Source organism: Leuresthes tenuis, unplaced genomic scaffold, assembly GCF_036924035.1.
Source record: "Leuresthes tenuis unplaced genomic scaffold, fLeuTen1.0.hap1 SCAF_22, whole genome shotgun sequence".
Taxonomy (NCBI): Eukaryota; Metazoa; Chordata; class Actinopteri; order Atheriniformes; family Atherinopsidae; genus Leuresthes; species Leuresthes tenuis.
In genome coordinates this window covers 300,565-371,759 of record NW_027325376.1, presented here as the reverse complement: position 1 = coordinate 371,759, position 71,195 = coordinate 300,565, and the positions used below count along the sequence as shown (strand labels likewise).

The window sequence follows — 71,195 nt, the reverse complement described above, 5'->3', positions numbered from 1 at the left end:
GGAGATCACATGACATCACAAGACATCACATGACATCACAAGACATCACATGACATCACATGACATCACAGGAGATCACATGACATCACAGGAGATCACATGACATCACAGGAGATCAAGAGTCAAAATCAGACATTACATCACGTAAAGTGACACGATACAACAGGTGATGTGAGGTGACATGACATAGTATGACAGGATGGAACAGCACATGAGACCACGCATGATAAACCAGTGTGACATGCTACCATGATGTCACACATGGTGATATAACAGGAAGTGACTTAACACAGCAGCAGGACAACATGGGACATGATGGTGTGGTATAATAACTCCCCCCACATGGTGTCAGCAGCCATGTCAGGTGAGGCCTACCTCAGTGAATCTGAGCTCCATGGCTGGAACTCCTGCAAACGCAGTGAAGCTGTAGGCGCCGCTGTTCAGATACAGAGGCTTCATTCTGGGGAGACACAGAGCAGCATCTCAGCGGTCTGTCAGGTGAATCCCACCTGAGCTCTTTGCGGTAAATGAGCATGTCTGGGTTTGTTTCCTCACATCCTCCAGCTGCCTCCTTCTCGCTCAGCCTGGCTGTAGATGGTCTGACCTGCATGTTTAGGATGTTCCACCTACAGCACAAAATAAAAGAGGCTTTTTAGATATTTATAATAAATAAAGACGTTCTCCAGGTGTGGAGGGCAGAGCTCAGGACCACCTTCACCTGTTTGATGGCAGCGTCCAGCAGGTCGACCAGCAGAGGACTGGTGTAGGCCGACAGGACGTCATCTCCTGTGGACGGACAGACAGGTGTTTTCTTAACCGTGCTCATGTGTGATTGGCCGGCATAAAAACACGAGCTGTGATTGGCTGAGAGCCCAGTGTTACCCATGATGGTCTGATCCAGACTGAAGTAAGCCACCGCCTTCAGGTGGAGCATGGACAGGTAACCCTGCGAGCAGAGGTCAGAGGTCAGACTGTTGCAACAGCGCTTTCATTTCAGGAGTCTTTGAACACACCTCGAGCCATTCGGTCGCTCCAACGTTCCCGAAATCTCCAGCGTCCCAGCTGACAAACAGCAAACTGCGTCTGGGACTGAAACCTGAGGGGCCGACTGGTTACTGCACTGAAATATGTTGGATTACCACCTGCTCCTGGCGAGGCTCGGGTCTTACCCTTCCTCGCCATGGCTGCGAAGGTTCGGGCCAGCTCCAGCAGGATCGCCGTTCCAACTCCGGACTTAACCGCGCCCGGGCCCAGCGAGTCCCTCTGGGCTCCCAGTATGATGTACTGGTCTGGCGGGGAGACACTGCGGTTTACCTCCTGCAGACAAACAGCACACTCACCTGAGGTTGCTGTCAGGGCGTACCTGGCTCCACGCGGCCCTCCAGGGAGGAGAAGATGTTGTTGAGCAGGACCGGCGTCATCACGTTGTGGACCGCCATCTGGACTCTGCGCCCGGAGCTGAACTCCGGACCGAGCACGCAGCGGACGTACGGCAGCCGACCGCGCCAAGATGGAGGACAGGACGGACCTGACAGCTGGCTGAGACGCAGGGGAACACTGTGAGGTCCCGTACACCTCGGCAGGTAACCTGAGGGGGCGGGGCTCACCTGAGCAACTTGGCGGCCACGGTGGCGGTGATGGGTAGCGCCGGGATCAGCGGCAGGCCAGAGGACTGGATGGGAGGGAACTTTGTGTGATTGAAGGAGGGAAAGCCGGGAGTGAAGGGGTCACCTGACCCAAGGTGCACCTGCAGAGGGAGAAGCTGATTGGCTGGAAGCACAGAGTTGCGGTTCATGTGTGTTGATGTGTGAGCGTTACATGTTCAGACACGGCGGTGTGCGAGTTCAGTCCGAGGCGGCGGGGGTCCTGTGGCAGGTCAGCAGGATCGGGGTAGATCAAAGCTCCGCCTGCACCGTTCCTCTCAGCCAACCAGACCTTCTCAGCAAAACTGACCCCGCCCCCAACACGCATCACCACCACATGACCAACCGCGGACACGCCCAAACTCCTCAGCAAGTTAAAATCCTCTGGGCGGCCGTAGTTGGCGTAAACCACGCCCCCCTGCAGAGAAACAGGTGAAGGTAACTGGAGCTGTGGTTACCGTGGTGACAAACACTCCCGTCCGGCTGCCTCACCGTGTAGTTTCCCGTGGCGCTGAACGGGCAGAAGTCAGACGGGTTCAGAGGAATCTGCTCTGAGACCAGACCGGCAGAGTCCACGAGGTGCAGGGAGCTCCTCTGAGCCCTGCGAACAGACGGGACATTTTCAGAGTAACCTGCTGCCATCTGTTGCTGTTAAACTAGCTGCTGATTGGTTGGTGTTTGGCTGATCTGTGCACTCTGTAACTCATGTCTTAACAGTAACATTTCAGTTAGTTAATGTTCTCATTATCTGGTTCTCAGTGATGCTGAGTTGGATCAGAGATGGACGGATCGGGGCTTCGTCAGCAGTAATGAGGGCGCTGCTCCGGTCCGTTTGGTGAAGAGGAGCTGGAAGGAGAAGCTTTCAGGTCCCCTTGTAGGGACAGCTTGACCTTGTAGGGGACAGCTTGACCTTATAGGGACAGCTTGACCTTGTAGGGGAGAGTTTGACCTTGTAGGGGAGAGTTTGACCTTGTAGGGGACAGCTTGACCTTGTAGGGGAGAGTTTGACCTTGTAGGGGAGAGTTTGACCTTGTAGGGGACAGCTTGACCTTGTAGGGGAGAGTTTGACCTTGTAGGGGACAGTTTGACCTTGTAGGGGACAGCTTGACCTTGTAGGGGACAGCTTGACCTTGTAGGGGAGAGTTTGACCTTGTAGGGGACAGCTTGACCTTGTAGGGGACAGCTTGACCTTGTAGGGACAGCTTGACCTTGTAGGGACAGCTTGACCTTGTAGGGGACAGCTTGACCTTGTAGGGGACAGCTTGACCTTGTAGGGGACAGCTTGACCTTGTAGGGGAGAGTTTGACCTTGTAGGGGACAGCTTGACCTTGTAGGGGACAGCTTGACCTTGTAGGGACAGCTTGACCTTGTAGGGACAGCTTGACCTTGTAGGGGACAGCTTGACCTTGTAGGGGACAGCTTGACCTTGTAGGGGACAGCTTAACCTTGTAGGGGACAGTTTGACCTTGTAGGGGACAGCTTGACCTTATAGGGACAGCTTGACCTTGTAGGGGAGAGTTTGACCTTGTAGGGGACAGTTTGACCTTGTAGGGGACAGCTTGACCTTGTAGGGACAGCTTGACCTTGTAGGGACAGCTTGACCTTGTAGGGGACAGTTTGACCTTGTAGGGGACAGCTTGACCTTGTAGGGGACAGCTTAACCTTGTAGGGGACAGTTTGACCTTGTAGGGGACAGCTTGACCTTGTAGGGACAGCTTGACCTTGTAGGGGAGAGTTTGACCTTGTAGGGGACAGTTTGACCTTGTAGGGGACAGCTTGACCTTGAAGGGGACAGTTTGACCTTGTAGGGACAGCTTGACCTTGTAGGGACAGCTTGACCTTGTAGGGACAGCTTGACCTTGTAGGGGACAGCTTGACCTTGTAGGGACAGCTTGACCTTGTAGGGGACAGCTTGACCTTGTAGGGGACAGCTTGACCTTGTAGGGGACAGCTTGACCTTGTAGGGACAGCTTGACCTTGTAGGGACAGCTTGACCTTGTAGGGACAGCTTGACCTTGTAGGGGACAGCTTGACCTTGTAGGGACAGCTTGACCTTGTAGGGACAGCTTGACCTTGTAGGGGACAGCTTGACCTTGTAGGGACAGCTTGACCTTGTAGGGACAGCTTGACCTTGTAGGGACAGCTTAACCTTGTAGGGGCAGCTTGACCTTGTAGGGACAGCTTGACCTTGTAGGGGACAGCTTGACCTTTTAGGGAAAGCTTGACCTTATCGGGGACAGCTTAACCTTGTAGGGGACAGCTTGACCTTGTAGGGACAGCTTGACCTTGTAGGGACAGCTTGACCTTGTAGGGACAGCTTGACCTTGTAGGGACAGCTTAACCTTGTAGGGACAGCTTGACCTTGTAGGGACAGCTTGACCTTGTAGGGGACAGCTTGACCTTTTAGGGAAAGCTTGACCTTTTAGGGTACAGCCTGACCTTGTAGGGGACAGCTTGACCTTGTAGGGGACAGCTTGACCTTGTAGGGGACAGCATGACCTTGTAGGGACAGCTTGACCTTGTAGGGACAGCTTGACCTTGTAGGGGACAGCTTGACCTTGTAGGGACAGCTTGACCTTGGAGGGGACAGTTTGATCTTGTAGGGGACAGCTTGACCTTGTAGGGACAGCTTGACCTTGTAGGGACAGCTTGACCTTGTAGGGGACAGCTTGACCTTGTAGGGACAGCTTGACCTTGTAGGGACAGCTTGACCTTGTAGGGACAGCTTGACCTTGGAGGGGACAGCTTGACCATGTAGGGACAGCTTGACCTTGTAGGGACAGCTTGACCTTGCAGGGACAGCTTGACTTTGTAGGGACAGCTTGACCTTGTAGGGACAGCTTGACTTTGTAGGGACAGCTTGACCTTGTAGGGGACAGCTTGACTTTGTAGGGACAGCTTGACCTTGTAGGGGACAGCTTGACCTTGTAGGGGACAGCTTGACCTTTTAGGGAAAGCTTGACCTTATCGGGGACAGCTTGACCTTGTAGGGACAGCTTGACCTTGTAGGGACAGCTTGACCTTGTAGGGACAGCTGCCATATCTGTGGCTGGAAACCAGTTTTCTCCCGTTTATTGTTGGTTCGTCCATTTTCTTTTCTCTAGCCTTTAACTTACAGCTCAGGATGCTGGTAACACACTCATCAGAAGGAGGGAATCTAACCAGTGACACTTTGATGAGTTTCAGGGAAACTGTGGACTCATGAGAGATGATCAAGCTTTTTAGATGTTTTGAGCAGCATCTAGTGGCCATGTGTGGTATTACACCTTAAAGCGGCTCCCCTTTGGCTTCGGCTCCTGCTCACAGCCCTGTTATTCACCTGGTGCCACCACTCTGACTCGTACCTGCTGGGGAACTGCAGCGTGGCGTACAGAGACTCGGTCCAGGTGTGGTCCATCTGCAGCAGCCTGAAGCGCCGCAGGATCTCTGAGGCCAGAGCTGTTCCCTCTGAGGAGCCTGGAGGATGGTCCGCTCTGCTGACCCGGCTGACCACAAACACACCTGTCCGTCAAACTCGACCAATCACAGCACTCAAAGAACAAAGAACAACGGTTCCGCCTGGTCCTAAACTGTCAGCTGGGCGGAAAGGTCCGGACTGATCCATAAAACCGCTGATGGAACAGGGCGACCTGATATCCTGATACCTGTTCTCAGGTGCCATCGTCATGGAGACGGCGTGATGTAGCGGTCATGTGATCTTCTTACCTCACCGTGTTGTGGATATCTTCATCCTGCAGCAGCCTCCTCATCATCTCCCGCAGCTCTCCCAGGTAAGGCCCCGCCCCTCCCTCTGCAGGTGAGTTGGCCCCGCCCCCCTGCTGTTCCTCCCCCTGCCCGAGCCCCCCCAGCAGGGAGCAGTGGTACCGCCCACTGAAGACAGCAAAGGCCAATAGGAAAGCTGAGGGAGAAACTCTCTGATCACATGATCAAACTGATCAATTCAATCGATTGATGAATGTGAGTGTGTTTACCTGCGGTCACCATGACGACTGCGCACACACACAGCCCACAGCCTCTTCTGTAACCATGGCAATACCTCAGCACCAGCGCTCTGATGTCACACATAGGCCCCGCCTCCTGCTCCTCCTCTAACGTCACAAACCTTAGCTCCACCCCCTGCCTTCCTCCCACCTCCTCTTCTTCATCAGAAACTTCAGCTGAGCGGGGAAGAGACACGGAGGAAGACTGCAGAACAAGAGACAGTGTAACCACGGTAACAGACTAAAGGGGCGGAGCTGGTGTCCGCTGTGACTCACCTGTGTCAGCTGAGCGGTCAGGAGGTCCATGCTGCAGGCCGGAAGGAAAGGTCTGGAAAGGTCTGGAAAGGTCTGGAAAGGTCTGGAAAAGTCTGGAAAAGTCTGGAAAGGTCTGGAAAGGTCTGGAAAGGTCTGGAAAACAAACACAAACAGTCGGTGATCGTGCTTCTGATTTATCTCCATCATTATACTCCGACCTGTTGGCTGATCAGAACCGGGTATAAAACCCACAGAACAGGAAGTAAAACACACAGAACCGGAAGTAAAACCCACAGAACCGGAAGTAAAACACACAGAACCAGAAGTAAAACAAAAAGAACCAGAAGTAAAACACACAGAACCGGAAGTAAAACACACAGAACCAGGTATAAAACACACAGAACCAGATGTAGAACCCACAGAACCAGAAGTAAAACCCACAGAACCAGAAGTAAAACACACAGAACCAGAAGTAAAACCCACAGAACCAGAAGGAAAACCCACAGAACCAGAAGTAAAACACAAAGAACCAGAAGGAAAACACACAGAACCAGATGTAGAACCCACAGAACCAGAAGGAAAACCAACAGAACCAGAAGTAAAACCCATTGAACCAGAAGTAAAACCCACAGAACCAGAAGTAAAACACACAGAACCAGAAGTAAAACCCACAGAACCAGAAGTAAAACCCATTGAACCAGAAGTAAAACCCACAGAACCAGAAGTAAAACACACAGAACCAGAAGGAAAACCAACAGAACCAGAAGTAGAACTCATTGAACCAGAAGTAAAACCCACAGAACCAGAAGTAAAACACACAGAACCAGAAGGAAAACCAACAGAACCAGAAGTAAAACCCATTGAACCAGAAGTAAAACCCACAGAACCAGAAGTAAAACCCATTGAACCAGAAGTAAAACCCACAGAACCAGAAGTAAAACACACAGAACCAGAAGTAAAACCAACAGAACCAGAAGTAAAACACACAGAACCAGAAGTAAAACACAAAGAACCAGAAGGAAAACACACAGAACCAGAAGTAAAACAAAAAGAACCAGAAGTAAAACACACGGAACCAGAAGGAAAACACACAGAGCCAGAAGGAAAACCAACAGAACCAGAAGTAAAACACACAGAACCAGAAGTAAAACCCACAGAACCAGAAGTAAAACCCACAGAACCAGAAGTAAAACCCATTGAACCAGAAGTAAAACCCACAGAACCAGAAGTAAAACACACAGAACCAGAAGTAAAACCCACAGAACCAGAAGTAAAACCCATTGAACCAGAAGTAAAACCCACAGAACCAGAAGTAAAACACACAGAACCAGAAGGAAAACCAACAGAACCAGAAGTAAAACCCATTGAACCAGAAGTAAAACCCACAGAACCAGAAGTAAAACACACAGAACCAGAAGGAAAACCAACAGAACCAGAAGTAAAACCCACAGAACCAGAAGTAAAACCCATTGAAACAGAAGTAAAACCCACAGAACCAGAAGTAAAACCCACAGAACCAGAAGTAAAACCCATTGAACCAGAAGGAAAACCAACAGAACCAGAAGTAAAACCCACAGAACCAGAAGTAAAACCCACAGAACCAGAAGTAAAACCCACAGAACCAGAAGTAAAACCAACAGAACCAGAAGTAAAACACACAGAACCAGAAGTAAAACCCACAGAACCAGAAGTAAAACCCACAGAACCAGAAGTAAAACACAAAGAACCAGAAGTAAAACACACAGAACCAGAAGTAAAACCCACAGAACCAGAAGTAAAACCAACAGAACCAGAAGTAAAACACACAGAACCAGAAGTAAAACCCACAGAACCAGAAGTAAAACCAATTGAACCAGAAGTAAAACCCACAGAACCAGAAGTAAAACACACAGAACCAGAAGGAAAACCAACAGAACCAGAAGTAAAACCCATTGAACCAGAAGTAAAACCCACAGAACCAGAAGTAAAACACACAGAACCAGAAGGAAAACCAACAGAACCAGAAGTAAAACCCATTGAACCAGAAGTAAAACCCACAGAACCAGAAGTAAAACCCACAGAACCAGAAGTAAAACCCATTGAACCAGAAGTAAAACCCACAGAACCAGAAGTAAAACACACAGAACCAGAAGTAAAACCCACAGAACCAGAAGTAAAACCCACTGAACCAGAAGTAAAACCCACAGAACCAGAAGTAAAACACACGGAACCAGAAGTAAAACCCACAGAACCAGACGTAAAACACACAGAACCAGAAGTAAAACACACAGAACCAGAAGTAAAACACACAGAACCAGAAGGAAAACCAACAGAACCAGAAGTAAAACCCATTGAACCAGAAGTAAAACCCACAGAACCAGAAGTAAAACACACGGAACCAGAAGTAAAACCCATTGAACCAGAAGTAAAACCCACAGAACCAGAAGTAAAACACACAGAACCAGAAGTAAAACACACAGAACCAGAAGTAAAACACAAAGAACCAGAAGTAAAACACACGGAACCAGAAGTAAAACACACAGAACCAGAAATAAAACCCACAGAACCAGAAGTAAAACACACAGAACCAGAAGGAAAACCCACAGAACCAGAAGTAAAACCCATTGAACCAGAAGTAAAACACTCAGAACCAGAAGTAAAACCCACAGAACCAGAAGTAAAACCCACAGAACCAGAAGTAAAACACACAGAACCAGAAGGAAAACCCACAGAACCAGAAGTAAAACCCATTGAACCAGAAGTAAAACCCACAGAACCAGAAGGAAAACACACAGAACCAGAAGTAAAACACACAGAACCAGATGGAAAACACACAGAACCAGAAGTAAAACACACAGAACCAGAAGTAAAACACAAAGAACCAGAAGTAAAACACACGGAACCAGAAGGAAAACACACAGAACCAGAAGTAAAACCCACTGAACCAGAAGTAAAACCCACAGAACCAGAAGTAAAACCCATTGAACCAGAAGTAAAACCCACAGAACCAGAAGTAAAACCCATAGAACCAGAAGTAAAACCCACAGAACCAGACGTAAAACCCACAGAACCAGAAGTAAAACACAAAGAACCAGAAGTAAAACACACAGAACCAGAAGGAAAACCCACAGAACCAGAAGTAAAACCCATTGAACCAGAAGTAAAACCCACAGAACCAGAAGTAAAACCCATTGAACCAGAAAAAAAAACCACAGAACCAGAAGTAAAACTCACAGAACCAGAAGTAAAACCCACAGAACCAGAAGTAAAACACAAAGAACCAGAAGTAAAACACACGGAACCAGATGGAAAACAGACAGAACCAGAAGTAAAACCCACAGAACCAGAAGTAAAACGCACAGAACCAGAAGTAAAACCCACAGAACCAGAAGTAAAACACACAGAACCAGATGGAAAACCCATTGAACCAGAAGTAAAACCCACAGAACCAGAAGTAAAACACACAGAACCAGAAGGAAAACCCACAGAACCAGAAGTAAAACCCACAGAACCAGAAGTAAAACACACGGAACCAGAAGGAAAACCCACAGAACCAGAAGTAAAACCCACAGAACCAGAAGTAAAACCCACAGAACCAGAAGTAAAACCCATAGAACCAGAATTAAAACCCACAGAACCAGACGTAAAACCCACAGAACCAGAAGTAAAACACACAGAACCAGAAGTAAAACACACAGAACCAGATGGAAAACACACAGAACCAGAAGTAAAACCCACAGAACCAGAAGTAAAACCAATTGAACCAGAAGTAAAACCCACAGAACCAGAAGTAAAACCCATTGAACCAGAAGTAAAACCCACAGAACCAGAAGTAAAACCCATAGAACCAGAATTAAAACCCACAGAACCAGACGTAAAACCCACAGAACCAGAAGTAAAACACACAGAACCAGAAGTAAAACACACAGAACCAGATGGAAAACACACAGAACCAGAAGTAAAACCCACAGAACCAGAAGTAAAACCAATTGAACCAGAAGTAAAACACACAGAACCAGACGTAAAACCCACAGAACCAGAAGTAAAACACATTGAACCAGAAGTAAAACCCACTGAACCAGAAGTAAAACCCACAGAACCAGAAGTAAAACCCACAGAACCAGAAGGAAAACCCACAGAACCAGAATTAAAACCCACAGAACCAGACATAAAACCCACAAAACCAGAAGTAAAACACACAGAACCAGAAGTAAAACACACAGAACCAGAAGTAAAACACAAAGAACCAGAAGTAAAACACACAGAACCAGACGTAAAACCCACAGAACCAGAAGTAAAACACATTGAACCAGAAGTAAAACCCACAGAACCAGAAGTAAAACCCACAGAACCAGAAGTAAAACACACAGAACCAGACGTAAAACCCACAGAACCAGAAGTAAAACACATTGAACCAGAAGTAAAACCCACAGAACCAGAAGTAAAACCCACTGAACCAGAAGTAAAACCCACAGAACCAGAAGTAAAACCCACAGAACCAGAAGGAAAACCCATTGAACCAGAAGTAAAACACAAAGAACCAGAAGTAAAACACACGGAACCAGAAGTAAAACCCACAGAACCAGAAGTAAAACCCACAGAACCAGACGTAAAACCCACAGAACCAGATGTAAAACACACAGAACCAGAAGTAAAACACACAGAACCAGAAGTAAAACACAAAGAACCAGAAGTAAAACACACGGAACCAGATGGAAAACACACAGAACCAGAAGTAAAACACACAGAACCAGAAGTAAAACCCACAGAACAGGAAGTAAAACACACAGAACCAGACGTAAAACCCACAGAACCAGAAGTAAAACCCATTGAACCAGAAGTAAAACCCACAGAACCAGAAGTAAAACACAAAGAACCAGAAGTAAAACACACGGAACCAGATGGAAAACACACAGAACCAGAAGTAAAACCCATAGAACCAGAATTAAAACCCACAGAACCAGACGTAAAACCCACAGAACCAGAAGTAAAACACACAGAACCAGATGGAAAACACACAGAACCAGAAGTAAAACCCACAGAACCAGAAGTAAAACCAATTGAAACAGATGTAAAACACAAAGAACCAGAAGTAAAACACACAGAACCAGAAGTAAAACCCACAGAACCAGAAGTAAAACACACAGAACCAGAAGTAAAACACAAAGAACCAGAAGTAAAACACACGGAACCAGATGGAAAACACACAGAACCAGAAGTAAAACCCACAGAACCAGAAGTAAAACCCACAGAACCAGAAGTAAAACCCACAGAACCAGACGTAAAACCCACAGAACCAGAAGTAAAACACACAGAACCAGAAGTAAAACACAAAGAACCAGAAGTAAAACACACGGAACCAGATGGAAAACACACAGAACCAGAAGTAAAACACACAGAACCAGAAGTAAAACCCACAGAACCAGAAGTAAAACACACAGAACCAGACGTAAAACCCACAGAACCAGAAGTAAAACCCATTGAACCAGAAGTAAAACCCACAGAACCAGAAGTAAAACCCATTGAACCAGAAGTAAAACCCACAGAACCAGAAGTAAAACACACAGAACCAGATGGAAAACACACAGAACCAGAAGTAAAACCCACAGAACCAGAAGTAAAACCAATTGAACCAGATGTAAAACACAAAGAACCAGAAGTAAAACACACAGAACCAGAAGTAAAACACACAGAACCAGAAGGAAAACCCATTGAACCAGAAGTAAAACCCACAGAACCAGAAGTAAAACACACAGAACCAGACGTAAAACCCAAAGAACCAGAAGTAAAACCCATTGAACCAGAAGTAAAACCCACAGAACCAGAAGTAAAACACACAGAACCAGACGTAAAACCCACAGAACCAGAAGTAAAACCCATTGAACCAGAAGTAAAACACACAGAACCAGAAGTAAAACACACAGAACCAGACGTAAAACCCACAGAACCAGAAGTAAAACCCATTGAACCAGAAGTAAAACCCACAGAACCAGAAGTAAAACCCACTGAACCAGAAGTAAAACCCACAGAACCAGAAGTAAAATCCACAGAACCAGAAGGAAAACCCACAGAACCAGAATTAAAACCCACAGAACCAGACGTAAAACCCACAGAACCAGAAGTAAAACACACAGAACCAGAAGTAAAACACACGGAACCAGATGGAAAACACACAGAACCAGATGGAAAACACACAGAACCAGAAGTAAAACACATTGAACCAGAAGTAAAACACACGGAACCAGACGTAAAACACACAGAACCAGAAGTAAAACCCACAGATCCAGGTGCAAAACACACAGAACCAGATATAAAACCCATTGAACCAGAAGTAAAACCCACAGAACCAGACGTAAAACACACAGAACCAGAAGTAAAACACACAGAACCAGGTATAAAACACACGGAACCAGACGTAGAACCCACAGAACCAGACGTAAAACACACAGAACCAGAAGTGAAACACACAGAACCAGGTATAAAACACACGGAACCATACGTAGAACCCACAGAACCACACGTAAAACCCACAGAACCAGGTATAAAACCCACAGAACCAGAAGTAAAACACACAGAACCAGAAGTAAAACCCACAGAACCAGAAGTGATACACAGAGAACCAGGTATAAAACACACAGAACCAGAAGTAAAACCCACAGAACCAGAAGTGATACACAGAGAACCAGGTATAAAACACACGGAACCATACGTAGAACCCACAGAACCAGACGTAAAACACACAGAACCAGAAGTAAAACACACAGAACCAGGTATAAAACACACGGAACCAGACGTAGAACCCACAGAACCAGACGTAAAACACACAGAACCAGAAGTGAAACACACAGAACCAGGTATAAAACACACGGAACCATACGTAGAACCCACAGAACCACACGTAAAACCCACAGAACCAGGTATAAAACCCACAGAACCAGAAGTAAAACACACAGAACCAGAAGTAAAACCCACAGAACCAGAAGTGATACACAGAGAACCAGGTATAAAACACACAGAACCAGAAGTAAAACCCACAGAACCAGAAGTGATACACAGAGAACCAGGTATAAAACACACGGAACCATACGTAGAACCCACAGAACCAGACGTAAAACCCATTGAACCAGAAGTGAAACACACAGAACCAGGTATAAAACACACGGAACCATACGTAGAACCCACAGAACCAGATATAAAACACACAGAACCAGACGTAGAACCCACAGAACCAGACGTAAAACCCACAGAACCAGAAGGAAAACCCACAGAACCAGAAGTAAAACACACAGAACCAGAAGTAAAACACACAGAACCAGAAGTGATACACAGAGAACCAGGTATAAAACACACAGAACCAGAAGTAAAACCCACAGAACCAGAAGTGATACACAGAGAACCAGGTATAAAACATACAGAACCAGAAGTAAAACACACAGAACCAGACGTAAAACCCATTGAACCAGATATAAAACACACAGAACCAGAAGTATAACACACAGAACCAGGTATAAAACACACGGAACCAGACGTAGAACCCACAGAACCAGATGTAAAACACACAGAACCAGAAGTAAAACACACAGAACCAGATGTAAAACACAATGAACCAGACGTAAAACCCACAGAACCAGAAGTAAAACACACAGAACCAGAAGTATAACACACAGAACCAGAAGTAAAACACATTGAACCAGAAGTAAAACACACGGAACCAGACGTAAAACACACAGAACCAGAAGTAAAACCCATTGAACCAGATATAAAACCCACAGAACCAGAAGTATAACACACAGAACCAGGTATAAAACACACGGAACCAGACGTAGAACCCACAGAACCAGATGTAAAACACACAGAACCAGAAGTAAAACCCACAGATCCAGGTGCAAAACACACAGAACCAGAAGTAAAACACACGGAACCAGACGTAAAACCCACAGAACCAGAAGTAGAACCCATTGAACCAGATATAAAACCCACAGAACCAGACGTAGAACCCACAGAACCAGATGTAAAACACACAGAACCAGAAGTAAAACACACAGAACCAGATGTAAAACACACAGAACCAGAAGTAGAACCCATTGAACCAGAAGTAAAACCCACAGAACCAGAAGTAAAACACACGGAACCAGACGTAGAACCCACAGAACCAGACGTAAAACACACAGAACCAGAAGTAAAACACATTGAACCAGAAGTAAAACACACGGAACCAGACGTAAAACACACAGAACCAGAAGTAAAACCCACAGATCCAGGTGCAAAACACACAGAACCAGATATAAAACCCATTGAACCAGAAGTAAAACCCACAGAACCAGACGTAAAACACACAGAACCAGAAGTAAAACACACAGAACCAGGTATAAAACACACGGAACCAGACGGAGAACCCACAGAACCAGACGTAAAACACACAGAACCAGAAGTGAAACACACAGAACCAGGTATAAAACACACGGAACCATACGTAGAACCCACAGAACCACACGTAAAACCCACAGAACCAGGTATAAAACCCACAGAACCAGAAGTAAAACACACAGAACCAGAAGTAAAACCCACAGAACCAGAAGTGATACACAGAGAACCAGGTATAAAACACACAGAACCAGAAGTAAAACCCACAGAACCAGAAGTGATACACAGAGAACCAGGTATAAAACACACGGAACCATACGTAGAACCCACAGAACCAGACGTAAAACCCATTGAACCAGAAGTAAAACCCATTGAACCAGATATAAAACCCACAGAACCAGAAGTATAACACACAGAACCAGGTATAAAACACACGGAACCAGACGTAGAACCCACAGAACCAGATGTAAAACACACAGAACCAGAAGTAAAACCCACAGATCCAGGTGCAAAACACACAGAACCAGAAGTAAAACACACGGAACCAGACGTAAAACCCACAGAACCAGAAGTAGAACCCATTGAACCAGATATAAAACCCACAGAACCAGACGTAGAACCCACAGAACCAGATGTAAAACACACAGAACCAGAAGTAAAACACACAGAACCAGATGTAAAACACACAGAACCAGAAGTAGAACCCATTGAACCAGAAGTAAAACCCACAGAACCAGAAGTAAAACACACGGAACCAGACGTAGAACCCACAGAACCAGACGTAAAACACACAGAACCAGAAGTAAAACACATTGAACCAGAAGTAAAACACACGGAACCAGACGTAAAACACACAGAACCAGAAGTAAAACCCACAGATCCAGGTGCAAAACACACAGAACCAGATATAAAACCCATTGAACCAGAAGTAAAACCCACAGAACCAGACGTAAAACACACAGAACCAGAAGTAAAACACACAGAACCAGGTATAAAACACACGGAACCAGACGGAGAACCCACAGAACCAGACGTAAAACACACAGAACCAGAAGTGAAACACACAGAACCAGGTATAAAACACACGGAACCATACGTAGAACCCACAGAACCACACGTAAAACCCACAGAACCAGGTATAAAACCCACAGAACCAGAAGTAAAACACACAGAACCAGAAGTAAAACCCACAGAACCAGAAGTGATACACAGAGAACCAGGTATAAAACACACAGAACCAGAAGTAAAACCCACAGAACCAGAAGTGATACACAGAGAACCAGGTATAAAACACACGGAACCATACGTAGAACCCACAGAACCAGACGTAAAACCCATTGAACCAGAAGTGAAACACACAGAACCAGGTATAAAACACACGGAACCATACGTAGAACCCACAGAACCAGATATAAAACACACAGAACCAGACGTAGAACCCACAGAACCAGACGTAAAACCCACAGAACCAGAAGGAAAACCCACAGAACCAGAAGTAAAACACACAGAACCAGAAGTAAAACACACAGAACCAGAAGTAAAACCCACAGAACCAGAAGTGATACACAGAGAACCAGGTATAAAACACACAGAACCAGAAGTAAAACCCACAGAACCAGAAGTGATACACAGAGAACCAGGTATAAAACATACAGAACCAGAAGTAAAACACACAGAACCAGACGTAAAACCCATTGAACCAGATATAAAACACACAGAACCAGAAGTATAACACACAGAACCAGGTATAAAACACACGGAACCAGACGTAGAACCCACAGAACCAGATGTAAAACACACAGAACCAGAAGTAAAACACACAGAACCAGGTATAAAACACACGGAACCAGACGGAGAACCCACAGAACCAGACGTAAAACACACAGAACCAGAAGTGAAACACACAGAACCAGGTATAAAACACACGGAACCATACGTAGAACCCACAGAACCACACGTAAAACCCACAGAACCAGGTATAAAACCCACAGAACCAGAAGTAAAACACACAGAACCAGAAGTAAAACCCACAGAACCAGAAGTGATACACAGAGAACCAGGTATAAAACACACAGAACCAGAAGTAAAACCCACAGAACCAGAAGTGATACACAGAGAACCAGGTATAAAACACACGGAACCATACGTAGAACCCACAGAACCAGACGTAAAACCCATTGAACCAGAAGTGAAACACACAGAACCAGGTATAAAACACACGGAACCATACGTAGAACCCACAGAACCAGATATAAAACACACAGAACCAGACGTAGAACCCACAGAACCAGACGTAAAACCCACAGAACCAGAAGGAAAACCCACAGAACCAGAAGTAAAACACACAGAACCAGAAGTAAAACACACAGAACCAGAAGTAAAACCCACAGAACCAGAAGTGATACACAGAGAACCAGGTATAAAACACACAGAACCAGAAGTAAAACCCACAGAACCAGAAGTGATACACAGAGAACCAGGTATAAAACATACAGAACCAGAAGTAAAACACACAGAACCAGACGTAAAACCCATTGAACCAGATATAAAACACACAGAACCAGAAGTATAACACACAGAACCAGGTATAAAACACACAGAACCAGATGTAAAACACACAGAACCAGAAGTAAAACACACAGAACCAGATGTAAAACACACAGAACCAGACGTAAAACCCACAGAACCAGAAGTAGAACCCATTGAACCAGATATAAAACCCACAGAACCAGACGTAGAACCCACAGAACCAGATGTAAAACACACAGAACCAGAAGTAAAACACACAGAACCAGATGTAAAACACACAGAACCAGAAGTAGAACCCATTGAACCAGAAGTAAAACCCACAGAACCAGAAGTAAAACACACGGAACCAGACGTAGAACCCACAGAACCAGACGTAAAACACACAGAACCAGAAGTAAAACACACAGAACCAGGTATAAAACACACGGAACCATACGTAGAACCCACAGAACCAGATATAAAACACACAGAACCAGAAGTAAAACACACAGAACCATACGTAGAACCCACAGAACCAGATATAAAACACACAGAACCAGACGTAGAACCCACAGAACCAGACGTAAAACCCACAGAACCAGGTATAAAACCCACAGAACCAGAAGTAAAACACACAGAACCAGAAGTAAAACCCACAGAACCAGAAGTGATACACAGAGAACCAGATGTAGAACCCACAGAACCAGAAGTAAAACACACAGAACCAGAAGTAAAACCCACAGAACCAGAAGTAAAACCCACAGAACCAGAAGTAAAGCACACAGAACCAGAAGTATAACACACAGAACCAGGTATAAAACACACAGAACCAGAAGTAGAACCCATTGAACCAGATATAAAACCCACAGAACCAGATGTAAAACACACAGAACCAGAAGTAAAACACACAGAACCAGATGTAAAACACACAGAACCAGAAGTAGAACCCACAGAACCATATGTAGAACCCCCAGAACCAGAAGTAGAACCCACAGAACCATATGTAGAACCCACAGAACCAGATATAAAACAGAACCTGTTTAGCCTCCATGTTTCACTGTAACTGCAGCTTCGTTGGTGGGTCAGGAGGTTTGGATATTGAACGTGTTCTGGTTCTGGTCCAAAGGGCTGACTGTAGTTCAGATTAACATCCATGTTGGGTCAGATTAAATTCTGATGGAACCCTGAATGATTGATTCCTGTCAGTTATTGATCGATCTGACGTCGGATCAACATGAACGAAGCTCTTTAATTGTTATTCCAGGTCAGACATCAACTTCCAACCTTTACATGTTGTTTCAGTCTGGGTTTGCTGTCTGGGAGATCATCGGGACCAGAACCAGGGAACGGACCCAGCTGCTCTCAGAACATTTCACCTGAAACTCTGAGCAGAAGCAGGAGCTCAGCATCAGAGATCAGCAGGTTAAAGAGCCTTCATGCTGATGAGGCTCTGCTCCAGGCAGTGGTTCCCCCTCAGGTGTTGTTGTCTGCTGGCCATCAGAACACCAGGTTCTGCCTGGTTCTAACCGGTTCCACCTGATGAAGACTCAAACTACTTCCTGCTGAGATCAGAAACTGATCAGATTCAAACTTTATCAGCAGGAGGAACATGAGGAGTTCCAGGAAGCTCCCACCGGAACCAGCTCACCTGAAAGGACAGGTTCTGGTGATGGACCCGGTGCTGTAAGACCCGGTGCTGTAAAGGAACGCTGCATTCAGAACCCCCCCGGCAGGTAAAAACAGCCACGAGTCGCCTCACAACGTCTTTACTGAGGCTGAATGATGTCACAGCTGCTGCTGACCGACGGAGGCAGAAAACACCGAATCAGAACTCACTCACCTTCAGTTTGGACCGGGTCAGATCCAGAACTGCATCGTGGAACCTCTGAACAGGTCAGGCTGAACCCAGATGTTTTACCTCCCCCAGCCTGCTGTGACTGGCTGCTCAGAGGGGTCAGAGGTCAGCCTGAGCTCTCTGTTTGATCAGGTTAACTTTATTAACAGATAAGTAAACACACACAGGCTGCTTGTCACTCTGCTGCCACCTTAACTGCAGTATTTAAGGTGGAATTAGACCTGACCATATGATGTCTAACCTGTGGAGACGTCTCCGGTACTCACTTTGGATCGGACCCGTTTTGGGTCAGAACCTGGTGTCTGTCGGTGAAGAAGACACTGAGAGTCCTCACAGACCAACATCTGGGTCCTCTCTGACCAATCAGGTGTCTGTTGTGAGTAAATAAAGTCTGTGACATCACTGGAAAGTCCAGTCTTACCCCCCCAGGGGAAAGTTAATGAATCCCTCAGAGTCGAACAAGGTGCTCTCTCCTCATCACTGTGGCTGCAAAGAGCTGCCGGATTATTCATTTCCACACAGAGAGTTTTAGTTTTCCTGCAGATGACTTGACGGTGGAACAGGGAAGAAGAGTTCCACCTCGTGGTGGATAAACCACGGCTCTAAAGAAACCAAAGTATTTGTCAGGGTCATCGAAATCTTTGCAGATAATCTCGGGGTGGCCCAAGGGAAAGCTGCAGTTTACACAGAGGTACAGAGATGTCTGCAAAGTGCACAGTTTCATCTGGCCCTGCAGTGCACCTCAGCCTGAGTGCCCAGGTCCGACCACCTGAGGCTCGGGGGGGTTACATCTCTCAAGAGACTTGGTCCCCCCTGGATGGGACATTTTCTTCTCTGACCAATGGGGCTCCCACATGACCTGCAGAGCGTGCACAGACCGCAGCACACCTTCTCTCTCGCTGCTCAACATGTGTCCTGAGGCAGACAGCAGGAGGGACACCTGTCAAAGCGGCAGCCGCAAAACTCAGAGGCCTGCCTCACGCCATCAGTTTCTGCGTAACCGTCTATGTGACAGGGCCCGATTTCTTTCCCCGTGTTCAATGCATGCTGGATGTTCACGTTTCTGCTAGGAGCTCCAGTGTGGATGCATTTAAGAAAGTTTTACTCTGATGTCTGTAGTCAGCGGGTGAAGGTCTCAGGCTGCAGTTACAAAAAGCTTCATGCAGGCTGATGCATGTGATCCACACGTTAAAGAACTGGTCCCTGAATATCTGGTTCCCTCTGGGAAGTCTGTCGACATCATTTCTACAGGGAAGAAGACTCTGTTAAAGCAGTGAAGAAGACTCTGTTAAAGCAGTGAAGAAGACTCTGTTAAAGCAGTGAAGAAGACTCTGTTAAAGCAGTGAAGAAGACTCTGTTAAAGGTGGCCTGGCACGCCTCACCCTCTGTCGAAGTGAGTTCTACAGAGTAGGAACTCGGTGAAGGAAAGGGTCCCACGTTTCAAATTCTGTTCTGATGAGAATCTGTGGGGGAAGAAGCCTTTGGTGGGATCAGTAAAACCCAATAGTTTTGGCATCATACTCAGCCAGGAATGACCAACTGTCGATGAATTTCAAACCATAATCACGGTCTGTAAAACAGAGAGTTTGCTTCCTTGGTGAGCGAGGGTTTCAAACCTAGCTGTAGCATAACGTTGAGGATCAGGTCGTAAATAAATGTGGACCCTTTGTATCGAGGCCTCCTGAAATGGAGGAGAGGTTAGGGTTGAAGGTTGAACGGAGGAGAGGTTAGGGTTGAAGGTTGAACGGAGGAGAGGTTAGGGTTGAAGGTTGAACGGAGGAGAGGTTAGGGTTGAAGGTTGAATGGAGGAGAGGTTAGGGTTGAAGGTTGAATGGAGGAGAGGTTAGGGTTGAAGGTTGAATGGAGGAGAGGTTAGGGTTGAAGGTTGAATGGAGGAGAGGTTAGGGTTGAAGGTTGAACGGAGGAGAGGTTAGGGTTGAAGGTTGAACGGAGGAGAGGTTAGGGTTGAAGGTTGAATGGAGGAGAGGTTAGGGTTGAAGGTTGAATGGAGGAGAGGTTAGGGTTGAAGGTTGAATGGAGGAGAGGTTAGGGTTGAAGGTTGAACGGAGGAGAGGTTAGGGTTGAAGGTTGAACGGAGGAGAGGTTAGGGTTGAAGGTTGAACGGAGGAGAGGTTAGGGTTGAAGGTTGAACGGAGGAGAGGTTAGGGTTGAAGGTTGAATGGAGGAGAGGTTAGGGTTGAAGGTTGAATGGAGGAGAGGTTAGGGTTGAAGGTTGAACGGAGGAGAGGTTAGGGTTGAAGGTTGAACGGAGGAGAGGTTAGGGTTGAAGGTTGAATGGAGGAGAGGTTAGGGTTGAAGGTTGAACGGAGGAGAGGTTAGGGTTGAAGGTTGAATGGAGGAGAGGTTAGGGTTGAATGGAGGAGAGGTTAGGGTTGAATGGAGGAGAGGTTAGGGTTGAAGGTTGAACGGAGGAGAGGTTAGGGTTGAAGGTTGAATGGAGGAGAGGTTAGGGTTGAAGGTTGAATGGAGCAGAGGTTAGGGTTGAAGGTTGAATGGAGGAGAGGTTAGGGTTGAATGGAGGAGAGGTTAGGGTTGAAGGTTGAACGGAGGAGAGGTTAGGGTTGAAGGTTGAACGGAGGAGAGGTTAGGGTTGAAGGTTGAACGGAGGAGAGGTTAGGGTTGAATGGAGGAGAGGTTAGGGTTGAAGGTTGAATGGAGCAGAGGTTAGGGTTGAAGGTTGAATGGAGGAGAGGTTAGGGTTGAAGGTTGAATGGAGGAGAGGTTAGGGTTGAAGGTTGAATGGAGCAGAGGTTAGGGTTGAAGGTTGAACGGAGGAGAGGTTAGGGTTGAAGGTTGAATGGAGGAGAGGTTAGGGTTGAATGGAGGAGAGGTTAGGGTTGAAGGTTGAACGGAGGAGAGGTTAGGGTTGAAGGTTGAACGGAGGAGAGGTTAGGGTTGAATGGAGGAGAGGTTAGGGTTGAAGGTTGAATGGAGCAGAGGTTAGGGTTGAAGGTTGAATGGAGGAGAGGTTAGGGTTGAATGGAGGAGAGGTTAGGGTTGAAGGTTGAATGGAGCAGAGGTTAGGGTTGAAGGTTGAACGGAGGAGAGGTTAGGGTTGAAGGTTGAACGGAGGAGAGGTTAGGGTTGAATGGAGGAGAGGTTAGGGTTGAAGGTTGAATGGAGCAGAGGTTAGGGTTGAAGGTTGAATGGAGGAGAGGTTAGGGTTGAAGGTTGAACGGAGGAGAGGTTAGGGTTGAATGGAGGAGAGGTTAGGGTTGAAGGTTGAATGGAGGAGAGGTTAGGGTTGAAGGTTGAATGGAGGAGAGGTTAGGGTTGAAGGTTGAATGGAGGAGAGGTTAGGGTTGAATGGAGGAGAGGTTAGGGTTGAAGGTTGAATGGAGCAGAGGTTAGGGTTGAAGGTTGAACGGAGGAGAGGTTAGGGTTGAAGGTTGAACGGAGGAGAGGTTAGGGTTGAATGGAGGAGAGGTTAGGGTTGAAGGTTGAATGGAGCAGAGGTTAGGGTTGAAGGTTGAATGGAGCAGAGGTTAGGGTTGAACGGAGGAGAGGTTAGGGTTGAATGGAGGAGAGGTTAGGGTTGAAGGTTGAATGGAGCAGAGGTTAGGGTTGAAGGTTGAACGGAGGAGAGGTTAGGGTTGAACGGAGGAGAGGTTAGGGTTGAATGGAGGAGAGGTTAGGGTTGAAGGTTGAATGGAGGAGAGGTTAGGGTTGAAGGTTGAACGGAGGAGAGGTTAGGGTTGAAGGTTGAATGGAGGAGAGGTTAGGGTTGAAGGTTGAACGGAGGAGAGGTTAGGGTTGAATGGAGGAGAGGTTAGGGTTGAAGGTTGAATGGAGGAGAGGTTAGGGTTGAAGGTTGAACGGAGGAGAGGTTAGGGTTGAAGGTTGAATGGAGGAGAGGTTAGGGTTGAATGGAGGAGAGGTTAGGGTTGAAGGTTGAATGGAGGAGAGGTTAGGGTTGAAGGTTGAATGGAGGAGAGGTTAGGGTTGAATGGAGGAGAGGTTAGGGTTGAAGGTTGAATGGAGGAGAGGTTAGGGTTGAAGGTTGAATGGAGGAGAGGTTAGGGTTGAAGGTTGAATGGAGGAGAGGTTAGGGTTGAAGGTTGAATGGAGGAGAGGTTAGGGTTGAAGGTTGAACGGAGGAGAGGTTAGGGTTGAAGGTTGAACGGAGGAGAGGTTAGGGTTGAATGGAGGAGAGGTTAGGGTTGAATGGAGGAGAGGTTAGGGTTGAAGGTTGAACGGAGGAGAGGTTAGGGTTGAAGGTTGAATGGAGGAGAGGTTAGGGTTGAAGGTTGAATGGAGGAGAGGTTAGGGTTGAAGGTTGAACGGAGGAGAGGTTAGGGTTGAATGGAGGAGAGGTTAGGGTTGAAGGTTGAACGGAGGAGAGGTTAGGGTTGAAGGTTGAACGGAGGAGAGGTTAGGGTTGAAGGTTGAACGGAGGAGAGGTTAGGGTTGAATGGAGGAGAGGTTAGGGTTGAAGGTTGAATGGAGCAGAGGTTAGGGTTGAATGGAGGAGAGGTTAGGGTTGAAGGTTGAATGGAGCAGAGGTTAGGGTTGAAGGTTGAACGGAGGAGAGGTTAGGGTTGAATGGAGGAGAGGTTAGGGTTGAAGGTTGAATGGAGCAGAGGTTAGGGTTGAATGGAGGAGAGGTTAGGGTTGAAGGTTGAATGGAGCAGAGGTTAGGGTTGAAGGTTGAATGGAGGAGAGGTTAGGGTTGAAGGTTGAATGGAGGAGAGGTTAGGGTTGAAGGTTGAACGGAGGAGAGGTTAGGGTTGAATGGAGGAGAGGTTAGGGTTGAAGGTTGAATGGAGCAGAGGTTAGGGTTGAAGGTTGAATGGAGGAGAGGTTAGGGTTGAAGGTTGAATGGAGCAGAGGTTAGGGTTGAATGGAGGAGAGGTTAGGGTTGAAGGTTGAATGGAGCAGAGGTTAGGGTTGAAGGTTGAATGGAGGAGAGGTTAGGGTTGAAGGTTGAACGGAGGAGAGGTTAGGGTTGAATGGAGGAGAGGTTAGGGTTGAAGGTTGAATGGAGGAGAGGTTAGGGTTGAAGGTTGAATGGAGGAGAGGTTAGGGTTGAATGGAGGAGAGGTTAGGGTTGAAGGTTGAATGGAGCAGAGGTTAGGGTTGAAGGTTGAACGGAGGAGAGGTTAGGGTTGAATGGAGGAGAGGTTAGGGTTGAAGGTTGAATGGAGCAGAGGTTAGGGTTGAAGGTTGAATGGAGGAGAGGTTAGGGTTGAATGGAGGAGAGGTTAGGGTTGAAGGTTGAATGGAGCAGAGGTTAGGGTTGAAGGTTGAACGGAGGAGAGGTTAGGGTTGAATGGAGGAGAGGTTAGGGTTGAAGGTTGAATGGAGCAGAGGTTAGGGTTGAAGGTTGAATGGAGCAGAGGTTAGGGTTGAAGGTTGAACGGAGGAGAGGTTAGGGTTGAATGGAGGAGAGGTTAGGGTTGAAGGTTGAATGGAGGAGAGGTTAGGGTTGAAGGTTGAATGGAGGAGAGGTTAGGGTTGAAGGTTGAACGGAGGAGAGGTTAGGGTTGAATGGAGGAGAGGTTAGGGTTGAAGGTTGAATGGAGCAGAGGTTAGGGTTGAAGGTTGAATGGAGGAGAGGTTAGGGTTGAATGGAGGAGAGGTTAGGGTTGAAGGTTGAATGGAGCAGAGGTTAGGGTTGAACGGAGGAGAGGTTAGGGTTGAATGGAGGGGAGGTTAGGGTTGAAGGTTGAATGGAGCAGAGGTTAGGGTTGAAGGTTGAACGGAGGAGAGGTTAGGGTTGAATGGAGGGGAGGTTAGGGTTGAAGGTTGAATGGAGCAGAGGTTAGGGTTGAAGGTTGAACGGAGGAGAGGTTAGGGTTGAATGGAGGAGAGGTTAGGGTTGAAGGTTGAATGGAGCAGAGGTTAGGGTTGAAGGTTGAACGGAGGAGAGGTTAGGGTTGAACGGAGGAGAGGTTAGGGTTGAATGGAGGGGAGGTTAGGGTTGAAGGTTGAATGGAGCAGAGGTTAGGGTTGAAGGTTGAACGGAGGAGAGGTTAGGGTTGAATGGAGGAGAGGTTAGGGTTGAAGGTTGAATGGAGGAGAGGTTAGGGTTGAAGGTTGAATGGAGGAGAGGTTAGGGTTGAAGGTTGAATGGAGGAGAGGTTAGGGTTGAAGGTTGAATGGAGGGGAGGTTAGGGTTGAATGGAGGAGAGGTTAGGGTTGAAGGTTGAATGGAGGAGAGGTTAGGGTTGAAGGTTGAATGGAGGAGAGGTTAGGGTTGAAGGTTGAATGGAGGAGAGGTTAGGGTTGAAGGTTGAACGGAGGAGAGGTTAGGGTTGAATGGAGGAGAGGTTAGGGTTGAATGGAGGAGAGGTTAGGGTTGAAGGTTGAATGGAGGAGAGGTTAGGGTTGAAGGTTGAATGGAGGAGAGGTTAGGGTTGAAGGTTGAATGGAGGAGAGGTTAGGGTTGAAGGTTGAATGGAGGGGAGGTTAGGGTTGAAGGTTGAATGGAGCAGAGGTTAGGGTTGAAGGTTGAACGGAGGAGAGGTTAGGGTTGAAGGTTGAATGGAGGAGAGGTTAGGGTTGAATGGAGGAGAGGTTAGGGTTGAAGGTTGAATGGAGGAGAGGTTAGGGTTGAAGGTTGAATGGAGGAGAGGTTAGGGTTGAAGGTTGAACGGAGGAGAGGTTAGGGTTGAATGGAGGAGAGGTTAGGGTTGAAGGTTGAATGGAGGAGAGGTTAGGGTTGAAGGTTGAATGGAGGAGAGGTTAGGGTTGAATGGAGGAGAGGTTAGGGTTGAAGGTTGAATGGAGGAGAGGTTAGTGTTGAAGGTTGAATGGAGGGGAGGTTAGGGTTGAAGGTTGAATGGAGCAGAGGTTAGGGTTGAAGGTTGAATGGAGGAGAGGTTAGGGTTGAAGGTTGAATGGAGGAGAGGTTAGGGTTGAACGGAGGAGAGGTTAGGGTTGAAGGTTGAATGGAGGAGAGGTTAGGGTTGAAGGTTGAATGGAGGAGAGGTAGGCAGGTAGTTTCTCACCACAGATTGTGCAGTTTGTTCTTTAGTCATCGCAACACGATCAAATCTCTTAATCAGATCCCAATCACTCACACACATAGCGGCTCTGGGTCTGTCCCGAGGTTCTTTGTGTCTGATGAAGCATGACGAGTTACGACAGCTTCTATTACAATCAGCACAGAACACAGGGTTGAACTGTTGGACAAGAAGGGCCTAACAGACGGTAACCCGGACAGTAATGCGTGGGGGGATGATTATAGCTAACGTAGTTATCTACCGCGGGACTGGTAGTGTACTGGTATGATTGCCACCTCCCATGTGGGAGACCTGGGCTCCCCTGCATGAAAGGTTCTACCTCCAGTAGGGGTCCTTAGGCAGGACTCTTACCTACATGCTTTCACCAAACTGTTCTCGGTGAGGAGATGAACGTATTTCATGCCAGAAATAAGGCTTAAAAACACCGGAGTTCCCCTTTAACTCCATGTTAGGATCTGAAGGCATCTCAGCGTTAGATTGAACCAACTGATCTGAAAAGTCTAGAAATGCATCCAGAGTTAAATTTTCCTCGTCAGGAACTGTGATGCGTCGAGAGAAACCTTCGCTCATGAATTCTAACTGTTTAGGTTTATGCATTTATGCTTTTATCCAAAGCGACTTAAAGGGTTAGGGTTAGGTAGTAAGGGGGCATTGCCTAAGGACCCCTACTGGAGGTAGAACCTTTCATGCAGGGGATTTGCATTTAGCAGATGCTACAGTATCCAGTCTAACTGTACGATATCGTTACTTTAGCCAGTGATCTCGCTGATTCTGCCACTTCAGTAAGATTCCTCGTGACTGCCTCGTAGAATAAATATCAGGCGTGGACGCAGAACTGTGAAAGAAGGCCTTCATTCCAAATGACTGAAGCGTTCCTGTTCAATCGGTGAATCTCTGATTATCAGCAGGGTTCTCCTGGTGCTGTTGGGTTTGTTCTGATACTGCTGTAGAACGATTTGTTGAAGGTGGGAGAAACAGGTTCATTTAAATTCAGGATGGCTCGATCTAATTCGGTCAGTTCCAGTTATTCATCCTCTTCACTATCAGGTAACGGATCATTCATATGTAGGAGTGCGTCCTGGAGCCCTGAAGTCTGACTCATACCCTGCTGTAGGTCATCCTCGCAGGTTTTCTACGGCTGATTCGACTTCATTTGGAACAATCCCAGCTGTCTGATTATCCATGTTTACACAGCTTTAAGAATGATTCAGAGGGGCCAAAACAAACAAAAGAAATGACACATTTAGTTTACCTGAGAATTACCTTTGTTATGGAAGTTTTCAATCGCTTCCTTCCTATAAAACCTCTGATGAGCAACGAAATAGAGAAACTTACTTTTTCTGCCGGCCGGCTAAGTTTTTATCCCAGTCCACAGCATTCAGCAGCAATGGTATGAAAAGATACAGACAAAAGGAACCCAGAGCATTTATACCTGAGGAGGGGGCTTTGTTCTTTAGGTGTGTAACCACACCTCCGGGGGGGGCAGGATGCAGTCTTGATGATTAAGAAACAGGAGGTTTCTTAGAGGTCTGCCTCCATCACACAGCAGGGGGCGGAGCCGCTCCACCTGTCCTCTGCCTCCATCACACAGCAGGGGGCGGAGCCGCTCCACCTGTCCTCTGCCTCCATCACACAGCAGGGGGCGGAGCCGCTCCACCTGTCCTCTGCCTCCATCACACAGCAGAGCTGCTCCACCTGTCCTCTGCCTCCATCACACAGCAGGGGGCGGAGCCGCTCCACCTGTCCTCTGCCTCCATCACACAGCAGAGCTGCTCCACCTGTCCTCTGCCTCCATCACACAGCAGGGGGCGGAGCTGCTCCACCTGTCCTCTGCCTCCATCACACAGCAGGGGGCGGAGCTGCTCCACCTGTCCTCTGCCTCCATCACACAGCAGGGGGCGGAGCCGCTCCACCTGTCCTCTGCCTCCATCACACAGCAGGGGGCGGAGCTGCTCCACCTGTCCTCTGCCTCCATCACACAGCAGGGGGCGGAGCTGCTCCACCTGTCCTCTGCCTCCATCACACAGCAGGGGGCGGAGCCGCTCCACCTGTCCTCTGCCTCCATCACACAGCAGGGGGCGGAGCCGCTCCACCTGTCCTCTGCCTCCATCACACAGCAGGGGGCGGAGCTGCTCCACCTGTCCTCTGCCTCCATCACACAGCAGGGGGCGGAGCCGCTCCACCTGTCCTCTGCCTCCATCACACAGCAGGGGGCGGAGCCGCTCCACCTGTCCTCTGCCTCCATCACACAGCAGGGGGCGGAGCTGCTCCACCTGTCCTCTGCCTCCATCACACAGCAGGGGGTGGAGCTGCTCCACCTGTCCTCTGCCTCCATCACACAGCAGGGGGCGGAGCTGCTCCACCTGTCCTCTGCCTCCTTCACACAGCAGGGGGCGGAGCTGCTCCACCTGTCCTCTGCCTCCATCACACAGCAGAGCTGCTCCACCTGTCCTCTGCCTCCATCACACAGCAGGGGGCGGAGCTGCTCCACCTGTCCTCTGCCTCCATCACACAGCAGGGGGCGGAGCTGCTCCACCTGTCCTCTGCCTCCATCACACAGCAGGGGGCGGAGCTGCTCCACCTGTCCTCTGCCTCCATCACACAGCAGGGGGCGGAGCTGCTCCACCTGTCCTCTGCCTCCATCACACAGCAGGGGGCGGAGCTGCTCCACCTGCAGCTTCTGTTTGTCTTCGTGGATTTAAACGTGTTCGTGTCTCCATGGAAACAAACAGTTCTGATCACATGACTGTGGTGCGTTCAGTGCTTCAGAGAAGAGTTGGAAACATGATCCTCGTGTGTCCAGCAGGGGGCGGAGCTGCTCCTTCAGCTCTGCTGCTGTTTAACAGAAACTGTTGTTGCCCAGCAACCGATGAGTCATAGCAGCTGCTTTTCTGATTGGCTGCTGAAGCCTGACAGGAACATGGACTCCACCTGTTGGACTCACAGAACCTCATCAGAACCTCATCAGACTGCCGGTATCAGAGCTGACCGGCCTCATTAATCTGAGTCCAAAAGCTGCTTTTTACTGGTTCTGGATCAGCTGGGTGGTTCTGGATGTGTCTTTGCAGATGTTTCCAGCTGTTTGTCCAGCTGAGCAGCAGAAAGTCAGACTTTTAGTTACTTTTTGCAGAGCAAAGTAATCAGATTACTTCTTTCAGACTCTGGACCCGGTTCAGCGACCCGTCCATGTTGGAGCGGTGGTTCTGAAGGCTGAACCTCAGTGTTTGAACAGGTTGTTGGTAGAGTGGAGCAGCAGCACACCTGAGTTACCTGGTTACTGATGACACAGCCAGCTGCTGCTCTCTGATTGGCTGCTGAACAGGAAGTGAAAGTTCACAAAGACTCGGGACTTTCCAGAGACGCCGTGTTCAGGGTAAACAGGGAGGAAGATGAACCTCAGAGACGCCGCTGATCACATGATCTGTGACATCATTCAGACTGATCTGTGTCTCCATGGTTACTCTGAGAATCAGAGATCATGTGACATAGTTTCTGCATGTTTCTCTCTAACATCAAAGATTTACAGACAGAACCAGAAACTGAGCTAAGAGCCGGCAGAACTCTGGTTCTGCTGGTCCATAAACCTCCAACAGTTAAAGGGTTTGATTAGAAATTAATAAAGAGATCAAATGAAGAATATATTAAGATTAAGCCGAGGGTTTATTTTTTATTTAAATAAGCTTTATCAGCCCGGTTACCTAATTAATTTAATTAATTCATCTAATTTATTTAACCTGGGTTCTTACATAAAGTCTGTTTTCAAGATTTTAGTTTTTGAGAATTTAAATCTGTCAATAAATTTCAGTAAAAACATAAAAAATAATTAAATCTTTTAATTTAATTAGTTATTTTGACTTAAAAAAAAAACAAACATTTTCTCACAAAAGTTTGAAGTAAAATCAAACTTTGTGCTGCTTCCACAGAGTTAAAGTCTCAGTGTGGGAACATCTTCTCCTGGTGACTGATGAGTCATCAGCAGCTCCGGCTCTGATTGGCTGCTGAGCGACAGCACAGAGCTGATCTGATGCTGCGTTCAGGCGCTGTAGGGACACTCACTATCCTCATATTAACATGTGTTGGAGCCTCAGAGTCAGCTCCACGTTCCAGAGACACCTGAAGGCACCAGCTGGTCAGACTGGTTGGTGGTGAGCAGAGAAACAGGAACTGGGTCAGAGAGTCGGCTGTTCTGCTGTGAGGCTGCAAACTGGTTTCTGTCAGAGAATAAACAGGTTTAACGTCTCTGAGGCTGTAACAGAACCCAGAACCCTGGAAACACAAACAGATGCTGCTTTCAGTCCGTATGAGCCCCGGTCCAGAGAAGCAGCAGAGGTCTGATGGTTTCCAGATGGGTTCTGACACCATCAGAATCAGGGCTGTTTTAAACATGCCTAACATTCAGAACCGGTCCAAATCCAGTGCCTGCTCAGTCATGCAGAACTTGCAGTTCCTTATAAAGGACAGAATTTAATTCACTGCTAGAAGGCGCAGAATAATGAAGGTTGCATCATCCACATGAAACCCAATTTTTGCACAGTCAGCAGCCCAAGAAAGATCATTAATGAACACAGTGAACAGTACCGGTCCGAGGCAGATGCCCTGAGGCACACCAGATCCCTCCAATTCAGCTGCACCTGCTGGGATGTAGAAGACTGATCTGTGTCTGATTGAAGAGTTGGTTGGTCCATAAACCAGAGTCCAACAGTAAAGGCTTTGATTAGAAATTAATAAAGAGATCAAATGAAGAATAAAGTTTAATTATCTATGAGGACGACCATCAGACTCCTTTAGTTTGTTTTTCTCCACCTAAAAACGTTCATCGTGTTTTTTCCGTTTTTTTTACCTGTAACAGTTCCAGCTGTTTGGCCTTGAAGTTAGAAGCTGAATTTAATAAAAACTGTGACCTGAGTGATGGGGGCCGGGGCGATGGAGGGAACATCTGGTAGAGGGAACATCTGGTGGAGGGAACATCTGGTGGAGGGAACATCTGGTGGAGGGAGCATCTGGTGGAGGGAACATCTGGTGGAGGGAACATCTGGTGGAGGGAACATCTGGTGGAGGGAACATCTGGTGGAGGGAACATCTGACAAAAGGAACATCTGGCAGAGGGAACATCTGGCAGAGGGAACATCTGACGGAGGGAACATCTGGCAGAAGGTTTGACCTGAACACCACAGAGGAAAAAGCTCAGCTTGGTGTCTGTTTACATGTGAAAAAGCTTTGTGTAGAAACATGAAATAAAGATAAAGAATCTCTGCAGCTTCTCTCTACTGTAGACGAGGGTTTGGCTAACCACCACCTGACTTTACCTCCTGATGTGAGCCGGTATCAGGGTTATGGTTCTAACCCTTACTGTAGACGAGGGTTTGGCTAACCACCACCTGACTTTACCTCCTGATGTGAGCCGGTATCAGGGTTATGGTTCTAACCCTTACTGTAGACGAGGGTTTGGCTAACCACCACCTGACTTTCCCTCCTGATGTGAGCCGGTATCAGGGTTATGGTTCTAACCCTTACTGTAGACGAGGGTTTGGCTAACCACCACCTGACTTTACCTCCTGATGTGAGCCGGTATCAGGGTTATGGTTCTAACCCTTACTGTAGACGAGGGTTTGGCTAACCACCACCTGACTTTACCTCCTGATGTGAGCCGGTATCAGGGTTATGGTTCTAACCCTTACTGTAGACGAGGGTTTGGCTAACCACCACCTGACTTTACCTCCTGATGTGAGCCAGTATCAGGGTTATGGTTCTAACCCTTACTGTAGACGAGGGTTTGGCTAACCACCACCTGACTTTACCTCCTGATGTGAGCCGGTATCAGGGTTATGGTTCTAACCCTTACTGTAGACGAGGGTTTGGCTAACCACCACCTGACTTTACCTCCTGATGTGAGTCGGTATCAGGGTTATGGTTCTAACCCTTACTGTAGACGAGGGTTTGGCTAACCACCACCTGACTTTACCTCCTGATGTGAGCCGGTATCAGGGTTATGGTTCTAACCCTTACTGTAGACGAGGGTTTGGCTAACCACCACCTGACTTTACCTCCTGATGTGAGCCGGTATCAGGGTTATGGTTCTAACCCTTACTGTAGACGAGGGTTTGGCTAACCACCACCTGACTTTACCTCCTGATGTGAGCCGGTATCAGGGTTATGGTTCTAACCCTTACTGTAGACGAGGGTTTGGCTAACCACCACCTGACTTTACCTCCTGATGTGAGCCGGTATCAGGGTTATGGTTCTAACCCTTACTGTAGACGAGGGTTTGGCTAACCACCACCTGACTTTACCTCCTGATGTGAACCGGTATCAGGGTTATGGTTCTAACCCTTACTGTAGACGAGGGTTTGGCTAACCACCACCTGACTTTACCTCCTGATGTGAGCCGGTATCAGGGTTATGGTTCTAACCCTTACTGTAGACGAGGGTTTGGCTAACCACCACCTGACTTTACCTCCTGATGTGAGCCGGTATCAGAGTTATGGTTCTAACCCTTACTGTAGACGAGGGTTTGGCTAACCACCACCTGACTTTACCTCCTGATGTGAACCGGTATCAGGGTTATGGTTCTAACCCTTACTGTAGACGAGGGTTTGGCTAACTACCACCTGACTTTACCTCCTGATGTGAGCCGGTATCAGGGTTATGGTTCTAACCCTTACTGTAGACGAGGGTTTGGCTAACCACCACCTGACTTTACCTCCTGATGTGAGCCGGTATCAGGGTTATGGTTCTAACCCTTACTGTAGACGAGGGTTTGGCTAACCACCACCTGACTTTACCTCCTGATGTGAGCCGGTATCAGGGTTATGGTTCTAACCCTTACTGTAGACGAGGGTTTGGCTAACCACCACCTGACTTTACCTCCTGATGTGAGCCGGTATCAGAGTTATGGTTCTAACCCTTACTGTAGACGAGGGTTTGGCTAACCACCACCTGACTTTACCTCCTGATGTGAGCCGGTATCAGGGTTATGGTTCTAACCCTTACTGTAGACGAGGGTTTGGCTAACCACCACCTGACTTTACCTCCTGATGTGAACCGGTATCAGGGTTATGGTTCTAACCCTTACTGTAGACGAGGGTTTGGCTAACCACCACCTGACTTTACCTCCAGATGTGAGCCGGTATCAGGGTTATGGTTCTAACCCTTACTGTAGACGAGGGTTTGGCTAACCACCACCTGACTTTACCTCCAGATGTGAGCCGGTATCAGGGTTATGGTTCTAACCCTTACTGTAGACGAGGGTTTGGCTAACCACCACCTGACTTTACCTCCAGATGTGAGCCGGTATCAGGGTTATGGTTCTAACCCTTACTGTAGACGAGGGTTTGGCTAACCACCACCTGACTTTACCTCCAGATGTGAGCCGGTATCAGGGTTATGGTTCTAACCCTTACTGTAGACGAGGGTTTGGCTAACCACCACCTGACTTTACCTCCAGATGTGAGCCGGTATCAGGGTTATGGTTCTAACCCTTACTGTAGACGAGGGTTTGGCTAACCACCACCTGACTTTACCTCCTGATGTGAGCCGGTATCAGGGTTATGGTTCTAACCCTTACTGTAGACGAGGGTTTGGCTAACCACCACCTGACTTTACCTCCAGATGTGAGCCGGTATCAGGGTTATGGTTCTAACCCTTACTGTAGACGAGGGTTTGGCTAACCACCACCTGACTTTACCTCCTGATGTGAACCGGTATCAGGGTTATGGTTCTAACCCTTACTGTAGACGAGGGTTTGGCTAACCACCACCTGACTTTACCTCCTGATGTGAGCCGGTATCAGGGTTATGGTTCTAACCCTTACTGTAGACGAGGGTTTGGCTAACCACCACCTGACTTTACCTCCTGATGTGAGCCGGTATCAGGGTTATGGTTCTAACCCTTACTGTAGACGAGGGTTTGGCTAACCACCACCTGACTTTACCTCCTGATGTGAGCCGGTATCAGGGTTATGGTTCTAACCCTTACTGTAGACGAGGGTTTGGCTAACCACCACCTGACTTTACCTCCTGATGAACCTTCAAACAGACCTGAAGTCTTCAGGTGTTTCAGACGAGCTGAAAAACGACACAAACTCTCCAAATATCCTCTGAACCAGAGTAAAAACCACAGATTTCATTCATACCGCAGCTTCAGACTGATCCCTGATCGGGTTATTGATCTGTGATCAGAATCAGATTCAGTCTCATGTCAGGGTGCTGATCATCTCTGTCTGAACCTCCAGAAGCTTCTAACTGGGCCCAGTTCACAGCAGTCTGGTTCCCGTCCACAGCGCCACCCTCAGGCTGCTGCTCATCATCACACCTGCTGCTAACCTGACCCGGTTCTGTCTGAACTCATCATGTGACCCACTCTGATCACCTGTTTCCACTCTTATGGATGTAAAAGCAGCTCAGAGATGATCCGTCTCACCTCAGTCGGGTTTTAAATCCTACCTGAGGTCAAACTGAGGTCACACTGAGGTCAAACTGAGGTCACACTGAGGTCAAACTGAGGTCACACCTCTGGTACCTGATGATGTCACAGCCACACCTGTATGTGATCACCAGGTAAATCAGCCCAAAGAATGAGACAGACGAGAGTTTTCTGACAGTTTATTAAAGTTTGAAAACATCAGTAAAAATGTATAAAGTGAATTAAAGGAGCTGAGGATCATTGACAGAACTGATCACATTGATTGATCAGCAGTTACAGATTCAGTCTGCAGACAGGAAGTGATCGATTCCACACAGAGAAGCAGCAGAGACACCAGAACCAGATCAGACCCGATCCAGGACAGTCACAGGACACACTACAGTCCTGGTGGAGAACTGAAACCACCAGAACCACTGTGAGTCACTCTGTTCTGGTCCTGGATCAGGTTCTGATCTGCTGAGACACCAGTTCTGGATCAGGTTCAGAGCAGTCCGGTTCAAACGGGGATCATCTGTGTTGAGCTGGAAACAGGAAACAGGAAGAAGCAGCAGCTGTTTCTACAGCTGGCAGAACCAGGACCAGCTCCTGCTTCAGTTAGTCGGAACCAGAATACGTCCTGTGAAAAAGAAAAACAATGAATTAACAAAATCACTGAAACCAGGCCTTTCAAACATCTCTAAACTGGTCTAAACTGGTCTAAACTGGTTTAAACTGGTCTAAACTGGTTTAAACTGGTCTAAACTGGTCTAAACTGGTTTAAACTGGTCTAAACTGGTCTAAACTGGTTTAAACTGGTTTAAACTGGTCTGAACTGGAACAAACGACAGTGGGAACGATGCTTCAGTAAAGCAGCAGGTCGTCTGAAACTTAACTAAAGTGTTCTGATAATTAACGTCTGAAAGTGATGTGAAACCTGCAGAGACTCACATCAACATGAAGGTAAAGTCAGTAACTTTAGACTAAATGTTTAACAACTCGGATACCTGACCCTAACTAAAACCTAAAAAATCTAAACCCTGGAAACTCTCATAGCAACTGAAAACCAATCTGTTACAGTTTCTGGTCTAAACTGGTTTAAACTGGATTTAGACTGGTGTATATGATTTAAAGTGATGTGAACAGGTTTTAGACTGGTTTGAACTGGTTTTAAGGTGTTTTAAAACTGGTCTGAACTGGTTTTAAGGTGTTTTAAAACTGGTCTGAACTGGTTTTAGACCGTGTGACTGGTGACTGGTCTGACCTCGGGCCTTCCTCTTGTAGTAGATGAATCCAGCCAGAGATAAGATCAGACCCAGGATCAGTCCTGAGGCTCCGATGGCGATCTTATTCCTCTCTGACTCAGGCATGGACGGGTCTGAGGACAGACAGGTGAGAGACAGACAGGTGAGAGTCAGACGGGTGAGAGACAGACAGGTGAGACTCAGACAGGTGAGAGTCAGGCTGGCGAGAGACAGACGGGTGAGAGTCAGACGGGTGAGAGACAGACAGGTGAGACTCAGACAGGTGAGAGTCAGGCTGGCGAGAGACAGACGGGTGAGAGTCAGACGGGTGAGAGTCAGACAGGTGAGAGTCAGACGGGTTAGAGCCAGACGGGTGAGAGTCAGACGGGTTAGAGTCAGACGGGTGAGAGTCAGACAGGTGAGTGTCAGACAGGTGAGTGTCAGACAGGTGAAAGTCAGACAGGTGAGAGTCAGACAGGTGAGAGTAAAACAGGTGAGAGTCAGACAGGTGAGACTCAGACAGGTGAAAGTCAGGCTGGCGAGAGACAGACGGGTGAGAGTCAGACGGGTGAGAGTCAGACAGGTGAGAGTCAGACGGGTGAGAGACAGACATGTGAGAGTCAGACGGGTGAGAGTCAGACGTGTGAGAGTCAGACGGGTGAGAGTCAGACGGGTGAGAGACAGACGGGTTAGAGTCAGACGGGTAAGAATCAGACAGGTGAGAGACAGACAGGTGAGAGACAGACAGGTGAGAGTCAGACAGGTTAGAGTCAGACGGGTAAGAATCAGACAGGTGAGACTCAGACAGGTGAAAGTCAGACGGGTGAGAGTCAGACGGGTGAGAGTCAGACGGGTGAGAGTCAGACGGGTGAGAGTCAGACAGGTGAGAGTAAGACAGGTGAGAGTAAGACAGGTGAGACTCAGACAGGTGAAAGTCAGACGGGTGAGAGTCAGATGGTTGAGAGACAGACAGGTGAGAGTCAGACAGGTGAGAGTCAGACAGGTTAGAGTCAGACAGGTGAGGGATAGACAGGTGAGAGTCAGACAGGTGAGAGTCAGACGGGTTAGAGTCAGACGGGTGAGAGTCAGACAGTTGAGAGTCAGACGGGTGAGAGTCAGACGGGTGAGAGTCAGACGGGTGAGAGTCAGACAGGTGAGAGTAAGACAGGTGAGAGTAAGACAGGTGAGACTCAGACAGGTGAAAGTCAGACGGGTGAGAGTCAGATGGTTGAGAGACAGACAGGTGAGAGTCAGACGGGTGAGAGTCAGACAGGTGAGAGTCAGACAGGTGAGGGATAGACAGGTGAGAGTCAGACAGGTGAGAGTCAGACGGGTTAGAGTCAGACAGGTGAGAGTCAGACAGGTGAGAGTCAGACGGGTGAGAGTCAGACGGGTGAGAGTCAGACAGGTGAGAGTAAGACAGGTGAGACTCAGACAGGTGAAAGTCAGGCTGGCGAGAGACAGACGGGTGAGAGTCAGACGGGTGAGAGTCACACAGGTGAGAGTCGGACAGGTGAGAGTCAGACAGGTTAGAGTCAGACGGGTAAGAATCAGACAGGTGAGAGTCAGACAGGTGAGAGACAGACAGGTGAGAGTCAGACAGGTTAGAGTCAGACGGGTAAGAATCAGACAGGTGAGACTCAGACGGGTGAGAGTCAGACGGGTGAGAGTCAGAGGGTTGAGAGTCAGACAGGTGAGAGTCAGACAGGTTAGAGTCAGACAGGTGAGGGATAGACAGGTGAGAGTCAGACAGGTGAGAGTCAGACGGGTTAGAGTCAGACGGGTGAGAGTCAGACGGGTGAGAGTCAGACAGGTGAGAGTCAGACAGGTGAGTGTCAGACGGGTGAGAGTCAGACGGGTGAGAGTCAGACGGGTGAGAGTCAGACGGGTGAGAGTCAGACAGGTGAGAGTAAGACAGGTGAGAGTAAGACAGGTGAGACTCAGACAGGTGAAAGTCAGACGGGTGAGAGTCAGATGGTTGAGAGACAGACAGGTGAGAGTCAGACAGGTGAGAGTCAGACAGGTTAGAGTCAGACAGGTGAGGGATAGACAGGTGAGAGTCAGACAGGTGAGAGTCAGACGGGTTAGAGTCAGACAGGTGAGAGTCAGACAGGTGAGAGTCAGACGGGTGAGAGTCAGACGGGTGAGAGTCAGACAGGTGAGAGTAAGACAGGTGAGACTCAGACAGGTGAAAGTCAGGCTGGCGAGAGACAGACGGGTGAGAGTCAGACGGGTGAGAGTCACACAGGTGAGAGTCGGACAGGTGAGAGTCAGACGGGTGAGAGTCACACAGGTGAGAGTCAGACGGGTTAGAGTCAGACAGGCGAGAGACAGACGGGTGAGAGTCAGACGGGTGAGAGTCAGAGGGTTGAGAGTCAGACAGGTGAGAGTCAGACAGGTTAGAGTCAGACAGGTGAGGGATAGACAGGTGAGAGTCAGATGGGTGAGAGTCAGACGGGTTAGAGTCAGACGGGTGAGAGTCAGACGGGTGAGAGTCAGACAGGTGAGAGTCAGACAGGTGAGTGTCAGACGGGTGAGAGTCAGACGGGTGAGAGTCAGACGGGTTAGAGCCAGACGGGTGAGAGTCAGACGGGTGAGAGTCAGACGGGTGAGAGTCAGACAAGTGAGAGTCAGACAGGTGAGAGTCAGACGGGTGAGAGTCAGACAGGTGAGAGTTAGACAGGTGAGAGTCAGACGGGTGAGAGTCAGATGTTGAGAGACAGACAGGTGAGAGTCAGAAAGGTGAGAGTTAGACAGGTGAGAGTCAGACGGGTGAGAGTAAGACGGGTGAGAGTCAGACGGGTGAGAGTCAGATGGGTGAGAGTCAGACGGGTGAGAGTCAGACAGGTGAGAGTCAGACAGGTGAGAGTCAGACGGGTGAGAGTCAGACGGGTTAGAGCCAGACGGTTGAGAGTCAGACGGGTGAGAGTCAGACGGTTGAGAGTCAGACAGGTGAGAGTCAGACAGGTGAGAGTCAGACAGGTGAGAGTCAGACAGGTGAGAGTCAGACGGGTGAGAGTCAGACAGGTGAGAGTCAGATGGTTGAGGGACAGACAGGTGAGAGTCAGACAGGTGAGAGTCAGACAGGTTAGAGTCAGACAGGTGAGGGATAGACAGGTGAGAGTCAGACAGGTGAGAGTCAGACGGGTGAGAGTCAGACGGGTTAGAGTCAGACAGGCGAGAGACAGACAGGTGAGAGTCTGATGGGTGAGAGTAAGACAGGTGAGAGTCAGACGGGTTAGAGTCAGACAGGTGAGAGTTAGACGGGTGAGAGTCAGACAGGTGAGAGTCAGACAGGTGAGAGTCAGACAGGTGAGAGTCAGACGGGTGAGAGTCAGATGGTTGAGAGACAGACAGGTGAGAGTCAGACAGGTTAGAGTCAGACAGGTGAGGGATAGACAGGTGAGAGTCAGACGGGTGAGAGTCAGACAGGTGAGAGTCAGACGGGTGAGAGTCAGACGGGTGAGAGTCAGACAGGTGAGAGTCAGACGGTTGAGAGACAGACAGGTGAGAGTCAGATGGGTGAGAGACAGACAGGTGAGAGTCAGACGGGTGAGAGTCAGACAGGTGAGAGTCAGACAGGTGAGAGTCAGAAAGGTGAGAGTCAGACAGGTGAGAGTCAGACGGTTGAGAGACAGACAGGTGAGAGTCAGATGGGTGAGAGTCAGACAGGTGAGAGACAGACAGGTGAGAGTCAGACAGGTGAGAGTCAGACGGGTTAGAGTCAGATGGGTGAGAGTCAGACGGGTGAGAGTCAGACGGGTGAGAGACAGACAGGTGAGAGTCAGATGGGTGAGAGTAAGACAGGTGAGAGTCAGACAGGTGAGAGTCAGACAGGTTAGAGTCAGACAGGTGAGGGATAGACAGGTGAGAGTCAGACAGGTGAGAGTCAGACGGGTGAGAGTCAGACGGGTTAGAGTCAGACAGGCGAGAGACAGACGGGTGAGAGTCAGACGGGTGAGAGTCTGATGGGTGAGAGTAAGACAGGTGAGAGTCAGACGGGTTAGAGTCAGACAGGTGAGAGTTAGACGGGTGAGAGTCAGACAGGTGAGAGTCAGACAGGTGAGAGTCAGACAGGTGAGAGTCAGACGGGTGAGAGTCAGATGGTTGAGAGACAGACAGGTGAGAGTCAGACAGGTTAGAGTCAGACAGGTGAGGGATAGACAGGTGAGAGTCAGACGGGTGAGAGTCAGACAGGTGAGAGTCAGACGGGTGAGAGTCAGACGGGTGAGAGTCAGACAGGTGAGAGTCAGACGGTTGAGAGACAGACAGGTGAGAGTCAGATGGGTGAGAGACAGACAGGTGAGAGTCAGACGGGTGAGAGTCAGACAGGTGAGAGTCAGACAGGTGAGAGTCAGAAAGGTGAGAGTCAGACAGGTGAGAGTCAGACGGTTGAGAGACAGACAGGTGAGAGTCAGATGGGTGAGAGTCAGACAGGTGAGAGACAGACAGGTGAGAGTCAGACAGGTGAGAGTCAGACGGGTTAGAGTCAGATGGGTGAGAGTCAGACGGGTGAGAGTCAGACGGGTGAGAGACAGACAGGTGAGAGTCAGACGGGTGAGAGACAGACAGGTGAGAGTCAGACGGGTGAGAGACAGACAGGTGAGAGTCAGACATGTGAGAGTCAGACGGGTGAGAGTCAGATGGGTGAGAGTCAGACAGGTGAGAGTCAGACAGGTGAGAGTCAGACGGGTGAGAGACAGACAGGTGAGAGTCAGACGGGTGAGAGACAGACAGGTGAGAGTCAGACATGTGAGAGTCAGATGGGTGAGAGTCAGACAGGTGAGAGACAGACAGGTGAGAGTCAGACGGGTGAGAGACAGACAGGTGAGAGTCAGACGGGTGAGAGACAGACAGGTGAGAGTCAGACATGTGAGAGTCAGACATGTGAGAGTCAGACGGGTGAGAGTCAGATGGGTGAGAGTCAGACAGGTGAGAGACAGACAGGTGAGAGTCAGACGGGTGAGAGACAGACAGGTGAGAGTCAGACATGTGAGAGTCAGACGGGTGAGAGTCAGATGGGTGAGAGTCAGATGGGTGAGAGACAGACAGGTGAGACTCAGACAGGTGAGAGTCAGGCTGGCGAGAGACAGACGGGTGAGAGTCAGACGGGTGAGAGTCAGACAGGTGAGAGTCAGACGGATTAGAGTCAGACGGGTGAGAGTCAGACGGGTTAGAATCAGACAGGTGAGAGACAGACAGGTGAGAGTCAGACAGGTGAGAGTCAGACGGGTTAGAATCAGACGGGTGAGAGTCAGACAGGTGAGAGACAGACAGGTGAGAGTCACACAGGTGAGAGTCAGACAGGCGAGAGTCAGACGGGTGAGAGTCAGACAGGTGAGAGACAGACGGGTGAGAGTCAGACAAGTTGGAGACAGACAGGTATTTACCCCAGTCAGTAATCAGAGGCTCCTTCAGGCTGGCGTGTTCCACCTTACAGGAGATCTTCTCTCCAGACCTGCAGCAACATGAACCAACATCTCTGATTCTGACAGAACTCTTTGAACAGATCAGACTGGATCTAACCGGACCAGATCGGACTGGATCTAACCGGACCAGATCGGACTGGATCTAACCGGACCTGACTGGATCTAACCGGACCTGACCAGATCAGACTCGATCTAACCGGACCAGATCGGACTGGATCTAACCGGACCTGATCGGACTGGATCTAACCGGACCTGACCAGATCAGACTGGATCTAACTGGACCAGATCAGACTGGATCTAACCGGACCTGACCAGATCGGACTGGATCTAACCGGACCTGACCAGATCAGAACTCTCAAACTGAACAAAAACTGATCTTTGAAGTATTTTAACTCTTTAAACTCAGACAGAAACCATATTGTAATTAAGAATGAATGCTTCTGGTTCTGGTTCTGGTTCTGGAACCACTCACCTGGGCGTGTACTCCAGGTGTGACTGGATCTGGTAGTACCAGTCGCCGTCCTCCATCTCCTCAGTGGAAGTGACATCAGAGGTGACTTCCTGTCCGTCTCTGAGCCAGCTCACTTTGATGGTTTTGGGGTAGAAGTCGTAGACTCTGCAGAGCAACATGGCGGGATGGCGCCCAGCAGGGGGCGTGGTGGAGTACAGCCTGACAGTCGGCGCCACTGGACACACAGAGGCTGTTTATTAAACTGATGATGTCACTGATCGGGTTAACGTACGAGTTTATTGATCCGAACTCAGTCAGGATAAAAGTGCACGAGGAGGAAAATAAAGTTTAGTTTGAATCCACAGAAACATCAGCAGGAAGCGACAGAAATGATGAGGCTGGAGGAGTTTCATAAAGTTTAATTAAGTTTAATACGGTTTAATAAAGTTTAATACGGTTTGATAAAGTTTAATAAAGTTTAATAAGGTTTAATAAGGTTTAATAAAGTTTAATAAGGTTTAATAAAGTTTAATACGGTTTAATAAGGTTTAATAAAGTTTAATAAGGTTTAATAAAGTTTAATACGGTTTAATAAGGTTTAATAAAGTTTAATAAGGTTTAATAAAGTTTAATACGGTTTAATAAGGTTTAATAAAGTTTAATACGGTTTAATAAGGTTTAATAAAGTTTAATACGGTTTAATAAGGTTTAATAAAGTTTAATAAGGTTTAATAAAGTTTAATCAAGTTTAATAAGGTTTAATAAAGTTTAATAAAGTTTAATAAGGTTTAATAAGGTTTAATAAAGTTTAATAAGGTTTAATAAGGTTTAATAAAGTTTAATAAGGTTTAATAAGGTTTAATAAAGTTTAATAAGGTTTAATAAAGTTTAATAAAGTTTAATAAGGTTTAATAAAGTTTAATAAAGTTTAATAAGGTTTAATAAGGTTTAATAAGGTTTAATAAAGTTTAATAAGGTTTAATAAAGTTTAATAAAGCTTAATAAAGTTTAATAAGGTTTAATAAGGTTTAATAAAGTTTAATAAGGTTTAATAAAGTTAAATAAAGTTTAATAAGGTTTAATAAAGTTTAATAAGGTTTAATAAAGTTTAATACGGTTTAATAAAGTTTAATACGGTTTGATAAAGTTTAATAAAGTTTAATAAGGTTTAATAAGGTTTAATAAAGTTTAATAAGGTTTAATAAAGTTTAATACGGTTTAATAAGGTTTAATAAAGTTTAATAAGGTTTAATAAAGTTTAATACGGTTTAATAAGGTTTAATAAAGTTTAATACGGTTTAATAAGGTTTAATAAAGTTTAATACGGTTTAATAAGGTTTAATAAAGTTTAATAAGGTTTAATAAAGTTTAATACGGTTTAATAAGGTTTAATAAAGTTTAATACGGTTTAATAAGGTTTAATAAAGTTTAATACGGTTTAATAAGGTTTAATAAAGTTTAATACGGTTTAATAAGGTTTAATCAAGTTTAATAAGGTTTAATAAAGTTTAATAAAGTTTAATAAGGTTTAATAAGGTTTAATACGGTTTAATAAGGTTTAATAAAGTTAAATAAAGTTTAATAAGGTTTAATAAAGTTTAATAAGGTTTAATAAAGTTTAATAAAGTTTAATAAAGTATAATACGGTTTAATAAAGTTTAATAAGGTTTAATAATGTTTAATAAGGTTTAATAAGGTTTAATAAAGTTTAATAAAATTTAATAAAGTATAATACGGTTTAATAAAGTTTAATAAGGTTTAATAAGGGTTAATAAGGTTTAATAAAGTTTAATAAAGTTTAATAAAGTATAATACGGTTTAATAAAGTTTAATAAGGTTTAATAATGTTTAATAAGGTTTAATAAGGTTTAATAAAGTTTAATAAAATTTAATAAAGTATAATACGGTTTAATAAAGTTTAATAAGGTTTAATAAAGTTTAATAAGGGTTAATAAGGTTGAATAAAGTTTAATAAGGTTTAATAAGGTTTAATAAAGTTTAATAAAGTTTAATAAGGTTTAATAAAGTTTAATAAAGTTTAATAAGGTTTAATAAAGTTTAATAAAGTTTAATAAGGTTTAATAAAGTTCAATAAAGTTTAATAAGGTTTAATAAGGTTTAATAAAGTTTAATAAAGTTTAATACGGTTTAATAAAGTTTAATAAGGTTTAATAAGGTTTAATAAAGTTTAATAAGGTTTAATAAAGTTTAATAAAGTTTAATAAGGTTTAATAAAGTTTAATAAAGTTTAATAAGATTTAATAAGGTTTAATAAGGTTTAATAAAGTTTAATAAAGCTTAATAAAGTTTAATAAGGTTTAATAAGGTTTAATAAAGTTTAATAAGGTTTAATAAAGTTTAATAAGGTTTAATAAAGTTAAATAAAGTTTAATAAGGTTTAATAAAGTTTAATAAGGTTTAATAAAGTTTAATAAAGTTTAATAAAGTTTAATAAAGTATAATACGGTTTAATAAAGTTTAATAAGGTTTAATAAGGGTTAATAAGGTTTAATAAAGTTTAATAAAGTATAATACGGTTTAATAAAGTTTAATAAGGTTTAATAATGTTTAATAAGGTTTAATAAGGTTTAATAAAGTTTAATAAAGTTTAATAAAGTATAATACGGTTTAATAAAGTTTAATAAGGTTGAATAAAGTTTAATAAGGTTTAATAAGGTTTAATAAAGTTTAATAAAGTTTAATAAGGTTTAATAAAGTTTAATAAAGTTTAATAAGGTTTAATAAAGTTTAATAAAGTTTAATAAGGTTTAATAAAGTTCAATAAAGTTTAATAAGGTTTAATAAGGTTTAATAAAGTTTAATAAAGTTTAATACGGTTTAATAAAGTTTAATAAAGTTTAATAAGGTTTAATAAGGTTTAATAAAGTTTAATACGGTTTAATAAAGTTTAATAAAGTTTAATAAGGTTTAATAAAGTTTAATAAGGTTTAATAAGGTTTAATAAGGTTTAATAAGGTTTAATAAAGTTTAACAAGGTTTAATAAAGTTTAATAAAGTTTAATAAGGTTTAATAAAGTTTAATAAAGTTTAATAAAGTTTAATAAAGTTTAATAAAGTATAATACGGTTTAATAAAGTTTAATAAGGGTTAATAAGGTTTAATAAGGTTTAATAAAGTTTAATAAAGTTTAATAAAGTATAATACGGTTTAATAAAGTTTAATAAGGTTTAATAATGTTTAATAAAGTATAATACGGTTTAATACAGTTTAATAAGGTTTAATAAAGTTTAATAAGGGTTAATAAGGTTTAATAATGTTTAATAAGGTTTAATAAGGTTTAATAAAGTTTAATAAAGTTTAATAAAGTATAATACGGTTTAATAAAGTTTAATAAGGTTTAATAAAGTTTAATAAGGGTTAATAAGGTTTAATAAAGTTTAATAAGGTTTAATAAGGTTTAATAAAGTTTAATAAAGTATAATACGGTTTAATAAAGTTTAATAAGGGTTAATAAGGTTTAATAAAGTTTAATAAGGGTTAATAAGGTTTAATAAGGTTTAATAAAGTTTAATAAGGTTTAATAAAGTTTAATAAAGTTTAATAAAGTTTAATAAGGTTTAATAAGGTTTAATAAGGGTTAATAAGGTTTAATACGGTTTAATAAAGTTTAATAAGGTTTAATAAAGTTTAATAAAGTTTAATAAAGTTTAATAAGGTTTAATAAGGTTTAATAAGGGTTAATAAGGTTTAATAAAGTTTAATAAGGGTTAATAAGGTTTAATAAGGTTTAATACGGTTTAATAAAGTTTAATAAGGTTTAATAAAGTTTAATAAAGTTTAATAAAGTTTAATAAAGTATAATACGGTTTAATAAAGTTTAATAAGGTTTAATAAGGTTTAATAAGGTTTAATAAGGTTTAATAAGGGTTAATAAGGTTTAATAAAGTTTAATAAGGTTTAATAAAGTTTAATAAGGTTTAATAAGGTTTAATAAAGTTTAATAAGGTTTAATAAAGTTTAATAAGGTTTAATACGGTTTAATAAGGTTTAATAAGGTTTAATAAGGTTTAATAAAGTTTAATAAGGTTTAATAAGGTTTAATAAGGGTTAATAAGGTTTAATAAAGTTTAATAAGGTTTAATAAAGTTTAATAAAGTTTAATAAAGTTCAATAATCAGAATAAACCAACAGAACATCTGTAAAAAATATATAAATAAAGATAAATCCATAAACTCAGCTGATATAAAACATTAATAATGTTTAATTAACACTTTCCTGAACCATTGATCATGTAATATTTAATCATTTTATTCATTTATTGCTGCTTTTATTCATCATATTTTACTTTGATCTTTTTTCATAAATCTGGACTTTAATGGAAGTTTCTGTCAGACTTTAAGTTGCTTTTATAAATATTTCAACTTAATTTCTATTAAAATAAATGTGTAGAAATGTAATCAGTAAAGTTTCAGAGTTTCATTATTGATCAGTTATAAAGTGTTATTGATCAGTTATAAAGTGTTATTGATCATTAACAGTGTGTTATTGATCATTAACAGCCTGTTATTGATCATTAACAGTGTGTTATTGATCATTAACAGCCTGTTATTGATCATTAACAGTGTGTTATTGATCATTAACAGCGTGTTAATGATCATTAACAGTGTGTTATTGATCATTAACAGTGTGTTATTGATCATTAACAGCGTGTTAATGATCATTAACAGTGTGTTATTGATCATTAACAGTGTGTTATTGATCATTAACAGCGTGTTAATGATCATTAACAGTGTGTTATTGATCATTAACAGCGTGTTATTGATCATTAACAGCGTGTTATTGATCATTAACAGCGTGTTATTGATCATTAACAGCCTGTTAATGATCATTAACAGTGTGTTATTGATCATTAACAGCGTGTTATTGATGAGTTATAAAGTGTTATTGATCATTAACAGCCTGTTATTGATGAGTTATAAAGTGTTATTGATCATTAACAGCCTGTTATTGATGAGTTATAAAGTGTTATTGATCATTAACAGCCTGTTATTGATGAGTTATAAAGTGTTATTGATCATTAACAGCCTGTTATTGATGAGTTATAAAGTGTTATTGATCATTAACAGCCTGTTATTGATGAGTTATAAAGTGTTATTGATCATTAACAGCGTGTTATTGATCAGTTATAAAGTGTTATTGATCATCAATAGCGTGTTATTGATCAGTTATAAAGTGTTATTGATCATTAACAGCCTGTTATTGATGAGTTATAAAGTGTTATTGATCATTAACAGCCTGTTATTGATGAGTTATAAAGTGTTATTGATCATTAACAGCCTGTTATTGATCATCAACAGCGTGTTATTGATCAGTTATAAAGTGTTATTGATCATCAATAGCGTGTTATTGATGAGTTATAAAGTGTTATTGATCATTAACAGCCTGTTATTGATGAGTTATAAAGTGTTATTGATCATTAACAGCCTGTTATTGATCATCAACAGCGTGTTATTGATGAGTTATAAAGTGTTATTGATCATCAATAGCGTGTTATTGATCATTAACAGCGTGTTATCGATCATTAACAGCCTGTTATTGATCATTAACAGTGTGTTATTGATCATTAACAGTGTGTTATTGATCAGGTATAAAGTGTTGTTGATCAGTTATAAAGTGTTATTGATCATCAATAGCGTGTTATTGATCAGTTATAAAGTGTTATTGATCATCAATAGCGTGTTATTGATCATTAACAGCGTGTTATCGATCATTAACAGCCTGTTATTGATCATTAACAGTGTGTTATTGATCATTAACAGTGTGTTATTGATCAGGTATAAAGTGTTGTTGATGAGTTATAAAGTGTTATTGATCATTAACAGCGTGTTATTGATCATTAACAGCCTGTTATTGATGAGTTATAAAGTGTTATTGATCATTAACAGCCTGTTATTGATCATCAACAGCGTGTTATTGATCAGTTATAAAGTGTTATTGATCATCAATAGCGTGTTATTGATCAGTTATAAAGTGTTATTGATCATCAATAGCGTGTTATTGATCATTAACAGCGTGTTATCGATCATTAACAGCCTGTTATTGATCATTAACAGTGTGTTATTGATCATTAACAGTGTGTTATTGATCAGGTATAAAGTGTTGTTGATGAGTTATAAAGTGTTATTGATCATTAACAGCCTGTTATTGATGAGTTATAAAGTGTTATTGATCATTAACAGCCTGTTATTGATGAGTTATAAAGTGTTATTGATCATTAACAGCCTGTTATTGATGAGTTATAAAGTGTTATTGATCATTAACAGCCTGTTATTGATCATCAACAGCGTGTTATTGATGAGTTATAAAGTGTTATTGATCATTAACAGCGTGTTATTGATCAGTTATAAAGTGTTATTGATCATCAATAGCGTGTTATTGATCATTAACAGCGTGTTATCGATCATTAACAGCCTGTTATTGATCATTAACAGTGTGTTATTGATCATTAACAGCCTGTTATTGATCATTAACAGTGTGTTATTGATCATTAACAGCGTGTTATTGATCATTAACAGCCTGTTATTGATCATTAACAGTGTGTTATTGATCAGGTATAAAGTGTTGTTGATGAGTTATAAAGTGTTATTGATCATTAACAGCGTGTTATTGATCAGTTATAAAGTGTTATTGATCATTAACAGCGTGTTATTGATCAGTTATAAAGTGTTATTGATCATTAACAGCGTGTTATTGATCAGTTATAAAGTGTTATTGATCATTAGCAGCCTGTTATTGATCATTAACAGCCTGTTATTGATCATCAACAGCCTGTTATTGATCAGTTATAAAGTGTTATTGATCAGTTATAAAGTGTTATTGATCAGTTATAAAGTGTTATTGATCATTAACAGTGTGTTACTGATCAGGTATAAAGTGTTGTTGATGAGTTATAAAGTGTTATTGATCATTAACAGCCTGTTATTGATCAGTTATAAAGTGTTATTGATCATTAACAGCGTGTTATTGATCAGTTATAAAGTGTTATTGATCATTAACAGCGGGTTATTGATCAGTTATAAAGTGTTACTGATCATTAACAGCGTGTTATTGATCAGTTATAAAGTGTTATTGATCATTAACAGCCTGTTATTGATCATTAACAGCCTGTTATTGATCATCAACAGCCTGTTATTGATCAGTTATAAAGTGTTATTGATCAGTTATAAAGTGTTATTGATCATTAACAGCGTGTTATTGATCAGTTATAAAGTGTTATTGATCATTAACAGCCTGTTATTGATCATCAACAGCCTGTTATTGATCAGTTATAAAGTGTTATTGATGAGTTATAAAGTGTTATTGATCATTAACAGCGTGTTATTGATCATTAACAGCGTGTTATTGATCAGTTATAAAGTGTTATTGATGAGTTATAAAGTGTTATTGATGAGTTATAAAGTGTTATTGATCATTAACAGCGTGTTATTGATCATTAACAGCCTGTTATTGATCAGTTATAAAGCAGCTGCAGTGCCACAGTCTGGCCACCAGGGGGCAGCACACACCTGCAGATATCTGCAGTAAATCCGGTGCAGAAGAAAAGAAGAAATATCTAAATGTGAGCTGAACACAGATCAGCTGGTTTTAACTCAGCAGCTGATCTGCAGTCAGTTCAGTCTGAGGAAGAGGAGGAAGGTGAAGGTGATGAAGATCACACACAAACACTCACCTGATTTAGTCAGAGGGTTACTGTACCAGATCCCAATGTTGTGTTGGCAGTACCTCTCCTTATCAGCCATCAGCTGAGCCAGGATTCCTGTATCTTTGTTCAAACGCTCTGCGTTCTTCACTCCGAACTCGGTGTATCCGACAAACTTCCCCAAACTGCTGCTGAACCTGACGTATTCCAACTGGTTGTAGAACATAGACCTGGTGTATTCGATGTCCTTCAGCTCAGTGGAGTTAAACTCACAGCGAGCCACATAAAACTCCCTGAATCCATCTGAGGAACAGAGTATTGATCAGTGATCAGTTCATTGATCTGTGATAACCTGCTGAACAGACTGATGAAAGACTGTTGGTGATGTGATGAGTTTATTGATCAGTTAGAGTATTAATCAGAGTATTGATCAGAGCATTAATCAGAGCATTAATCAGAGTATTGATCAGAGTATTGATCAGAGTATTAATCAGAGCATTAATCACAGTATTAATCAGAGTATTGATCAGAGTATTGATCAGAGTATTGATCAGAGCATTAATCAGAGCATTAATCACAGTATTAATCAGAGTATTGATCAGAGTATTGATCAGAGTATTGATCAGAGCATTAATCAGAGTATTAATCACAGTATTAATCACAGTATTAATCAGAGTATTGATCAGAGCATTAATCAGAGCATTAATCACAGTATTAATCAGAGTATTGATCAGAGTATTGATCAGAGTATTGATCAGAGCATTAATCAGAGCATTAATCACAGTATTAATCAGAGTATTGATCAGAGTATTGATCAGAGTATTGATCAGAGCATTAATCAGAGTATTAATCACAGTATTAATCACAGTATTAATCAGAGTATTGATCAGAGCATTAATCAGAGCATTAATCACAGTATTGATCAGAGTATTGATCAGAGTATTGATCAGAGTATTGATCAGAGTATTGATCCTACCTGCTGTGTAGACGGTGAAGAAGAGGAGGCAGAGGCAGAGGAAGGGTGAAGCCATGTCTCTCTCCGTGTGTTCAGCTGACAAACACTGACTCGGTCTGACTGAGAGCTGCTTTATAAGCAGAGGAAACGCAGCATCATCTGTTACCAGGTAGAAGACTCTGACAGAAGTCTGCTGAGCTGCAGATCAGATGAAGGCGACTGCAACGTCCTTAGAAACTGCTTTAAATGTTCCTGTGAAACAGCTGAATGTGAGAGACAAGATAAAGGAACATTACACAGAAATCAGTATTTAGAACATAACAAAGTTTGGTTATTCAATAGTTTTATTCAGATTCTTGCTGTTTGTTTCTCTTTAGTGACGATGATTCATCTTTTTGTTCTTACTTCCTTCTCTTCCTGCTCTCTGTTCTTAGCTGTTTTTCTGTTTTAGTTCAGTTTTTGTTCTTTAGTTCGTAGAAATCTAGTCTTTAGGTGTCATAATGTGATTATAAGTCCTGAACCTCCCTGTAATAAGACGGCTGCAAATAAGAAATAAACAATAAATGAATTACTGAATTTATATTAATCATTACAAAGACTAAAACTGTGCTCATCAGGAATCAACAGACAGAGTTTTAGTGGCTAAAATTATACATAAATATGAATATATGTCCAAATATGAGCTCAGAACACTGAAAACAGTCTTTCCAGTGGAACTGCAGCCTCAGTGAGGAGAACCTGCTGTTCCCACCTCACCTTCACCTGGATAAGAGGTTAGGTTAGATTAGAGGATCCACAGGTCAGTCAGTCCAAGTTTCAGCCCATCAGGAAACTGGTCAGTAAAACTCTGGAAAACCAAGTTTATTGTTGGATTATTACCTAATTATCACCAAATCCAACCTCCAGCCTCTCAGAACCACAGACTGTAGTTTCATTCTGACCACATCTGCCCGTAGTCACAGCTGGATTTATGCTAATTTATCACTCATTTGTACATAAAGTCACCTTTTTACCTGCTCTCCTTGGTCTCCTTTTCAGATCCGGCCTCAAACACCAACCTTTATAATTCCTCCTGTATATTTGGGTTATTTTCCTTTTATTTTTTATTATTTTTGGCCTGAAATGACTTCAGAATATAGACTTATTTATATAATCCGCCTTAAATGTTGCCGTGATCGGTTTTTAAACATGAATCTATAACAGAACATAAAACACGTTTATTCCTTCCATCGAACAGATGTGACACCTTCAGGTGTCTTCGTTTTTAGCAAAGATGCAGAGAGGAACAGATTATTTCGGTGTGAGCAGCTGCTGCAGCACTGAGCCGGTTAGATTGAACCAAACCTGCAGAAAAATGAAGCATCTGAAGATGAAACAGAGTCCAACAGAACGCCACCGAGGACGGAAAATATTTCAGGAGGTTAAGAACCTGAAAATCTGACTCTTTGAGCTGATTATTCACAGAAAAAGTCTTTATTCTCACAGCTGAGCTTCGGGTTTGATGACAGAAAACATTGATTTAATGTTCATGAAGCAGCTTTTTCATCATCGTTCAAACCTTAATGTGCTGAAAAACTTTTTATGAGACGTATTTATAGGTTTTCTGTTCCGCAGATTAAACATTTGGATGATGTTCGATCAGAAAAACATCTCATTAAAGACATAATTAGCCTTTATTCTCAGAAACATGTGAGCAGCTGAGCTGCTCTGTGGGACCTCAGCTCAGAATAAATGCCACAGAAGATGAAGATGAATGAATCCAGACACAGAAACAGTTCTTTGCTTTTATTTCCAAACTCTAAAACAGTCGCCTGCTGATTGAGACTCGTTAAGAAATTTAAGATCAATTAAAATAACCAAAATATAAAGTTAAAGTTCATCAGAGTTCATTAAAATAAAGGTTTAATTATGGGTGAAAGTTTAGAGCTGAACTCAGAAACTGATTCATCTGAAGCTGAGAGACGCAGCAGGTCAAAGGTTACATCATATACGGGTGATGACATCATCAGGCCCGGCCAATCAGCTGCACTCGTTCCCTTTGATGAGGAAGAAGGTTCCAGCTGCCACACCGAGCAAACCCACCGTCAGACCAAGTCCACAGAACACTGCAGGTCCAACGCCGGGCTGAGTCTTCTCCACATCTGGAGAGAGAAAACAGAACCGTGAGCCTCCACATCTGGAGAGAGAAAACAGAACCGTGAGCCTCCACATCTGGAGAGGGAAAACAGAACCGTGAGCCTCCACATCTGGAGAGAGAAAACAGAACCGTGAGCCTCCACATCTGGAGAGAGAAAACAGAAAGGTGAGCCTCCACATCTGGAGAGAGAAAACAGAAAGGTGAGCCTCCACATCTGGAGAGGGAAAACAGAAAGGTGAGCCTCCACATCTGGAGAGAGAAAACAGAACCGTGAGCCTCCACATCTGGAGAGGGAAAACAGAACCGTGAGCCTCAACATCTGGAGAGGGAAAACAGAACCGTGAGCCTCAACATCTGGAGAGGGAAAACAGAACCGTGAGCCTCCACATCTGGAGAGGGAAAACAGAACCGTGAGCCTCCACATCTGGAGAGGGAAAACAGAACCGTGAGCCTCAACATCTGGAGAGGGAAAACAGAACCGTGAGCCTCCACATCTGGAGAGGGAAAACAGAAAGGTGAGCCTCCACATCTGGAGAGGGAAAACAGAACCGTGAGCCTCCACATCTGGAGAGGGAAAACAGAAAGGTGAGCCTCCACATCTGGAGAGGGAAAACAGAAAGGTGAGCCTCCACATCTGGAGAGAGAAAACAGAACCGTGAGCCTCCACATCTGGAGAGAGAAAACAGAACCGTGAGCCTCCACATCTGGAGAGGGAAAACAGAACCGTGAGCCTCCACATCTGGAGAGAGAAAACAGAAAGGTGAGCCTCCACATCTGGAGAGAGAAAACAGAAACATGAGCCTCCACATCTGGAGAGGGAAAACAGAAAGGTGAGCCTCCACATCTGGAGAGGGAAAACAGAAAGGTGAGCCTCCACATCTGGAGAGGGAAAACAGAACCGTGAGCCTCCACATCTGGAGAGGGAAAACAGAACCGTGAGCCTCCACATCTGGAGAGGGAAAACAGAAAGGTGAGCCTCCACATCTGGAGAGGGAAAACAGAACCGTGAGCCTCCACATCTGGAGAGGGAAAACAGAAAGGTGAGCCTCCACATCTGGAGAGGGAAAACAGAAAGGTGAGCCTCCACATCTGGAGAGAGAAAACAGAACCGTGAGCCTCCACATCTGGAGAGAAAAAAGAAAGGTGAGCCTCCACATCTGGAGAGAGAAAACAGAACCGTGAGCCTCCACATCTGGAGAGGGAAAACAGAAAGGTGAGCCTCCACATCTGGAGAGGGAAAACAGAACCGTGAGCCTCCACATCTGGAGAGGGAAAACAGAAAGGTGAGCCTCCACATCTGGAGAGGGAAAACAGAACCGTGAGCCTCCACATCTGGAGAGAGAAAACAGAAAGGTGAGCCTCCACATCTGGAGAGAGAAAACAGAACCGTGAGCCTCAACATCTGGAGAGAGAAAACAGAACCGTGAGCCTCCACATCTGGAGAGGGACAACAGAACCGTGAGCCTCCACATCTGGAGAGAGAAAAAAGAACCGTGAGCCTCCACATCTGGAGAGAGAAAACAGAAAGGTGAGCCTCCACATCTGGAGAGGGAAAACAGAACCGTGAGCCTCCACATCTGGAGAGAGAAAACAGAAAGGTGAACCTCCACATCTGGAGAGAGAAAACAGAACCGTGAGCCTCCACATCTGGAGAGGGAAAACAGAAAGGTGAGCCTCAACATCTGGAGAGAGAAAACAGAACCGTGAGCCTCCACATCTGGAGAGGGAAAACAGAAAGGTGAGCCTCCACATCTGGAGAGGGAAAACAGAACCGTGAGCCTCCACATCTGGAGAGAGAAAACAGAACCGTGAGCCTCCACATCTGGAGAGAGAAAACAGAAAGGTGAGCCTCCACATCTGGAGAGAGAAAACAGAACCGTGAGTCTCAACATCTGGAGAGAGAAAACAGAAAGGTGAGCCTCCACATCTGGAGAGGGAAAACAGAAAGGTGAGCCTAAACATCTGGAGAGAGAAAACAGAAAGGTGAGCCTCCACATCTGGAGAGAGAAAACAGAAAGGTGAGCCTCCACATCTGGAGAGGGAAAACAGAACCGTGAGCCTCCACATCTGGAGAGAGAAAACAGAACCGTGAGTCTCAACATCTGGAGAGAGAAAACAGAAAGGTGAGCCTCCACATCTGGAGAGGGAAAACAGAACCGTGAGCCTCCACATCTGGAGAGGGAAAACAGAAAGGTGAGCCTCAACATCTGGAGAGGGAAAACAGAAAGGTGAGCCTCCACATCTGGAGAGGGAAAACAGAACCGTGAGCCTCAACATCTGGAGAGGGAAAACAGAACCGTGAGGCTCCACATCTGGAGAGGGAAAACAGAAAGGTGAGCCTCCACATCTGGAGAGGGAAAACAGAACCGTGAGCCTCCACATCTGGAGAGGGAAAACAGAAAGGTGAGCCTCCACATCTGGAGAGGGAAAACAGAACCGTGAGGCTCCACATCTGGAGAGGGAAAACAGAAAGGTGAGCCTCCACATCTGGAGAGGGAAAACAGAACCGTGAGCCTCCACATCTGGAGAGGGAAAACAGAAAGGTGAGCCTCAACATCTGGAGAGGGAAAACAGAAAGGTGAGCCTCCACATCTGGAGAGGGAAAACAGAACCGTGAGCCTCCACATCTGGAGAGGGAAAACAGAAAGGTGAGCCTCCACATCTGGAGAGGGAAAACAGAACCGTGAGCCTCAACATCTGGAGAGGGAAAACAGAAAGGTGAGCCTCCACATCTGGAGAGGGAAAACAGAACCGTGAGCCTCCACATCTGGAGAGGGAAAACAGAAAGGTGAGCCTCAACATCTGGAGAGGGAAAACAGAAAGGTGAGCCTCCACATCTGGAGAGGGAAAACAGAACCGTGAGTCTCAACATCTGGAGAGAGAAAACAGAAAGGTGAGCCTCCACATCTGGAGAGGGAAAACAGAACCGTGAGCCTCCACATCTGGAGAGGGAAAACAGAAAGGTGAGCCTCAACATCTGGAGAGGGAAAACAGAAAGGTGAGCCTCCACATCTGGAGAGGGAAAACAGAACCGTGAGCCTCAACATCTGGAGAGGGAAAACAGAACCGTGAGGCTCCACATCTGGAGAGGGAAAACAGAAAGGTGAGCCTCCACATCTGGAGAGGGAAAACAGAACCGTGAGCCTCCACATCTGGAGAGGGAAAACAGAAAGGTGAGCCTCCACATCTGGAGAGGGAAAACAGAACCGTGAGGCTCCACATCTGGAGAGGGAAAACAGAAAGGTGAGCCTCCACATCTGGAGAGGGAAAACAGAACCGTGAGCCTCCACATCTGGAGAGGGAAAACAGAAAGGTGAGCCTCAACATCTGGAGAGGGAAAACAGAAAGGTGAGCCTCCACATCTGGAGAGGGAAAACAGAACCGTGAGCCTCCACATCTGGAGAGGGAAAACAGAAAGGTGAGCCTCCACATCTGGAGAGGGAAAACAGAACCGTGAGCCTCAACATCTGGAGAGGGAAAACAGAAAGGTGAGCCTCCACATCTGGAGAGAGAAAACAGAAAGGTGAGCCTCAACATCTGGAGAGGGAAAACAGAAAGGTGAGCCTCCACATCTGGAGAGGGAAAACAGAACCGTGAGCCTCCACATCTGGAGAGAGAAAACAGAACCGTGAGCCTCCACATCTGGAGAGAGAAAACAGAACCGTGAGCCTCCACATCTGGAGAGAGAAAACAGAAAGGTGAGCCTCAACATCTGGAGAGGGAAAACAGAAAGGTGAGCCTCCACATCTGGAGAGGGAAAACAGAAAGGTGAGCCTCCACATCTGGAGAGGGAAAACAGAAAGGTGAGCCTCAACATCTGGAGAGAGAAAACAGAACCGTGAGCCTCCACATCTGGAGAGAGAAAACAGAACCGTGAGCCTCAACATCTGGAGAGGGAAAACAGAACCGTGAGCCTCCACATCTGGAGAGGGAAAACAGAACCGTGAGCCTCCACATCTGGAGAGAGAAAACAGAAAGGTGAGCCTCCACATCTGGAGAGGGAAAACAGAAAGGTGAGCCTCCACATCTGGAGAGGGAAAACAGAACCGTGAGCCTCCACATCTGGAGAGGGAAAACAGAAAGGTGAGCCTCCACATCTGGAGAGGGAAAACAGAAAGGTGAGCCTCCACATCTGGAGAGGGAAAACAGAAAGGTGAGCCTCAACATCTGGAGAGAGAAAACAGAACCGTGAGCCTCCACATCTGGAGAGAGAAAACAGAACCGTGAGCCTCCACATCTGGAGAGGGAAAACAGAACCGTGAGCCTCAACATCTGGAGAGGGAAAACAGAACCGTGAGCCTCCACATCTGGAGAGGGAAAACAGAAAGGTGAGCCTCCACATCTGGAGAGAGAAAACAGAAAGGTGAGCCTCCACATCTGGAGAGGGAAAACAGAACCGTGAGCCTCCACATCTGGAGAGGGAAAACAGAAAGGTGAGCCTCAACATCTGGAGAGGGAAAACAGAAAGGTGAGCCTCCACATCTGGAGAGGGAAAACAGAAAGGTGAGCCTCCACATCTGGAGAGGGAAAACAGAACCGTGAGCCTCCACATCTGGAGAGAGAAAACAGAACCGTGAGCCTCCACATCTGGAGAGGGAAAACAGAAAGGTGAGCTTCAACATCTGGAGAGGGAAAACAGAAAGGTGAGCCTCCACATCTGGAGAGAGAAAACAGAACCTTGAGCCTCCACATCTGGAGAGGGAAAACAGAACCGTGAGCCTCCACATCTGGAGAGGGAAAACAGAAAGGTGAGCCTCCACATCTGGAGAGGGAAAACAGAACCGTGAGCCTCCACATCTGGAGAGAGAAAACAGAAAGGTGAGCCTCCACATCTGGAGAGAGAAAACAGAAAGGTGAGCCTCCACATCTGGAGAGGGAAAACAGAACCGTGAGCCTCCACATCTGGAGAGAGAAAACAGAACCGTGAGCCTCCACATCTGGAGAGAGAAAACAGAAAGGTGAGCCTCCACATCTGGAGAGGGAAAACAGAAAGGTGAGCCTCCACATCTGGAGAGGGAAAACAGAAAGGTGAGCCTAAACATCTGGAGAGAGAAAACAGAACCGTGAGCCTCCACATCTGGAGAGAGAAAACAGAACCGTGAGCCTCCACATCTGGAGAGGGAAAACAGAAAGGTGAGCCTCAACATCTGGAGAGGGAAAACAGAACCGTGAGCCTCCACATCTGGAGAGGGAAAACAGAAAGGTGAGCCTCCACATCTGGAGAGGGAAAACAGAACCGTGAGCCTCCACATCTGGAGAGAGAAAACAGAAAGGTGAGCCTCCACATCTGGAGAGAGAAAACAGAAAGGTGAGCCTCCACATCTGGAGAGGGAAAACAGAACCGTGAGCCTCCACATCTGGAGAGAGAAAACAGAACCGTGAGCCTCCACATCTGGAGAGAGAAAACAGAAAGGTGAGCCTCCACATCTGGAGAGGGAAAACAGAAAGGTGAGCCTCCACATCTGGAGAGGGAAAACAGAAAGGTGAGCCTAAACATCTGGAGAGAGAAAACAGAACCGTGAGCCTCCACATCTGGAGAGAGAAAACAGAACCGTGAGCCTCCACATCTGGAGAGGGAAAACAGAAAGGTGAGCCTCCACATCTGGAGAGGGAAAACAGAAAGGTGAGCCTCCACATCTGGAGAGGGAAAACAGAAAGGTGAGCCTCCACATCTGGAGTCAGTTTCCTCCCTGGTCGTCTGTATTTTGTCAGCTTTCAGTTTAAATAAAGTTTTCTCACCCCAGATTCTGGTCATTGGCTGGGTCAGAGCCAGATGTTCTGCTGTGCAGCTGTAGACGTCTCCCAGCTGTGGGACGAACTCCAGTCTGGAGATCTGGGTGAAGAACCCGTCTTTGTTGGGGAAGGGAACGTTGATGCTGGTTCCAGCTGTGACCTTCTCTCCGTTCTTGGTCCAGCGGACTTTGACCGGAGCGGGATAGAAACCAGAAACATGACAGATCAGAGTGTTCTTCTCTCCCAGCTCCACGTCGTCTCTGGTGTAGATGGTCAGGCTGGAAGGAGGATCTGAACACAGACAAACAAGTTTGGGCTGAAACATGAGAAGTGAAGAACATGCAGGAGTTAAACAGCTGGAGCTGAGTTCTGTCTGTTAAATACTAAATAATCAATGATTCTGAAGAAGAAATGAACCAAACTGCTGCTTTAATGGTTCACTGAGTGATTACTGATGGAAACAGCTGAACTCGCTGGGGTTAAGGAAGTTTTTACACCCCGTGTTCATCAGAACATTGTGGGTTTTCCCCGGCGGCCCCTGTGGGAGCTGTTCAGTGATGTGGGCCTCTGGGTTAAACGCTCTGTTCCTGTTGGTGGAAACATTTCAGCCCAACGACAACCAGAGAGACAACAAATAAAGTCTGGTGCAGGTTTGACTCCCCCAGCCCTGGGTTAGGGTTAGGGTTTCTGTCATGTCATCACATGATGGAGGCGTGTCAGAGTTCTGCTGAGACATGAAACAGGTGAGAGCTGAAGTTTTTTTACCCTTTTTCAGTGGGATGTCCTTCATGCCAATACGACTGTTCTTCAGGTTTGATCTGCAGACCTGTATCTGGGCCACAGCGTTTTCATAAGCTCCTTCCTGATAGCTCATATGATCTACAAAAGGAGGCTGAGGCTCGACTCCTTTCCCCAGCTTCCAGTCAGCGTACCACAGCTCTTCCCCCTCCAGAGTGTACATGAACTCTCCGTCAGACTCTGAACAGCCAAAGACAGCAACGTCTTCATGTAGAACTGAAACAGAGACACCGATCATCAACCTGCTGCCACTGTTTGTTGTTGTTGACATGTAAACAGTCAGTAAACATGTAAACAGTCAGTAAACATGTAAACAGTCAGTAAACATGTAAACAGTCAGTAAACAGTCAGTAAACATGTAAACAGTCAGGAAACAGTCAGTAAACATGTAAACAGCCAGTAAACATGTAAACAATCAGTAAACAGTCAGTAAACAGTCAGTAAACATGTAAACAGTCAGTAAACATGTAAACAGTCAGTAAACATGTAAACAGTCAGTAAACAGTCAGTAAACATGTAAACAGTCAGTAAACAGTCAGTAAACAGTCAGTAAACAGTCAGTAAACAGTCAGTAAACAGTCAGTAAACATGTAAACAGCCAGTAAACAGTCAGTAAACAGTCAGTAAACATGTAAACAGTCAGTAAACAGCCAGTAAACAGTCAGTAAACATGTAAACAGTCAGTAAACAGTCAGTAAACAGGAACTCACCGTCAGCAGACACTCCGAGGACACAGCAGAGGAAGAGGAGCAGCTTCATCTTCACCAGCAGCTGGACTGAGACTCTGAGCCGACTGACACAAAGTGACACAGACTCCAGCAGCAGCTGCACTCTTACAGACACAGCAGCCAATCACAGGGCACAGAGCCGTGATGTCATCAGTGTCCGGGTAGAGCCCGCAGCAGCTGAACAGCTCAGACAGGCAGTGATCAATAAGTTATCAATACAGATTCTTCTAAAGGAAGGAAACAGTTCAGATGGAAAAAATAAATCATTTTTATCAGAAAAATCATCAAAAATCATATTTTTAATGTTTTTTATGTTTCTGTAAGTATTGATACTACAGTAAAAGCACTGATACTGCAGTAAAGGCACTGATACTACAGTAAAAGCACTGATACTACAGTAAAAGCACTGATACTACAGTAAAATCACTGATACTACAGTAAAGGTACTGATACTAGAGTAAAAGTACTCTGATACTACAGAAAAAGCACTGATACTACAGTAAAAGTACTGATACTACAGTAAAAGTACTGATACTACAGTAAAAGTACTGATACTAGAGTAAAAGTACTCTGATACTACAGAAAAAGCACTGATACTACAGTAAAAGCACTGATACTACAGCAAAAGCACTGATACTACAGTAAAAGCACTGATACTACAGTAAAATCACTGATACTACAGTAAAGGTACTGATACTAGAGTAAAAGTACTCTGATACTACAGAAAAAGCACTGATACTACAGTAAAAGTACTGATACTACAGTAAAAGTACTGATACTAGAGTAAAAGTACTCTGATACTACAGAAAAAGCACTGATACTACAGTAAAGGTACTGATACTAGAGTAAAAGTACTCTGATACTACAGAAAAAGCACTGATACTACAGTAAAAGTACTGATACTACAGTAAAAGTACTGATACTACAGTAAAAGTACTGATACTAGAGTAAAAGTACTCTGATACTACAGAAAAAGCACTGATACTACAGTAAAAGTACTGATACTACAGTAAAAGTACTGATACTACAGTAAAAGTACTCTGATACTACAGAAAAAGCACTGATACTTCAGTAAAGGTACTGATACTACAGTAAAAGTACTGATACTGCAGTAAAAGCACTGATACTAGAGTAAAAGTACTCTGATACTACAGTAAAAGCCCTGATACTACAGTAAAAGCACTGATACTACAATAAAAGCACTGATACTACAGTAAAAGTACTCTGATACTACAATAAAAGCACTGATACTACAGTAAAAGCACTGATACTAGAGTAAAAGTACTGATACTACAGTAAAAGCACTGATACTACAGTAAAAGTACTGATACTACAATAAAAGCACTGATACTACAGTAAAATCACTGATACTGCAGTAAAATCACTGATACTGCAGTAAAAGCACTGATACTACAGTAAAAGCACTGATACTACAGTAAAAGTACTGATACTACAGTAAAAGTACTCTGATACTACAGTAAAAGCACTGATACTACAATAAAAGCACTGATACTACAATAAAAGCACTGATACTACAGTAAAAGTACTCTGATACTACAGTAAAATCACTGATACTACAGTAAAAGCACTGATACTACAGTAAAAGTACTGATACTACAATAAAAGCACTGATACTACAGTAAAATCACTGATACTACAGTAAAAGTACTGATACTACAGTAAAAGCACTGATACTGCAGTAAAAGCACTGATAGTGCAGTAAAATCACTGATACTACAGTAAAAGCACTGATACTACAGTAAAAGCACTGATACTACAGTAAAAGTACTGATACTACAGTAAAAGCACTGATACTACAGTAAAAGCACTGATACTACAGTAAAATCACTGATACTACAGTAAAAGTACTGATACTACAGTAAAAGCACTGATACTACAGTAAAAGCACTGATACTACAGTAAAAGTACTGATACTACAGTAAAAGCACTGATACTACAGTAAAAGTACTGATACTACAGTAAAAGCACTGATACTACAATAAAAGCACTGATACTACAGTAAAATCACTGATACTACAGTAAAAGCACTGATACTACAGTAAAAGTACTGATACTACAGTAAAATCACTGATACTACAGTAAAAGCACTGATACTACAGTAAAATCACTGATACTGCAGTAAAATCACTGATACTACAGTAAAATCACTGATACTACAGTAAAAGCACTGATACTACAGTAAAATCACTGATACTACAGTAAAAGCACTGATACTACAGTAAAATCACTGATACTACAGTAAAAGCACTGATACTGCAGTAAAATCACTGATACTACAGTAAAAGCACTGATACTACAGTAAAAGCACTGATACTACAGAAAAAGCACTGGTACTACAGTAAAAGTACTCTGATACTACAGAAAAAGTACTGATACTACAGAAAAAGCACTGATACTACAGTAAAAGTACTGATACTACAGTAAAAGCACTGATACTAGAGTAAAAGTACTGATACTACAGTAAAAGCACTGATACTAGAGTAAAAGTACTCTGATACTACAGAAAAAGCACTGATACTACAGTAAAAGTACTCTGATACTGCAGAAAAAGCAATGATATTAAAGTAAAAGCACTGCTACTACAGTAAAGGTACTGATACTGCAGTAAAATCCCTGATACTACAGTAAAAGCACTGATACTACAGCAAAAGCACTGCTACTACAGCAAAAGCACTGATACTAGAGTAAAAGTACTCTGATACTGCAGTAAAAGCACTGATACTACAGTAAAATCACTGATACTACAGTAAAGGTACTGCTACTACAGCAAAAGCACTGATACTAGAGTAAAAGTACTCTGATACTGCAGTAAAAGCACTGATACTGCAGTAAAATCACTGATACTACAGTAAAATCACTGATACTACAGTAAAAGCACTGATACTACAGTAAAAGCACTGATACTACAGTAAAATCACTGATACTACAGTAAAAGCACTGATACTACAATAAAAGCACTGATACTGCAGAAAAAGCACTGATACTAGAGTAAAAGTACTCTGATACTGCAGTAAAAGCACTGATACTACAGTAAAAGCACTGATACTACAGTAAAGGTACTGATACTACAGTAAAAGTACTGATACTACAGTAAAAGCACTGATACTAGAGTAAAAGTACTCTGATACTACAGAAAAAGCACTGATACTACAGTAAAAGTACTCTGATACTACAGAAAAAGTACTGATACTACAGAAAAAGCACTGATACTACAGTAAAAGCACTGATACTACAGTAAAGGTACTGATACTACAGTAAAAGCACTGATACTAGAGTAAAAGTACTCTGATACTACAGAAAAAGTACTGATACTACAGAAAAAGCACTGATACTACAGTAAAAGCACTGATACTAGAGTAAAAGTACTGATACTACAGTAAAAGTACTGAAACTACAGTAAAAGCACTGATACTAGAGTAAAAGTACTCTGAAACTACAGCAAAAGCACTGATACTACAGAAAAAGCACTGATACTACAGTAAAAGCACTCTGATACAACAGTAAAATCACTGATACTACAGTAAAAGCCCTGATACTGCAGTAAAGGTACTGATACTACAGTAAAAGTACTGCTACTACAGTAAAAGTACTGCTACTACAGTAAAAGCACTGATACTAGAGTAAAAGTACTGATACTACAGTAAAAGAACTGATACTAGAGTAAAAGTACTCTGATACTACAGAAAAAGCACTGATACTACAGTAAAAGTACTCTGATACTGCAGAAAAAGCACTGATATTAAAGTAAAAGCACTGCTACTACAGTAAAGGTACTGATACTGCAGTAAAATCCCTGATACTACAGTAAAAGCACTGATACTACAGTAAAAGCACTGCTACTACAGTAAAAGCCCTGATACTGCAGTAAAGGTACTGATACTACAGTAAAAGTACTGATACTACAGTAAAAGTACTGATACTACAGTAAAAGTACTGATACTAGAGTAAAAGTACTGATACTAGAGTAAAAGTACTCTGATACTACAGAAAAAGCACTGATACTACAGTAAAAGTACTCTGATACTACAGAAAAAGCACTGATACTTCAGTAAAGGTACTGATACTACAGTAAAAGTACTGATACTGCAGTAAAAGCACTGATACTAGAGTAAAAGTACTCTGATACTACAGAAAAAGCACTGATACTTCAGTAAAGGTACTGATACTACAGTAAAAGTACTGATACTGCAGTAAAAGCACTGATACTAGAGTAAAAGTACTCTGATACTACAGTAAAAGCCCTGATACTACAGTAAAAGCACTGATACTACAATAAAAGCACTGATACTACAGTAAAAGTACTCTGATACTACAATAAAAGCACTGATACTACAGTAAAAGCACTGATACTAGAGTAAAAGTACTGATACTACAGTAAAAGCACTGATACTACAGTAAAAGTACTGATACTACAATAAAAGCACTGATACTACAGTAAAATCACTGATACTGCAGTAAAATCACTGATACTGCAGTAAAAGCACTGATACTACAATAAAAGCACTGATACTACAGTAAAAGTACTGATACTACAGTAAAAGTACTGATACTACAGTAAAAGTACTGATACTAGAGTAAAAGCACTGATACTAGAGTAAAAGTACTCTGAAACTACAGCAAAAGCACTGATACTACAGAAAAAGCACTGATACTACAGTAAAGGTACTGATACTACAGTAAAAGTACTGATACTACAGTAAAAGCACTGATACTAGAGTAAAAGTACTCTGATACTACAGTAAAAGCACTGATACTACAGAAAAAGCACTGATACTACAGTAAAAGCACTGATACTACAGTAAAGGTACTGATACTACAGTAAAAGTACTGATACTACAGTAAAAGCACTGATACTACAGCAAAAGTACTGATACTACAGTAAAAGTACTGATACTACAGTAAAAGCACTGATACTAGAGTAAAAGTACTCTGAAACTACAGCAAAAGCACTGATACTACAGTAAAATCACTGATACTACAGTAAAAGCACTGATACTGCAGTAAAGGTACTGATACTACAGTAAAAGTACTGCTACTACAGTAAAAGTACTGCTACTACAGTAAAAGTACTGCTACTACAGTAGAAGAGGTGGAAAGGCTTCTTTCTCCCTGATAATAAACGATCCCGTACAGATAAATTGTTAAAGACGCCTGCAGTTGGCTAACCCCTAACCCTAACCCTAACCCTGACCCCTAACCCAACCCTAACCCCTAACCCTAACCAAACCCTAACCCTAACCAAACCTTGACCCTGACCCCTAACCCAACCCTAACCCTACCCTAACCAAACCCCGGATCTGCAGGCTTCGCAAAGCAAAAAAGGCACTTTTCAGAGCTACCCCCCTTGGGGTTTAGGACAGCCAAGGAGGAGCACACCTGCAGGACCAACCAACTCGGACAAGCTCCAGAAACATCAGGACGCTACTCAATAAAGATTGTACTATATGCTCTCTAAAAAAATAGATGCTGACAAAACCAACTAACCCTCACTGTATAAAACTCTTGCAGCCCCGGATAACCCCGGACTCCTAACACACGGCGGACTAACCCCCAGGAAAGGGCTACTGGACATACTGGGGTAACCTTACGGTGACAACAAACAGTATTGTTCATTCCAGTAACCCTGGTAAGTAAGCAGCCGCCCATGTTCCGACTATAGGACAGCACTGTGGGGCCGGTGACTCAGGGCATCAGAGTCTTAAATGTTGCCCAGTCTTCTATGAGGACTAGCCTCAAAGCACAACAGAACACTTTGCACCACACACACGTGGTTACTCCGACAACCAGAGGCCAAATCAAACTTCCAATTGGATTACTTCAAATTGCCACCTTCACAGGTTTACATCCGTTGACTTACTTAGAAGTCAATCCGTGGATGCAACGGGACCTAGACACCAGACCTCAAACCGAGTAAACAGACTTTAAATTAGCCTCGAGCAGCTTTAGAACCTCACTCACCCAAGTTTTAACAACAAGCAACCCTCGACCCGAGAAGGAAAACTCAGGAGAACCCCAGGACTATCCCGCCTGCTTTGAACCAACCAACAGAGACCAATCCACCTCTTCAAACTACAAGCAACAAACCAAGGAGGACGGGACAAAGACAACCCTTTATCCTTTGATAACGGCCATTTTGCAACAAGGCCGCCATTTTGGATCCCATAGACGCACCAGTTCGGACACAAACTTTAACGAAGGCAACCCCTTGTTCACCATAAAACAAAAACCCAATAAAATAAAAACCGAAACCAGGGCAAGCTAAAAGATAAACTTTTTTTATCACCTAATCACCAAAAAATTGGACACTGGACTAAACCCTGGAATTGATCAACCAGGGGGCCCCCACAAGGGAGAACGTATGGTGATAAACAGCTGAAACGTTCGCTAACCCTAACCCTAACCCACCATCTTTATGCCCTCCCCTCCCATTTATCCTTACCCTAAGGTCACAGGACGCTAGCCCTAACCATAAGTCCTTCCCCGGGCCACGCCACGGGAAAATTAATTTTCATAAGCCGAACAATTTTGGCTAAAACTAACGGTTTCCGGCCTTACCTGACAACCTGATTCCTCTGTCTCAGGCCTTTCCCGGTCATTTAGCCTTACCCTAAAGGTCACAGTACGCTAGCCCTAACCCTAAGTCCTCTCTCCCTCGCCCCCCCCCCCCCCCCCCCCACATACACATACACATACACAAACCAAAGGCCTCGAGCCTACTGCATACAGTACACACTCAAACACTTGCACCACTCACTTCAAGGGAAATTCAATTTCCTATCGCACCCGCAGCACACCACAATCCAAAAACATAACCCTCTCTCTCTCTCTCTCTGTCTCTCTACTTCTCCCCCATCCTAGCAGCACATAACACACACCATAAGGACCCTGAGTCTATCGCACCCACATTGCTACACAACTCAAATTGCACGGAGTTTCCCAGGGTCTCCTGAGTTACTCCAAGACCATGTCACTACACGCAGCAGCTCCCAGACAGATCACGAGTTGAGCGTGCACCCCCTTGGTCTCTACACCAAACTCCATGGTAACCAGCTGGTTGCGTAGGAGGGAGACCACTGAGTAAAAACTCTCAAGCCTATCCCAGTTGGATTTCATCTCCAGTGACTCATATCATTAATAGATGTTTGTGTGAGTTTCTGTTGTGGAAGCTGAAATTATCCCAATACCCAAAAACTAAAAATGTGTTTTTATTGACAGTAACTCCAGAGTCGCATTATTCCCGTTTAGAGCGAGATCACGGAACGTGTAAATGCAGATTCATGGTTATTTCTGCTAAACGTGTCTCAGGTGCTGATAGAACGAGCCTCCACCTCTACTGCTTTGATAAAAATGACTGATGGCGGGCTGAGAGATATTCACAGTTCTTTGATGGTGGGGGCTGTGCTGTTAGATTTAACTGCTGCCTTCGATTAGCCTGATTAATGTGGATCCATAACTATTTGTCTTCTACATCCCAGCAGGTGCAGCTGAATTGGAGGGATCTGGTGTGCCTCAGGGCATCTGCCTCGGACCGGTACTGTTCACTGTGTTCATTAATGATCTTTCTTGGGCTGCTGACTGTGCAAAAATTGGGTTTCATGTGGATGATGCAACCTTCATTATTCTGCACCTTCTAGCAGTGAATTAAATTCTGTCCTTTATAAGGAACTGCAAGTTCTGCATGACTGAGCAGGCACTGGATTTGGACCGGTTCTGAATGTTAGGCATGTTTAAAACAGCCCTGATTCTGATGGTGTCAGAACCCATCTGGAAACCATCAGACCTCTGCTGCTTCTCTGGACCGGGGCTCATACGGACTGAAAGCAGCATCTGTTTGTGTTTCCAGGGTTCTGGGTTCTGTTACAGCCTCAGAGACGTTAAACCTGTTTATTCTCTGACAGAAACCAGTTTGCAGCCTCACAGCAGAACAGCCGACTCTCTGACCCAGTTCCTGTTTCTCTGCTCACCACCAACCAGTCTGACCAGCTGGTGCCTTCAGGTGTCTCTGGAACGTGGAGCTGACTCTGAGGCTCCAACACTTGTTAATATGAGGATAGTGAGTGTCCCTACAGCACCTGAACGCAGCATCAGATCAGATCTGTGCTGTCGCTCAGCAGCCAATCAGAGCCGGAGCTGCTGATGACTCATCAGTCACCAGGAGAAGATGTTCCCACACTGAGACTTTAACTCTGTGGAAATGAAGCAGCACAAAGTTTGATTTTACTTCAAACTTTTGTGAGAAAATGTTTTTTTTTTTTTTAAGTCAAAATAACTAATTAAATTAAAAGATTTAATTATTTTTTATGTTTTTACTGAAATTTATTGACAGATTTAAATTCTCAAAAACTAAAATCTTGAAAACAGACTTTATGTAAGAACCCAGGTTAAGTAAATTAGATGAATTAATTAAATTAATTAGGTAACCGGGCTGATAAAGCTTATTTAAATAAAAAATAAACCCTCGGCTTAATCTTAATATATTCTTCATTTGATCTCTTTATTAATTTCTAATCAAACCCTTTAACTGTTGGAGGTTTATGGACCAACAGAACCAGAGTTCTGCCGGCTCTTAGCTCAGTTTCTGGTTCTGTCTGTAAATCTTTGATGTTAGAGAGAAACATGCAGAAACTATGTCACATGATCTCTGATTCTCAGAGTAACCATGGAGACACAGATCAGTCTGAATGATGTCACAGATCATGTGATCAGCGGCGTCTCTGAGGTTCATCTTCCTCCCTGTTTACCCTGAACACGGCGTCTCTGGAAAGTCCCGAGTCTTTGTGAACTTTCACTTCCTGTTCAGCAGCCAATCAGAGAGCAGCAGCTGGCTGTGTCATCAGTAACCAGGTAACTCAGGTGTGCTGCTACTTCACTCTACCAACAACCTGTTCAAACACTGAGGTTCAGCCTTCAGAACCACCGCTCCAACATGGACGGGTCGCTGAACCGGGTCCAGAGTCTGAAAGAAGTAATCTGATTACTTTGCTCTGCAAAAAGTAACTAAAAGTCTGACTTTCTGCTGCTCAGCTGGACAAACAGCTGGAAACATCTGCAAAGACACATCCAGAACCACCCAGCTGATCCAGAACCAGTAAAAAGCAGCTTTTGGACTCAGATTAATGAGGCCGGTCAGCTCTGATACCGGCAGTCTGATGAGGTTCTGATGAGGTTCTGTGAGTCCAACAGGTGGAGTCCATGTTCCTGTCAGGCTTCAGCAGCCAATCAGAAAAGCAGCTGCTATGACTCATCGGTTGCTGGGCAACAACAGTTTCTGTTAAACAGCAGCAGAGCTGAAGGAGCAGCTCCGCCCCCTGCTGGACACACGAGGATCATGTTTCCAACTCTTCTCTGAAGCACTGAACGCACCACAGTCATGTGATCAGAACTGTTTGTTTCCATGGAGACACGAACACGTTTAAATCCACGAAGACAAACAGAAGCTGCAGGTGGAGCAGCTCCGCCCCCTGCTGTGTGATGGAGGCAGAGGACAGGTGGAGCAGCTCCGCCCCCTGCTGTGTGATGGAGGCAGAGGACAGGTGGAGCAGCTCTGCTGTGTGATGGAGGCAGAGGACAGGTGGAGCAGCTCTGCTGTGTGATGGAGGCAGAGGACAGGTGGAGCAGCTCCGCCCCCTGCTGTGTGATGGAGGCAGAGGACAGGTGGAGCAGCTCCGCCCCCTGCTGTGTGATGGAGGCAGAGGACAGGTGGAGCAGCTCCGCCCCCTGCTGTGTGATGGAGGCAGAGGACAGGTGGAGCAGCTCCGCCCCCTGCTGTGTGATGGAGGCAGAGGACAGGTGGAGCGGCTCCGCCCCCTGCTGTGTGATGGAGGCAGAGGACAGGTGGAGCAGCTCCGCCCCCTGCTGTGTGATGGAGGCAGAGGACAGGTGGAGCGGCTCCGCCCCCTGCTGTGTGATGGAGGCAGAGGACAGGTGGAGCAGCTCCGCCCCCTGCTGTGTGATGGAGGCAGAGGACAGGTGGAGCAGCTCCGCCCCCTGCTGTGTGATGGAGGCAGAGGACAGGTGGAGCAGCTCCGCCCCCTGCTGTGTGATGGAGGCAGAGGACAGGTGGAGCAGCTCCGCCCCCTGCTGTGTGATGGAGGCAGAGGACAGGTGGAGCAGCTCCGCCCCCTGCTGTGTGATGGAGGCAGAGGACAGGTGGAGCGGCTCTGCTGTGTGATGGAGGCAGAGGACAGGTGGAGCAGCTCTGCCCCCTGCTGTGTGATGGAGGCAGAGGACAGGTGGAGCAGCTCCGCCCCCTGCTGTGTGATGGAGGCAGAGGACAGGTGGAGCGGCTCCGCCCCCTGCTGTGTGATGGAGGCAGAGGACAGGTGGAGCAGCTCTGCTGTGTGATGGAGGCAGAGGACAGGTGGAGCAGCTCCACCCCCTGCTGTGTGATGGAGGCAGAGGACAGGTGGAGCAGCTCCGCCCCCTGCTGTGTGATGGAGGCAGAGGACAGGTGGAGCGGCTCCGCCCCCTGCTGTGTGATGGAGGCAGAGGACAGGTGGAGCGGCTCCGCCCCCTGCTGTGTGATGGAGGCAGAGGACAGGTGGAGCAGCTCCGCCCCCTGCTGTGTGATGGAGGCAGAGGACAGGTGGAGCGGCTCCGCCCCCTGCTGTCCGTCTGCTAAGTGAACCAAGACTTTTTAAATAATTTTTAATCATTTTTTATTCTTTTTACATCTTATCTGATGAGCCGGTGACTCTGTGTGAGTGGCCCACACACAGCTGAAGCCTGACCTACAGGCACCTAGCACTCAGCTAAAGCTAAATAGCCTGGAAAGGTGCTAACTGTTAGGCTAACTAGCAACAAGATGCCTCCCTTCTCCACAGATGACTACTACAGCCTCCTGCAGAAGAAACTGGAGATGAAAATTCATCGCTTAGAAGTAAATGTGGAGGTAAATGGATTATGTGGAAATGAAACAACCTTTCCATTGATTCAAAGCAGCGGAGATGAGCAAGCTAACACACAGCTAAGGAGCACAGATAACACAACCAAGACTCATTATAATAAATCAGCTAACAATAATCCTCCCTGGAACTGTCTCGGTGCAAAACCAAAGAGTAAATCATGTCTCCTGGAAGTGGGAGGAGGAGAAACCGACTGGCCTTCACTCCCTACGAGGCAGAGGAGCTCTTCTACCCCTGTACATGGGAGGAAACAGGACTGGACATCTGTGAATGGGAAGGTTAACAACAACCCTCCAAAACAACCGAGTGTGAAACTGCAGAACAGATTTGCTCCACTATCAAAGGACTCTGGATCTCTATTGGATGACCATCCATCCCAAAGCATCAAGGCAAGGACTGAAAACCAGTTGGAAAGTAAAAGGCCACAGGGAAAGCTAAAGGCTGGGCCTCAAACTCTGATTGTGGGTGACTCTGCCGTAAATGATGCACAAAGGATGTGCGGTAAGAACACTAAAGTCCTCTGCTGGAAGTTTTCAGTCCTTTGAATATATGGCTATACAGCTGAAGGCCTCACCCAGAGTCCTGTTTCTGAATATTTACAGGCCCCCTAAATACTGTGCAGATTTTTCCTCAGTGAACTGCTGTCTATGATCTGATTTTGACTGTATAATTATTGTTGGTGATTTTAACATCCATATGGACAACCCTCAGGACAGAGGGACTAAAGACCTGAGGAACACTTTGGGCTGACTCAGCATGTAACAGAGCCCACGCACAATAGGGGGCACACTCTAGACTTAGTGATCTCTAAGGGTCTGAGCATTTCAAAGATTACTGTGTCTGATGTGGGCCTGTCTGACCATTCCTGTGTTTTCTTTGAGAGAACGAGTTCAGTGCACACAAATGTCTCAACAGCAGTGATCTCAAAACGGTGGATAACTGAAAACAGTAGTGAGACCTTTAACCAGGTCTTCTCTTTAACACCTGCCCTGTCCGGGGGTTCAGTCAGTGAGCTCGTCAGTAGCTTCAATGCTAAAATGTTAAATGTTATGGATACTATTGCTCCCATTAAGGTGAAGGTTATCTCTGGAAGGAAGAAGTAGAAGTCAGAAAGCTGAGTGCAGATGGAGAAAAACAAATCTCCAGGTTCATTATGACATCTATAAAG

General features: G+C 44.6%; 3 protein-coding genes across 7 annotated transcripts in view; all 3 read right to left on the bottom strand.

The window, feature by feature from the left end:
* tfr2 (transferrin receptor 2) overlaps window positions 1–18,679 on the bottom strand; it is a 25,160-nt gene extending 6,481 nt beyond the window's left edge. The window contains exons 1-15 of one of the 5 annotated variants that reach the window (XM_072376105.1): window positions 18,570–18,679; window positions 5,900–6,021; window positions 5,615–5,828; window positions 5,349–5,541; window positions 4,988–5,128; window positions 2,136–2,244; window positions 1,819–2,061; window positions 1,608–1,747; window positions 1,364–1,539; window positions 1,170–1,289; window positions 1,014–1,096; window positions 883–946; window positions 719–786; window positions 556–626; window positions 376–460 (exon numbers count right to left, since the gene is read on the bottom strand). In XM_072376105.1, the coding sequence (XP_072232206.1) occupies window positions 376–460; window positions 556–626; window positions 719–786; window positions 883–946; window positions 1,014–1,096; window positions 1,170–1,289; window positions 1,364–1,539; window positions 1,608–1,747; window positions 1,819–2,061; window positions 2,136–2,244; window positions 4,988–5,128; window positions 5,349–5,541; window positions 5,615–5,828; window positions 5,900–5,929 (1,737 nt within the window). In that variant the 5' untranslated portion in view covers window positions 5,930–6,021; window positions 18,570–18,679. Of the gene's footprint in view, window positions 1–375; window positions 461–555; window positions 627–718; window positions 787–882; window positions 947–1,013; window positions 1,097–1,169; window positions 1,290–1,363; window positions 1,540–1,607; window positions 1,748–1,818; window positions 2,062–2,135; window positions 2,245–4,987; window positions 5,129–5,348; window positions 5,542–5,614; window positions 5,829–5,899; window positions 6,032–17,765; window positions 17,796–18,569 lie in introns of those variants that run through there. The other 4 variants (XM_072376106.1, XM_072376103.1, XM_072376104.1 and 1 more) reach the window with 4 other exon arrangements.
* Window positions 18,680–34,153: 15,474 nt separating this feature from the next.
* On the bottom strand, window positions 34,154–49,838 carry LOC140282174 (H-2 class II histocompatibility antigen, E-S beta chain). Its single transcript, XM_072376748.1, has 6 exons — window positions 49,728–49,838; window positions 48,782–49,054; window positions 41,113–41,326; window positions 40,602–40,669; window positions 35,232–35,345; window positions 34,154–34,607 (listed from the first exon to the last, which is right to left on the bottom strand). Exons 1-6 carry the CDS (start codon window positions 49,780–49,782, stop codon window positions 34,582–34,584), a joined length of 750 nt encoding a protein of 249 aa, XP_072232849.1. The 5' UTR covers window positions 49,783–49,838; the 3' UTR covers window positions 34,154–34,581.
* Window positions 49,839–51,480: 1,642 nt separating this feature from the next.
* LOC140281416 (mamu class II histocompatibility antigen, DR alpha chain-like) lies at window positions 51,481–59,192 on the bottom strand. The gene is made up of 4 exons (XM_072375842.1): window positions 59,085–59,192; window positions 58,342–58,590; window positions 57,583–57,867; window positions 51,481–51,847 (listed from the first exon to the last, which is right to left on the bottom strand). The coding sequence occupies exons 1-4, from the start codon at window positions 59,131–59,133 to the stop codon at window positions 51,726–51,728; spliced, it is 705 nt and encodes a 234-aa protein (XP_072231943.1). The 5' UTR covers window positions 59,134–59,192; the 3' UTR covers window positions 51,481–51,725.
* Window positions 59,193–71,195: the final 12,003 nt, after the last annotated feature.

What these genes read in the sequence shown, in the direction of transcription:
- LOC140282174 (XM_072376748.1), bottom strand. Translation starts at nt 49,782, where the DNA reads ATGGCTTCACCCTTCCTCTGCCTCTGCCTCCTCTTCTTCACCGTCTAC. An exon ending in CTTCACCGTCTACACAGCAG is followed by an intron (nt 49,055 to 49,727) that starts GTAGGATCAATA and finishes TCTGTTCCTCAG; the next exon opens with ATGGATTCAGGGAGTTTTAT. An exon ending in GCCTCTGATTACTGACTGGG is followed by an intron (nt 35,346 to 40,601) that starts GTAAATACCTGT and finishes GTCTGTCCTCAG; the next exon opens with ACCCGTCCATGCCTGAGTCA.
- LOC140281416 (XM_072375842.1), bottom strand. Translation starts at nt 59,133, where the DNA reads ATGAAGCTGCTCCTCTTCCTCTGCTGTGTCCTCGGAGTGTCTGCTGAC. An exon ending in CCTCGGAGTGTCTGCTGACG is followed by an intron (nt 58,591 to 59,084) that starts GTGAGTTCCTGT and finishes TCTCTGTTTCAG; the next exon opens with TTCTACATGAAGACGTTGCT. An exon ending in GCCAATGACCAGAATCTGGG is followed by an intron (nt 51,848 to 57,582) that starts GTGAGAAAACTT and finishes TTCTCTCTCCAG; the next exon opens with ATGTGGAGAAGACTCAGCCC.